The following is a 71,436-nucleotide window of genomic DNA, read 5'->3' on the forward strand; positions in this document are numbered from 1 at the left end:
AAAGAAAAAGACAAAAAACCCATTTAGTAGATTTAAAAGCTCAGCAGCTTCTGGAATAACTCAGCATAATTGTCAAAAATAATCTTAAAAGTGATTATTGGTGACATTAGACAGGATGGCGTTGATGTCTCGTGAAGTTAACGAGTATACATGCACCTCTCTTTCCTCTTCCTCCTCTTCCTCCTTCTTTCCTCATGATATACTAGCGGCTGGATGAAGATGCGGTTTCTACGCTTATGAGCTAAAACCAAAAAAAGGATTTAGGTGATAGGCCCCGAGCCCTAGACAGTCAGGCTCCTCCAGTATCTCCGAGCTAATGAGCAAAGCCCCCCCCCCCCCTTCTTCTTCTTCTTCATCTATTGGATGCCACGGCGGCTAATTGTCAGTCAGCCAGTGTTTCTCTTTTGTTTTATTTGTGTGCTCGCATCAGTCAATGGTGTAAGAAGATGGAAATTGGGATCCTGCATCACGCTTTTTTAAAAGGGGAGGGGGGGTGGGGGGTGGGGTGTGGGGGGTAGCGCAGAAGCAGCCCCAGATAGGGCCCGATCCTAAAAAGAGCTTCTCCTCGGCTAGCCGGTCGCTATAGTAACGATGGACCCTGAATAGAGACCAGAGTGAAGCCTTTGATGAGGGTTTAGGCTTCTGTGTGTGTGTGTGTGTGTGTGTTTGTTTGAATGACTGTGTGTATTACAGTGTGTGTGTGTGTGTGTGTGTTTGTTTGTGTGTATATGAATAACTTTGTGTGTGTGTGTGTGTGAGAGACGTTACTTTTTTTTCTTTATTCTGGGACTGGACGATGAGTTTTATGTATTCTGTGTGTGTGTGTGTGTGTGTGTGTGTGTGTGTGTGTGTGTGTGTGTGTGTGTGTGTGTGTGTGTGTGTGTGTGTGTGTGTGTGTGTGTGTGTGTGTGTGTGTGTGTGTGTGTGTGTGTGTTTTATAACAGAGATAGCATCATCGTTGTCTGCTGCTGGCCACCTGTCCTTATCGGCAGGAAGGAGTCCAGTTTATTCTGTATATTTTCTCTCAGGTTAAAGTCATTGAAATTCAGGTGGTCCTTGACGTTTATCGCCAGTGGTGGGAAGAGGAAGTATGAAATGTGTCAAAAAATTGGTAGTTTTGATATTTGGAAATGTTGATATCTTCATAGCGACTCCAGAAACAAGCGTGTAGTTTTTCCTGGGATGACTTAGCTTGAATTTTCACAGGTTAAACGTTTATTGATGAGTGATAAATAAGGTTTGGCAAGATGAACAATTCAAAAAATATGTTTTAAAATAGTTTAAAAAGCAGCATCAGGTTTGTTAAAATGTATATTTTGTGTTGAAATGACATTTGTACCAATTCTTAACCAAAAGTAAGACTTGAATGCTCCTGAAAATGTCAACTGGTATCTTCATAATGACGAGGACTGGGCGATATGGACAAAATCAAGTATCACGATATTTTTGACCGTTTACCTCGATATCGATATTGCAATAATAACGTAGAGATGATTCTTGATGAGTTCACAGAATATTTACACTATATGAAATGTCTAGTAAGTAATAATTGGTGATGTGGATCTAATGACAAAGTGGGTGAAAGGTAAAATGTAACACAAGCTAGAGCTAGAACAATCAGAAAATGACATCATATTACAGTAATGCAGCCTTTTAAAAGCAGGAAAAGACAAGTCTGATGCCACATCACGATACTACCATATCCAAAATCTAAGATGATATCTAGAGTCATGTCTCATATCACGAAATGGATATAATATCGCTATATTGCCCAGCTCTAATAGTGACTCTAGAAACAAGCGTGTCGTCTTTCTGGGATGACAATGGTGAAAATTTGAGCACTTTGAATTTATATTGGTTCAAGTTTTATGGGTCAGCAGCGATGTGATGCAACCCAGCGTCCAATTGGTGTAATGTTTGTTGGTTTTATGTGATTTGAAATGAGATTTGAACCATTTTTTAACCCAAAAGTAAGACTTGAATGCTCCTGAAAATGTCAACTGGTGTAACCGTGATATCTTCATAGTGACTCTAGAAACAAGCGTGTCGTCTTTCTGGGATGACAATGGTGAAAATTTGAACAGAAACTATACTTTTCATACTTTTGCCACTTTTAATTTATATTAGTTAAAGTTTTATGGGTCAGAGATGTGATGCAACCCAGTGTCCAATTGGTGTAATCAGTTTTTTCCCCCCATAAAAATCTGATTTTATATATACAGGAAAATAAATGTGGAATAAATATAATCCACTTTTAACAAACCTGATGCTGCCTTTTAAATCTATTCTTTAAGACAGACTCTTATTTAACACTGACCCTTACACGTTTAAAGGCAGAGTAGAGATCGATGCTGCCGAAGCTGCTGTTTTGTGTTCTCTGAATCAACATGCAGGCACGTGTGACTCAGCACCATATGGACGAGCTGCAACCTGTTGCCGCCTCCTGTTGCTTGTTATGTTTGTTTAAATTATGCAAGCTCCTTTTTTTGTACTTGTGCTCTCTTTGTTTTCTGCCACTTTTCAGCATAATTAGAACAATAATGTAATATGTGACTAATAATTACATTTAAGCTCCCTCGGTCTTGGAGGCAACATGTGACTAAACACAGCTGACACTGAGATCTCACACTCTCTCCTCCACATGAGATCAATCATCTAGCTGATAGGTAGAAAATCTATTGATTCCTGTGTGTAACTGGTGGATTTTCATTGTAGATGATATGTTTTTTTCCACCAGAATCGATTGAATATTGAAGATTAAGGCCTGACATGCATGTTTTTAATGCACTACATATTTCATTTTCAAAGAGCTTTGACTAAAACCTGCTTTATTTGACCATGTTTAGCAATCTTGCACCACTTTATTCTGCTTTTGCTACCATTTATAATCCATTAAAGCTACTACCACTACTTACTCGCCATGTCTGTGTAATCAACAGGCGTGTGTGATGTCAGCATTATGCATTTTATATAAATAAAATAATAAATTATACAAGAAAAACCAGCAAGAATCTCACAGATGACCGCCTCAGCTCCTCAGATGGAAAAGCACATAAGCACTGGGGAGACTCTCGGGGGGATAAAAGAATATTTTGTCACCAAATGGCAGATGTTACGTCTCTGAGTAGCTGCGTAAACCCCCCCCCCCCCCCCCCCCCTACTTGAAGCTAATTTGGATGACAAGTCGGGCATCTTAAGAGCAATGAAAGCTCTTTGAAAGTGGCCTCGTCAGTGGCTTCTTAGCATTAGCCCCTAACCATCTGTTTCTAGACAGCGAGTGAGCTTTGAACAACCCCAATGCTGCCCCCTCCTCCGCCCTGCTGCCCCCTCCTCCACTACTGCCATCAACAAATACCCCAAAGTTCATTTTGACCCTCCTCCTTCTCTTCCCCCTCCACCCTCCCCCACCCCCCCCCCCCCCCATACACACACACACACACACACACACCCACACCCACACTCACACCCTCCTCACCCCAACAAGCTTCCTGGCAGCGGACAGCACCACCAATCATCACTCGGTTCCTATGGCAACCTCCCCCGGCAACAGCCGTCACTATATCATAGCAGGAGTGGAGGATGTGGGGGGAGGAAGAAAAAAAAGAGGGGGAGTGGATGTAGAGGGGGGGGTGGAGGGGTTGGCCGAGTCGTGGCTCTTGGTGTTAGAGAGGAGAGAGAGAGAAAGAAGAGAGGAGGGGAAAAAAATGGAGAACACACACAGCTGCCCTTCAGCTACGTAGCATCGCACCAGCTGCTCCAGTCACCACTCGTCCACACACACACACACACACACACACACACACACACACACACACACACACACACACACACACACACACACACACACACACACACACACACACACACACACACACACACACACACACACACACACACACACGCGCGCGCGCGCACTCTAAACACAGCGTCAGGCCTCGGAGATTTTGTATTTGCTTCGGCTTTGTCTGCGTAACATTGCTGCCAGGCTCTCCCTTGATTCATTGATACATCTGCGGCCTCCATCTATATGTGTATAAATATATCTATTCTTCATGTTCACGTCGTCCTGGCTCTGCTAACAAGTCTGTGTGTGTGTGTGTGTGTGTGTGTGTGTGTGTGTGTGTGTGTGTGTGCCCGCGCTGAGCGTCTGGCAGCGTGTCCGTCTGTTAGTTTTGGGGGTGCAACAGATTGTTAATGTGCAACTTTTTCTTTTTTTTTTATTGTGTGTAATTGTGAAAGCCTCTTTAGAGAAACACTTGCCATTGATTTCTTTTTTTTCTCCTTTTCTTTTCTCGTGGCTTTAGTTAATTGGAAAAGGTATAAATTACAGTCAACTGTTCTGCGGAGGAAAGATTTACATAAACTGCATGAACAGTACAGAGGGTGACAGTGACAAATAAGGGTTGGCAAAGATGAGCAAGTCAAAAATATGTTAAAAAATTGTTTTAAAAGCAGCATCAAAATAATGATAATGATTCTACAGATGAACATTTAGTATTTTTGTTGGTTTTATATCATTTGAAATGACATTTGCACCATTTTTTAACCCAAAAGTAAGACTGAATACTCCTGAAAATGTCAAATGGTGTAACCACAAAAGAATGATAGTGATATCCACCCTAGAAAGGAAGAAAGACAAAGAAAGAAAGAGAAGGAAGAAGAGAAAGAAAGAACAGGAAGTTGGAAAAGGAGAGAAAGAAAGAAAAAGAGCTGTTTCCTGATCTCCATGATTCTCCAGATGAAATGTAATATTTAGAACAATAGTATTCCATTAGCTTTATTTAATATAAAAGTTATAATGTAAGATCATGCCAAACTAGTTGATATGCTGTTTTATTGACTATTTACTGTTTTTACGGTTACACCACTTAGACATTTTTGCCACAATCCTCCTAATATATTCTCTCAAAATGGATTAAAAGCAGAAATTTGATGCTGGATGCAAGTTATTCATGTTTATTTTCATATTTTAACCCTTTTAAATTTGATTAAACCACAAACATTGACCCAAAGTAACAAAAACCACCCAAATAGATTTACTTTTTCTTTTCTTACAGTAAACCACTTTCAAAAACCTCAATACAAATGCAGCTGGAAGTGCAGATTTACCACAAAAGTCATGTCTGCCAATATCGGGTACAATCTGTTACTACTTTTCCCCAAAATGACACAACTACTCAGCCTAGCCTCGAGCTACAACCTGCAGATGAGATAAAGATCAAACTAAAATCATCCTGTGCTAAAGATGTGCTCAGTATTCATGTTTAAAAAAATAATAAGTGTGTCCAAATTGTGATTAAATATGCATCTTACTCTTCATCCATTGGAATAAAGAGTCTAACATGAGTAATTTGCACATTTTCACCAGCTACTTCCTCACTTAGAAGTTCATTAAATTATTTATTGATATTGTCCCAACTTGGCTCAAAGGTAGGACAACATATGGAGAGCATGCATGACTTTTTATTTAAATAAACTAACCGTGTATGTCAGTTTCAGTTTGTAGTGTATGGGTGTGTGAATGAGTAAAAAAAAAGAGACTATATAACTCAAGATCGAACAAACTCAGAGAGGAGATAGAAACTGCTTAGGCCAGGGGTGTCAAACATGCGGCCTGTGGGCCAGAACCAGCCCGCCAAGGGGTCCAATCCAGCCCACTTTACTTCCTTCCTTCCTTCCTTCTTTCCTTCTTTCCTCCGTCCGTCCTCCCTTCCTTCTTTCCTTTCCCCCTTCCTTCCTTCCTTCCTTCCTTCCTTCCATCTGCCCTTCCTTCCTTTCTTCCTTTCTCCGTTCCTTCCTTCTGTCTGTCCGTCCTTCACTATCTCTCTTTCCTACCTTTCTTCCCTCCTTCCTTTTGCCTGTCTTTCCTTCCTTCCCTTCTTATTTCCTTATTTCCTTCCTTCCTTCCTTCTTTCCTTCCATCTTTTTAATGATCCGGCCCACATGAGATCAAATTGGTCTGTCTGTGGCCCTTGAATGCAAATGAGTTTGACACCTCTGGCTTAGGCATTTATTCATAAAAGGAGCATTCACACTAATTCAAGTGTTGGCCATCTCTCCTAATGAGCCACTTCCCAGATCCCAATATTATATGAATTTAGTTCAATTTCTGTATTATTTAAACAGGTAAGAATAGTTTAAAACAGCCTATTCTTACCTATCTCCTTCTCTCATCGGCCCAGTTTAAATCCACACTGATTTTCACACACGATTTATCTTTTTCGCCCCTTTTTCATTCACGCTAGGAAACCCCTCGTCCCTCGGCTGCAGCATGGGCGGCCTGCAGCCTCACGTCAACCCCGGCGGAGGTCAGATGTACCAGCAGCAGGTCCACCAGGGCATGCAGCAGAGCGTGTCCTCGCACCCGGCCTACCAGGGCCAGCAGCAGTTCTCTGACAACCCGCCGTACACAGACAGCAACGCTAACGCCGGCTCCATGGCCTGCCTCTACCAGAACTACCAGGTGGGATGATGATGAGTCACGTTTTGGGCTTTTTTTTTTTGCATTAAATGTATAAAAAGAAACTCAAATGTGTGACTGTGTTGTGTCTGCAGCAGGGGATGTTGCCACACCACCAGTTCGGAGAGGGGCAGCAGCCCCAAGGCGAGGGGCTAAGAGCAGGTACGCCTGGCTCCGACAGGGGTCCCGGCAGAGGCCCGGAGTCGGTGGACGCCATCTACAGAGCCGTGGTGGACGCCGCCAACAAGGGCATGCACGTTACCATAACAACCACAGTGAGCGGGACCACACAGGCGAGCCCGGTGCCCGCTCTCAGCGCCATGAGTGCCTTCACAGCCTCGATAGGGGAGCCGGTCAACCTCCCCCAAGCGGTCAGCGCCGTCCTGCACGGGCACCCAGAAGTGGAGGTGTTACCGCAGCAACCCAGACCGAGGCAGGCGAGACTGGGACGAGGTCAGAAGAACATGGATCCGGGGAAGAGAACGCCGGACGGCCCCGAGGCCAACGACTACTTCCGTTCACCTGGACGCGGGACTCCCAGGGGGCAGTGGGACGGGGAGACGCAGCACGGCGGAGGCTTCGACGCTCACAGCAACAACAGCGCCTGGGGTGGCGAGGAGTTTCTGGAGTGCTCCACGCAGGTGAGGAGTAGTCCCTGCATGGAGCGGCCCGCCAGCTTAGCCCCCGCCCCTCCCTGCCCCGCCGAGGGCTCCAACGACCACAGCCTGGCTATGGCTCACGGGAAGGCTTTCCTCGATGACGGCTATCGCTTTAACAACTGCAGCCGGACGCCCGCCAACTACAAGGAGCGTCTGGAGCAGACGGTGGAGCGTTGCGCCCACATTAACGGCGCCACGCCGCACTTCACCACCCGGGGTTACGGAGAAGTCCTCGGCCCCCCGCGGCAGGAGCTAACGGGGGACGACCAGTCGCCCAGCTCCTCCACCAGCCTGGAGGGACCTCTGGCCACAGCCAAAGACTACAGCCACTACAACGGCCACTTCAACGGTATGGCCCCCAGCCCCTCGGACACAAAGAGCCTGAGCAGCGAGGAGGACCTGCGGCAGCCCGACTCTCCCTCCTCGGAGCTGCTCCACTACCGGTCCAGGCCCTTGGACAGATGGAACATGGGCGAGCTGGGAGTCTGGGGCCAGCTGAAGGGCTTCCCACCCTGGCCTGCCAAGCTGGCCGGGGACGAACAAGTGCACAGCGCTGCTATGCAGCTGCGGGAGCAGGCCAAGGTGAGCCACCAAACTGTGACCACCTGTCATTGTTTCACCTGCCAACTCGTGTTTTCAGACTAAATAAGAGAGCGGCAGCAGGTTTCAGCGCCTGCTAGACTTAACAAACTCACAGCCAGAAATGTGCCCTATAAAACCAGATTCACAGTTTTGTAGAGCTTTAGATTGCAGATAATTATATTCCAGAGTAAGACAGTCGCTTGCCAGGAAGTTAAGATGATGGAATAAGTTGTATTTAACTTTAACTAAGTTGCTCCCAGATGGAAATTTACTGTAAAACTAAAAAGTCAGATGAGGGGAGAAAAAGCTCCTTTTTGTCCGCCAGCAACCTAATTCAGCATCGTGTTTTTTGGCGATAGCACTCATATGTTTTCTCTTGTGTCCTTCCTTCCTTCCTCCTTCCTCCCACCCTCTTTACTCCTTTCCTCCTTTCCTTCATTCATTCCTTCCTCCTCTCGTTCCTTCCTTCCTTCCTTCCTTCCTCCCTCCCTTCCTTCCTCCCTCCCTCCCTCCCTCCCTCCTTACTCCTTTCCTTCCTTCCTTCCTCCCTCCCTCCTTTCTTACTCCTTTCCTTCCTTCCTTCCTCCTCTCCTTCCTCCCTCCCTCCCTCCTTACTCCTTTCCTTCCTTCCTCCCTCCCTCCCTCCCTTTCTTACTCCTTTCCTTCCTTCCTTCCTTCCTCCCTCCCTCCTTGCTCATTTCTTTCCTTCATTTTTTTTGAAAAACCTACCTCTTAACTTCAGACACAGGTTGAAAAAAGTAGATTTCTCATTTCTAGACTTTAACGACATCTCTTTTTATCAGCTTTCTGGGAGATATTGAGGATAAAACCTAAAGACTTTTTTTTAATGTTTCTTACTGGCTGCTTCTCTTGTGTCCCTCCAGGTCGAACCAGAGAAACTAAAAACACTAACTCATGACTTGGAGGCACTTGACCGAGCCGCCAAAAGAGGCCTGAAGTAAGTAAAGCTGCTTATCGTGTGATTGCAACTCAAACCAGAGTGACGTGTCCGTACTGTGTCTGTGTGACTCATATTGATTTTATTGACCCTCCCTGAGTCACTCTTGCTACACCCGTCTAGCTTTCCAGTTCACAGCGATAACAGCGGTTAGATTTACTCCTCGAAATAGTTGATTTTTTTTATTTTTTTTTTAAAGTACCTCTTAACTTCAGATAGAGATTGAAAAAAGTAGATTTCTCATTTCTAGACTTTCATTTTTCCTTTGTTCTTCCCCTCCTCCCCTCTTTCTTTGCTCCCTTCTCCTTCCATACTTCTTTCCTCACGTCCTTCCTTCCTTCCTTCCTTCCTTCCTTCCTCCTTTCCTTCCTTCCTTCCTCCTTTCTTTCTTTCTTTCTTTCTTTCTTTCTCAATTTCTTTCTTTCTTCCTTCCTTCCTTCTTCCCTCCCTCCCGTCCCTCCTCCTTTCCTTCCTTCCTTCCTCCTTTCCTTCCTTCCTTCCTCCTTTCCTTCCTTCCTTCCTCCTTTCCTTCCTTTCTTTCTTTCTTTCTTTCTTTCTTTCTTCCTTCCTTCCTTCTTCCCTCCCTCCCTCCCTCCCGTCCTTCCTCCTTTCCTTCCTTCCTTCCTCCTTTCCTTCCTCCCTCCATTCCTCCTTTCTTTCTTTCCTTCCTTCCTTCCTTCCTCCCTCCTTTCCTTCCTTCCTCCATTCCTCCTTTCTATCTTTCTTTCTTTCCTTCCTTCCTTCCTTCCTCCCTCCCTCCTTACTCCTTTCCTTCCTTCCTTCCTCCTTTCTTTCTTTCCTTCCTTCCTTCCTCCCTCCCTCTTCTCCTTCCTTCCTTCCTCCCTCCCTCCTTGCTCATTTCTTTCCTTCATTTTTTTGAAAAACTTACCTCTTAACTTCAGACAGAGATTGAAAAAAGTACATTTCTTATTTCAAGACTCAGAGTTGACTTTCATGACAACTCCTTTTTCGGCTCTCTGCAAGATATTTAAGATAAAACAGTTCTTGAATTGGTTAAAACTGACTTTTTCAATGTTTCTAATCAACTGCAGAATCCTCTAACAGGGTTTTTTAAATATGTATTTGTTGGTTATGCCATCTCAGTGCTGTGTCCAAGGGGGAAAAACTGACAATCCTCACCAACTAATGACTCATGTAGATGACATAAGATACGATATTCCTTTTATTAGTCCCACATTGGAGAAATTTACAGTATTGCAGCAACAAAGTGGATTTAAAAAACAATAAATAATAAGTACAAAACTGCTTAGGCCAGGGGTGTCAAACATGCGGCCCGTGGGCCAGAACCGGCCCGCTGAGGGGTCCAACACGGCCCACTTTCCATCCTGTCTTTTTTCCCCTTCCTTCCTTCCATTTGTCCTTCCTCCCTTCATTCCTTCCTTCCTTCCTTCCTTCCATTTATCCTTCCTCCCTTCCTTCCTTCCTTCCTTCCTTCTTTCCATTTGTCCTTCCTCCCTTCCTTCCATCTTTCCTTCCTGTATTCTTTTCCTTCCTTCCACCTTTCCTTCCTCCATTCCTTCCTCCCTGTCATCTTTGCTTCCTGTCTTTTTTTCCTTCCTTGCTCCCTTCCTTCCATCTGTCCTTCCTCCATTCCTTCCATCTTTCCTTCCTGTATTCTTTTCCTTCCTTCCACCTTTCCTTCCTTCATTCCTTCCTCCCTTTCATCTTTCCTTCCTGTCCTTTTTTCCAACCTTTCCATTCTTTTCTTTCTTCCCTCCTCACTTTTATTCTTTCCTTCCTTCCACCTGTCTTTCCTTTCTTCTCCTTCTCTTTCCTTCCCACCTTCCTTCAATTTGTCCTTCCTTCCTCCCTTCCTTCCTTCCTCCCTTCTTCCCTTCCTTCCTTCCTTCCTTCCTTCCTTTCTTCCTTCCTTCCTTCCTTCTTTTTAATGGTCCGGCCCACATGAGATGAAATTGGGCTGTTTGTGGCCCTTGAATGAAAATGAGTTTGACACCCTCTGCTTTAGCTCGTGTATCTTTGGTTTTAGAAAGAGCCCATTGTCGTTGGCGAAACACTCGAATCCCTGCTTTCAAAATGTCAATGAGGTAAAATGTAAATGTTGTGTCTCGACAGACCGGGGAAACTGAATAATCACTTGGAAGCTGCTATCCACGAGGCCATGAGCGAGCTGGATAAAATGTCGGGCACAGTGAGTAATCTACACCTCCTTCTCTAGGGCTGCTCGATTACGGAAAAAAAAAAAATCATAATCACGATTATTTGGGTCGAAACTAAAATCACGATTATTAAAACGATTTTTTTTTTTACCTTTTAGAAACATGCTGCATTTATTGGACATTCAGCTTAATTCATTTTCTCTCCATCAGCAGCTTTTTATCTGCCACTTAACGCAACACACACCAGAACATGTGCAGAGATATTAGAGCTGAGCTGGTTACCATGACGACAGTTCACACACATCACTTCCTGGTTTTTAATAATTAGTCAGTGAACTCAGCACTTTTATTTACAGTTAAAACATTTCACCGTGTGTTTCAGCTTCTGTCAAACTATAACGGAGCTGCAGCAACTTCCTGTCTAAGCTTTTCAAAATAAAATACATTGTCTGATGCAGGCTGGAAACTCTGCACTTTCATTTAGAGTTAAAACATTTCGCCGTGTGTTTCAGCTTCTGTTAAACTAATGGAGCTGCAGCGGCTTCCTGTGGCTTCCTGTCTAAGCTTTTCAAAATAAAACCTTTGTTATTGAGCGCTATCTCATTATTATTATTAAAAATCGTTTCCCCTCGATTTTATTAGTTTTGAGATCATTTGGCCCCTAAATCGATTAATTGAGCAGCCTGACCTCCTTCATAAAGTATTGTTTTAAAGCTTCCTAAAATCACCTTAACATTTCTCTCTTTCTTTCCACCGTCACGTAGAGAGATCGTCAGATGAAGCTCCCCAAGCCTAAGAGGAGGAAGATATCCAGATAACATTGAATGTGTCGGCCCAAGAACGTTTCCTCAAAAGCCTTTTCGGAGACTTCGTTCTGAGCTCTCTAACAGGTGCTACACACATATACGGACTTTAAGTGGTACATCATCGGATTGTTCCATGATATCAACGTTGACTTTAAAAATGACTGACCACCACAGGACGGTGCTGGATAAAAAACAAACATCCAATCACCGATTACAGTTTTAACTGTAGAAGAAGAAGAAGAAGATATAAAAGAGAAAGGAAAAAAAAAACACTAAAAAAAAAAAAAAAAAGAAGAAAAAAAATAGAGGAAAAACATCAATGGTTGCAATTTGTCTACAGTTCACTGAATTAACTATTTTTTTCTAGTATAAGATAGTAAAACCGACAAAAAAAAAAAAAAGCTATGAGCATTACCTTACATATTTAAGAAAAATAGACAGTCCAAATATTTCTGATACATTTTCAATATGTATATAGATAATCCTGAAATTTCATGCTATTAAGAATTGTATGTAAATATTGTACAATGTCATGTACAAGCGTACCTAATGCACATTTTATCTTTTATTGTACAAAAAACAAAGCAGAAAGAAGTGTACCAATGTCTTTTGGTTTCTATTCAGAAAAATGCGGTTGCATACGACCGCATGCATAGGATAAATAAGAAATACAGCCTAAAGCTTTTATATGACGAACTGTAAGACGTGCTGTTTGTTAAAAAAAATTTGTTTTTATTTTTTATTTTGGCGGGGTTTTTTTATTGTTTTATTTTATTTTGGCGGGGGTTTTTTTTTTTAATTTTATTTTGGCGGGGGGTTTTTTTTTTGTAAGGGAACAGCAGTGGAAAACAGGCATGAGTATATATATATATGAGTTCTCCATTTTTATCACTTCACACCAGTTAAGTGTTCATTTATATTTTTGGGAAGAGAGAGAGAGAGAAAGAGAGAGAGCGAGAGAGAGAAAAAGAGATTTAAAAAAAGAGATTTAAAAAAGAAAGAACAACCAGACTGAACTTTACCAGCAGGAAGTGTTCAATTGTTCAATGTGTTTTTCCCCTCGTCTGAGCTTTGTGGCCGAGTTATGACGTTTTTAGAGAGATCCAGATGTGTGTGAATTCATCTGGTTGGCTGGTGAGTTTTTTTTTTTTTTTTTTTTTTTTTTTTTTTTTTTGGAGTTTACCGATTATCGTCAAAAGAAAGTTGGTAACCTGCCGATTTTAAAAGGGGAATAATCCACCTTTAAAACAGCAATGATTTGGGATGTTTCAGCATTCGAGCTCAAAATCATCTTTAAATTAAACATAATTACGAGAATCTACCGTCGCCAGTTTATCAGACAGCAGATTTTAACTGAACTAACGCTGGCTCGTCCTCCCGGGTCAAATTGACCCGTCTGTTTTGACTGTTCCTTCCTTCCTTCCTTCCTTCCTTCCTTCATTCCTTCCTTCCTACCTTCCTTCCTACCTTCCTTCCTTCCTTCACTCCTTCATTCCTTCCTTCCTTCCTTCCTTCCTTCCTTCATTCCTTCCTTCCTACCTTCCTTCCTTCCTTCATTCCTTCCTTCCTTCCTTCCTTCCTTCATTTCTTCATTCCTTCCTTCCTTCCTTCCTTCTGTACTTCACTCTCTCTTTCCTCCCTTCCTCATACCTTCCTTCCTTCTTTCCTTCCTTCCTCTTTTCCTTCCTTCGTTCCTCTTTTCCTTCCTTCTTTCCTCCATCCTTCCTTCTTTCCCTCCCTTCTTCCTTTGCTTCCTTCTTCCTCCCTTCCATCCTTCCTTCTTGCTCCCTTCCTTCCTTCCTCCCTCCCTCCTTTGCTTCCTTCCTTCTTCCCACCCTTAATTCCTTTCTTCCTTCTTTCCTTCCTTCTTTCCTCCCTTCTTCCCTCCCTTAATTCTTTCCTTCCTCCCTTCCTTCCTTCCTCCTCCTTTCCATCCTCCCTTCTTCCTTCCTTCCTTCCTTAAATTGAGGACCACAGGAGGGTTAAAGTCTCCACAACCTGCGACAAACTACTAATCACCAGATTATCAGACAGCAGGAAGCGACTATATTATAATATTTTCCCTCCCACCTTTAAAAGTGTTGACTGTCGGAGCCTCGATCAATAAATTAAGACACAGTTAAAAAGTTAAAACACATACAGTCTGCATTAAAAGACACAGAAACAAGACTCAGAAGTTAAAAATGTGACTAATAAATAATCAAAAACACTATTAAAGTCACTTTAATGTGATTTTTAGCCTTTACACTACAACTTAACTGAAGTCTAAATGCAGGGTTTTTGTGATAGAAGTATAATTTTAGTCAAAACAAATTAAAATTATGCTTCATTAATAATGTTACAAGCATTTAATAATGTAAAGTAAAGTGAGGATGGGTTTTATAGGACATGAATATGCTCTTAAATATTAAGATTTCACACTTTGACCCTTCGTTTTATCTCATAATGATCATAATTTAATGGTTTTTCTCTCATTTTTGCTGCTTTTATTAACATTAAACAGTATTTTGAGGTGTTGACTCCTCTAATAAATTCAATAGAAAGCCTGCAGGTCATTTTTCTGCTAAACATTTGACCAGTTTATCCAAAACCCTAAATTTGCAGTTTTTTAAGGTGGAACTTTTCCCTTTTTTTTTTTTTCCTTTTTTTGGTACAACTACAACTAAGAGTCATATTTGAGGTATCGACCCCTGTAATAAATTCAATATGAAGCTAAATTTAATCTGCAGGTCATTTTAACTGCTAAACATTTGACCAGTTGATCCAAAATATAGAAAAAATACAATTTAAACCCTAAATTTGCTGTTTTTAAGGTGGAATTTTTCCCTTTTTTTTCCTTTTTTTGGTACAACTACAACTAAGAGTCATATTTGAGGTATTTACTCCTCTAATAAATTCAATATAAAGCTTAATTCAATCTCTCTCACAGCCTGCAGGTCATTTATTCTGACCAGTTTATCCAAAACCCTAAAATTTGCTGGGCTTTTTTTTTTTAAGGTGGAATTTTTCCCTTTTTTCACGATAAAACAACCATTGACTGATTTTTGATTGATGTGATTTTTTTTTTTTTTTTTATGTTCTCGTGCTCGTTTTTTGTGTACAGTTATTTTAATGCTTTTATTTTGTTAATCTCCATCATCATGACCGATTAGCTTTAGGTAGAGTAACCAACGTCAGAAGTCAAAGAGTCTAGAAGATCAGAAACGAACACTAAACTAGATTTTAAAGAGCGGTGAAACATTTCTCACATTTTTTTTTTTTTTTTTTTTTTAGGGGCCTTGTTTTATTTTATTCTTTTTTTTTTTTTGCTTATTGATGTAAATTATTTATGTACAGTACTCCATATTTATTTTAAGCTTTACAAATATGCTAGATGGCAATAATACTACCAAGAGTTGAGAACTCAAGCCTTATATGTGTATATGTATGTTTTTCTTTTCTTTCTTTTTTCTTTTTTTTCTTTTTTTTTTTTTTTTTAGATCATGTATTCAAGAGTCCATTACAAAAAAAAAGGTCATGTTCCCTTTTTTTTTTATTTAAGAAGTGAGCATATTTACAGATAACACTTTCTTTCTTTTTTTCCTTTTTATTATTTTATTATTTTCATTTTTACACAGTGAGGCGTTTTTTTTTGTTACTGATTGTGTGTGTGTGTGTGTGTGTGTGTGTGTGTGTGTGTCATTTTCTTTCGTTAAACTATTTATGAATATGCACGTCTTAAAAATAAAGTAAAAATAAGAAAGAAAAGGTTAAAAAAAGGCGTTTATGTTGCTAATAAATGCAGTTTTTTTTGTTGTTTTTTTTTTGTTTTTTTTTAAACACTACTTTAGTTTCGCAGTATTTGGGAAACACACACATTTAACTACACACACACACACTCACACACAGCTGCTCCCTCCTCCCGATCAAAAAACCCCGACCTGAAATCACTACAGAATTAAATTAAATATCGAGTGCAATATACCAAATCGATGGCAAAAAGATCAACAGCTCATTTATTAAAAAAAAAAAAAAAAACTGAATCTCTTTTTTTTTTTTTTTTTTTTTTGGTGCCTGATTTTTTTTCATTTTTTTGACGTGCTTAAAAAAAGAAAATCTTGTCTTTTTTTTCTTTTTCTTCAGATGACCTTTAAAACCTGAGAGCCATGAAGTAGTAATTTATTTGTAGCTTTACACACACACACACACACACACACACACACACACACAGAGAGAGAGAGAGAGAGACGGCTTCAAAATCCATAAATCATTGATTTATATTCACTAAAAATGGAAATTACTTGAAATTTTTCAGTCAACTATTAAAATTTTACCCCTTTTTTTTTACACTCCGACGTGAAAAGTTAGTAAAAGTGAGAAAAAGCTACAAATACACAACTCCAGATATCATTTTACCGTAATGTATGGCATAGATTCACCTTTTTTTTCCCCTTTTTTTTTTCAATATAATAAAAAAAAAGGAGCCTTGAAGTGTTTTATTCATGTACTGTATTTTCCTATATTTCTTTTTTCTTGTCAAAATCAGACTTTTATTTTGTTAAATTTTTTTAAGGTCATCTTTTACAACATTTACGGTAATTATCTCTCCATTCAAAACGTCCTATTCTTTTTCAGTGTGCACATTTTTTTTTTTTTTTTTCATTTTACTGTAATTTGCCGTTATTAAAGAAAACTAATGTGACAAGAACACGTGAGCTCTTTCGGGTAAAGTTCATTCTGCCTTCTTCCTCTTCATCCTCCTCTTCCTCTTCATCCTCCTCTTCCTCTTCCTCCTCCGCTGCCACACGTTTTTTGTGCAATGACATGCAGGAACCCGCCGCTCTCGTGCTGGGAACCCATGTGTTATGGATCTGTTTTATCAGTTTCATGTTATTTGTGGTCAAGAGTTCAAAACATTTTCTAAGTGTGTGTGTGTGTGTGTGTGTGTGTGTGTGTGTTTGAGATGGTTTTTCTTCCTCTCCCCCCCCCCCCCCCCTTCCTTTCCTCCTCCCCGCCTGTGATTGTGTGTTAAGGTGTGAGTGTGATTTTTATTTTTTAAATCTTGATTTTCCGCTCCCTACCTTTTTTTTTTTTTTTTTTTAATTTTATTTGTCAGTATTTTATTTTATCAACTTGTAATTAAGTATATATTTTCTCACTAATATATACTTTACAAAAAATAGACATGCGTGAAGTATGATGTGCACTTGATTGCTCTTTTTTTTTTTTTCTTTTTTTTTTTGCATTAATGTGGGCTAGGGATAGTTTGTCAAGAGTCCATTATTTTGAGATTGTTTGGACTTTCTTTCTTTTTTTTCTTTTTTTTTTAAATGGTTTGATGTAAGCAGCATTTTTTTTGTAAATATTGTGAAACATTACAGGTCATGCAGTGATGTAACATTTTGAACAATGTTGCACAGATGTTTAAGATATTAAAAACCTGGTCACTCTTACTTGAATAACTCCGGCGTGTGACGTGTTTTTATGTTTCCTCCGTTGTGTTTTATAAATCATGAAAAGTTAAATAAGTCGTTTTATTAACCCTCCTGTTGTCCTCGAGTCAAGGAAGGAAGGGAAGGAGGGAAGGGAGGGAGGAAGGAAGGGAAGGGGAAAGGAGGGAGGAAGGAAGGGAAGAAGAAAGAAGGAAAGGAGGGAGGAAGGAAGAGAAGAAGAAAGAAGGAGGGAGGGAGGGAGGGAGAGAGAAAGGATAAGAGGAAAGGAGGAAGGAAGGAAAGAAGGAAGGGAGGAAGGTAGGAATGAAGGAAGGCGGGAGGAAGGGAAGGAAGGAAGAAAGGTAGGAATGAAGGAAGGAAAGAAGGAAGGGAGGAAAGAGAGAAGGAAGGAAATGGAGAAGGAAGGAAGGAAGGGAGGAAAGAGAGAAGGAAGGAAAGAAGGGAGGAAAGAAGGAACAGTCAAAACAGACGGGGTCAGTTTGACCCGGAAGGACGACACGAAGGTTAAGTTATAAATATAAGAAAAGTAATTTAAAGTGTTTTATGTGTTTATAACAGGATTTATTATTGCACACTGCCCCCTAGTGGATTAATGGTGGCATGACGGTGAAACTGCAGGATGAGCATAACTTCAGTAAATAGTAATATAAGATGAAGATAATTGATTAATTGAGTCAATTCACATATATAATAAAGATAGTTAATATATAATAAGTATTTCTACAAGATACATTGATGTAAGTAGTCATGGAAACACAATTTTAATATAAAAATCAACACACTTCTCTTTATATAGTTATACAAGATTGAGATAATTAATGAATCTATGTATGTATATATGTTAAAAATAGTTTATATAATACACACTTCTATAAGATGATGCTCACAAGTTCATACATTGATATATTAAATGTGTGATAAAGATAAGTAGCATATGTATATATGAGTTTATGGAGAATTATTAGGAATTAACTTCATTTAAATAAATATATATATGTGTATAAGAACATAAGTGAAAATATAAGAACACAGTTAATATATATAGAAATATTAATGGATAGTGAAGAAGGGATTAAATATATATATTTATAAAGGATAAATCAAACTATAGTTAATACATTGATGTATTAAATTATATTATATAGAGAAATATTAGGAATTAACCTCATATATAATCCAACTTCCCCTACATTTCATTATGTTACAGCCTTTATCCCAAAATGGATTAAATTCCTTTTTTTTCTCATCTATCTACACACAATACTCCATCATGACGAAACGAAAAGGGATTTTTAGAAATTATTGCAGATTTATTAAAAATAAAAAAACTGAAATATTGCATGGAGATAAATAAGTATTCTCTCCCTTTGAGCTCAGGTGCTTCCTGTTTCTACAACTTGATTGGAGTCCACCTGTAGTAAATTAAATTGTCTATATAACCATCTTTAGACCTCCGAGAAAAGGATTATATATCGAGGCACAGATCTGAGGAAGGAGTACAAAAACATTCCTGCAGCATTGAAAGCCCCATTTTTGGAATAAAGGCTTTAACATAACACAATATGGGGAGAAAGTAAAGGATGCACTGTACGTAAAAACACACTTAATATATAGAGAAATATTAATGGATAGTGGAGAAGGGATTAAATATATATATATATAACTAGTTAATACATTGATATAATATAATATATGTGTGTATAAATGTATATATGAGTCAACAATTATGGAAAAATGGTAATATAGTAGAGAGAAATATGATTAATTAAGAGAGTTTTTACCTCTCAACTCATTTCCAGGCATGCATATTAGAGTTAGTTTATTAAAATAACTGTATTATACTTTCAATTTAATTTTTATTATGTTTTATTATTCTACAGGTGGGAAATAATCAATGCAATCACTTGGGAATTAAAAGATAAGGTGAGATAATGACTCATCTACAATAATACATACATTCAATTGTGTTTATATTGTGTATTAATAGTCTGAATCAGCAAATTAAATAATATAATATAATATAGCCTAATATAATATAATATAATATAATATAATATAATATAATATAGCCTAATATAATATAATATAATATAATATAATATGATATAATAGTAAAAAGTCATATTGGAAATTGCAGGTTTCGAATGTTTGTGTATGTGCGCGCGCGTCCACGTGACGACGATAATGGTGCCGGCGCTGATGCAGGCAACGGAGCGGGCGCGCGCCTTGGCGTTCCAGCAAAAAAAAGGGGAGCGCGCCTTTGTCAGGGGAGGAGGAGGAGGACATTAGGACGATGCGGGCATCTTCTTCAGGCTCCTTCATCATCTCTCTGCAACCAAGGCTGCACCTCCCAAATTTTTACCCCAGCTCTTCTTAATTTTGGGGTATTTTTGGCGGGGTTTTCTTTTAATCATGGCGCAGCCGAGGAAGCCTGGAGATAGTCGGCTTGGATGAGAAAAAAAAGCGAGAGATTCCTCATCTTTACGCCCAAATATGATCCGACTTGTTGGCTAAAATCCTTGAACTCTCTTTAATAACAATTAATAGAGCCTCTCCCCTGCCCTGTTGGAGGTCCCCGAACCTCACTTTGGGCACCACCCTTATTTTAAAAAGCAGAGACTTGGTGTAAATAAACAGCAGCAGCAGTAGCAGCAGTCATGATGGATGCTGCGGAGTGCGGAGTGAGAGTGATGTGCAGATTCAGGCCGCTCAACGAGGCCGAGATCAACAGAGGAGACAAATACATCCCCAAATTTAAAGAGGAGGACACTGTGGTCATTACGGTAAGTCTAAAACATACTCCCTCTTTTCTCTCTTTCTATCTCTCTATCTATCTTTTACCTGAAATGAAAGTCATCTGGAGCTCTGCAGGCAAGCTTGGAGATGCCAAGTGCGCAATAAGCTGAAGCTACAGTAGAGTCTGAGGGTGAATTATATACACCTTAAAGAGATATTTACTATAAATTTGCAGGAATATAAGAAGGAATTTGTAGTTATTCACACTTTAAAGCAGCCTCTATATGTTTTATATGATGTTATAATGAGTTAAAGGCTAATACAGATGATATATTGATGAGAAAATCAACAGAGAATCAATTTAGAGCTGCAGCTAACAAATCTAGGATGGTTAGTATCATCCTAGGTAAAGAAACGGATCATTTTCCTGATTAATTGATGAGAAAATCAACAGAGAATCAATTTAGAGCTGCAGCTAAAATATCTAGGACGGTTAGTGCCATCCTAGGTAAAGAAACGGATCATTTTCCTGATTAATTGATGATAAAATAAGCAATTAAGAAGCTGAAACTTTGGGATTATTTCATATTTATGCTTAAAAAATGATTCAAAGTCACAATAATCAACTAATTGTTGCAGTTTTATGACTATTTAGATGATTATATGGTTGGTTTTAGCAGAATTTGAGCAGGTTTCAGCTTCTTAAATGTGATGATTTCATGATTTTCTTTGTCATACATGATCATAAACTGATCATCTGATATTTATAGATGTCATTTTAGACTCTAGGGGACATTTTTCCTCAACTTTCTGACATTTTAAAGACAAATTAATCGATTAATTTAGAGAATAATTAGCTTTATTTAAAACAAAACATAAAAAAACCTCCTACTTAATATAACTCCCATATATATCTTCTCCACTACTGTAAACTTATAACTTCAAAGAGTTATTAGGCAGCAGAATAATAATATATCTTTAAATTCAAATACTCGTTATATGATTAATAAACAACAGAAATAACAATTGTTTAGTATACTAAATGTTAAATTAATATATATTAATACACGTTTTTGTTTGACCTACAATCCAAAATATAAAGATGATCATGTTTGACAGAGAAAAGCATTAAATTATCACATATTAAAGGTTAAAACCAACATATTATTGGCATTTTTGCTTTTAAAAAATGACTAAAATAAGCATATTATTGTCAAAATAGTTGTTGATTAATTATCTAATGATGGACTAATTGATTAATTGACTAATAATGGCAGTTTAAGTGGATTAATGGACCATAAAAGGTCAAAAAAATGGTAATTTATGTAAAATCTTAATGATTTGGATGAAAAAAAGGTTAATTTTGCACATTTTTATAACAAAATATTATAATTAATCATCTTTAAAAGTTTAATTTAATCACTTATTGATCATATTCTGCTGTATTGATGCTTTTATATGTATTTATATATTTATGGATGTTTAAAATCAATAAGAGGAAAAAAAAAAACCTGCTGATGCATTTTGGCAGACAACCAAAAAGCTTCCTTCTTCCTTTCCTTCTTCCTTTCCTTCCTTCCTTCCTTCCTCCCATCCTTTTCTTCCTTCCTTCCTCCCTCCCTCCTTCTTTCCGTCTGTCCTTCCTCTCTCCTTCTCTCTTTCTTTCTTTCTTTCCTTCCTTCCTCCTTTCCTTCCTTCCTCCCTCCTTTCCTTCCTTCCAACCTGCTGATGCATTTTGGCAGAAAACCAAAAAGCAACTCTCTGCTTTTAAAGCTTTGTGCACAAAAAACAAATCTGCCCTAAAAAGTCTTCAGACTGCAACCAATCAGGATCGTCTTTATCGATCATGTGACACGAGGCTGATTGATTAATTGATTATTGATTATTGATTAGACTGTGAGATTTAATAATAGGCCATGCTGATGTGTTTAAATGGCTCCTTCTGTCTGATTAATAGTCAGTTAACTATTAGAAAAGGTATGAACATCATTCCTTCCTTCCTTCCATCCTTCCTTCCTTCCTTCCTTCCTCCTTTCCTTCTTCCCTCCCTCCTTCCTTCCTTCCTTCCTCCCTCCTTACTCATTTCCTTCCTTCCTTCCTTCCTTACTCCTTTCCTTCCTTCCTTCCTTCCTTCCTTCCTTCCTCCCTCCCTCCTTACTCCTTTCCTTCCTTCCTTCCTCCTTCCCTTCATCCTTTCTTTCTTTCTTTCCTTCCTTCCTCCCACTCTCCTTGCTCATTTCCTTCCTTCCTTCCTCCTTTCCTTCCTTCCTCCCTTCATCCTTTCTTTCTTTCTTTCCTTCCTTCCTTCCTCCTTCCTTCCTTCCTTCCTCCCTCCTTCCCTCCTTACTCCTTTCCTTCCTTCCTTCCTCCTCTCCTTACTTCCTTCCTCCCTCCCTCCTTGCTCATTTCTTTCCTTCCTCCCTTCCTTTCCTCCCTTCCTTCCTTGTCCTTTTTGAGTTTGATTTCGTCTCATTAAAGCTGCATTTTTATTGGATTTTCTCACAAATGTCTGTCAGAAAAACAAAAATGGAGAAAAATCTGAAGGACATCGTCGTTTTTTTAAAGCTGTCAGCAGATGGACAGTGTGTGTGTGTGTGTGTGTGTGTGTGTGTGTGTGTGTGCGGCTCCATCAGCAGACCTGAATTATTCAGGCTGTTGCATTATCGCTCAGTCTGTTCTGTCGAAGCCTCGTCACCATCGATCAAACCTTCAGACACTCGTCACCGTTACTGTTTGTGTCAGTGCTTTCTCTTCCCTTTCTCTTTTTTGGAGAGAGAGAGAGAGAGAGAGAGAGAGAGAGAGAGAGAGAGAGAGAGAGAGAGCTGGACAAGGGCAGCTTCCAAATTTAAACTCTTTATTTTTTTAAAGATCATCCCTTTTTCTTTTTGTTCCTTTTTTTATTTATAGGCAGCAATAGAGAGATGACAGAAAAATGAGGAAGAGGACGAGGAAGAGGAAGAGATGTGGAAATGATAAAGCAGTTTTATTAAAGAAGGAGGAAGAGGAGGAAGAGGATATTGAAATGAAACCTCGTTAGATGGCTCAGAATCTGCATATTTCCAGTTTTTAAAGATGTTTTTTGATATTTTTAAGTTAAGTTTGGGAGTTAAGTCAATGCTACTGCAGCTTTTAGCTTTTAGGAAGGAAGGAAAGGAAAGGAGGAAGGAAGGAAGGAAAGGAGTTAAGAGGGAGGGAGGAAAGGAAGAAGGAAGGAAGGAATGAAGGAAGGAGGGAGGGAAGGAAGGAAGGGAGGGAGGGAGGAAGGAAGGAATGAAGGAAGGAAAGGAGTAAGGAGGGGGAGGAAAGGAGGAAGGAAGGAAGGAAGGAAGGAAGGAAGGAAGGAAGGAAGGAAAGAAGGAAGGGAGGAAGGAAGGAAGGAAGGAAGGAAGGAAGGAAGGAAGGAAAGGAGTAAGGAGGGGGAGGGCAAGGAAGAATGAAGGAAAAAGGAAGTATAGGATGGAGGAAAGGAAAGGAATGAAGGACGGAGGAAAGAAGGAAGGAAGGATGAAGGAAAGGAGGGAGGGAGGAAGGAAGAAGGAAGTATAGGAGGAAGGAAAGGAAGGGATGAAGGACGGAGGAAAGAAGAATGGAAGGGAGGAAGAAGGAAGGAAAGGAGGAAGGAAGGAGGGAGGAAAGGAAGGGATGAAGGACGGAGGAAAGAAGAATGGAAGGGAGGAAGAAGGAAGGAAAGGAGGAAGGAAGGAGGGAGGAAAGGAAGGGATGAAGGACGGAGGAAAGAAGAATGGAAGGGAGGAAGAAGGAAGGAAAGGAGGAAGGAAGGAAGGAGGGAAGGAAGGAAGGAAGGAGGGAGGGAAGGAAGGAGGGATGGATGAAGGATGGACATTTGGTCAAATCTAATCTAATTTTATTGATTCCAGTGCAGCAATATCTCCTTTTCTACTCATATTAATCAGAATACGAGTGTACTTCCTGTTATTTTATCATTATTAATCTCTTCCTGTTCCTGTTGTTGTTTATTTTTAAAAACAGGGGAAGCCGTATGTGTTCGACCGCGTGCTGCCGCCCAACACTTCACAGGAGCTGGTGTACGATCAGTGCGCCAAACAGATCGTCAAAGGTACGAAGATTTGCTCTTATTATATAATCTGTAATCTGTGTAATGTGAAATAATCCAACTCTGCTTCCTCTGCTGTAGGTTGAGGTTATATTTGCTTTGATTTTAGCATTCTGTCCTCCCTCCCTTCCTCTGTCCTTCTTTCCTTCCTCTCTCCCTCTCTCTTTCTTTCCTTCCCTCCTTCCTTCGTCCTTCCTTCCTCCCTACCCTCCTTCCTTCCTCCCTCCCTCCCTCCCTCCCTCCCTCCCTTCTTTCCTCTGTCCTTCTTTCCTTCCTTCTTCCTTCCTCCCTTCCTTCCTTCTTTCCTTCTTTCCTTCCTCCTTTCTTTCCTTCCTTCCTTCCTTCCTTCCTTCTTTCCTTCCTTCTCTCTGACTGTCCTTCCTCTCTCTTTCGTCCCTTCCTTCTTTCATTCCTCCATCGCCCTTCTTCTCTCTTTCCTCCCCACTACCTTCCTCCCTTCCTTCTTTCTTCTGTCCTTCTTTTCCTTTCTCCCTCCCCCCTCCTTCCTTCTTCCTCCCTTCCTTCTTTCCTCTGTCCTTCTTTTCCTTTCTCCCTCCCCCTACTTCCCTCTTCCTCCCTCCTTTCCTCCCTTCCTTCCTTTGTCCTTTCCTTCCTTCCTTCCTTCCTTCCTCCCTCCTTTCCTTTCTTCCTCCCTTCCTTCTATCCTTTTCTTCCTCCCTTCCTTCCTCCTTCCCTTCCTTCTTCCTCCCTCTCTTCCTTCTTCCTCCCTTCCTTCCTCCTTTCCTTCCTTCTTCCTCCCTTCCTTCTTTCATCCTTTCTTTCCTTCCTTCCTTCCTCCTTTCCCTCCTACCTCCCTTCCCTTCCTTCCTCCTTTCCTTCCTTCCTTCCTCCCTCCCTCCCTTCCTTCCTTCCTCCTTTCCTTCTTCCTCCCTTCCTACTTGACTTGAGGACAACAGGAGAGTTACTTTGACTAATTTTCTCTTATTTTACGCCATATTTTCATCCTCTCGTCTCTCCAGATGTGCTCGGCGGTTACAACGGGACGATCTTCGCCTACGGACAAACGTCCTCTGGGAAAACACACACCATGGAGGTAAAGAGATGAGCCTATAATGTTCCTAAAAATGCTGCCATCAGGTTTTTTTAGCTCCTTGAATCAGATCCAAGTGTTAAAACGGAGCAGATTTAGTGCTGTGGTGTAAAGTCTGTTACACAATGCCTCTAATCCTCTTTATCCATCTATAGCTGTCTGTCTGGATAGTAGAGAAAGTTCACAATGAAAGGTCCTTAAAGGCTCGGACTCTTGGAGAGATTAAAAAATCGAATTAACCCTCCTGTTGTCCTCGAGTCAAGGAAGGAAGGGAGGAAAGAAGGAAGGAAGGAAGGAAGGGAGGGAGGGAGGGAGGAAAGGAAGAAGGAGGGAGGAAGGAACGGAGGAAGAAGGAAGGAAAGGAAGGAAGGGAGGGAGAAGGAGGGAGGTAGAAGGAAGGAAAAGAGGGAGAAAGGATGGGAGGAAGAAGGAAGAAAAGGAAGGAAGGAAGGGAGGAAGAAGGAAGGAAAGGAAGGGAGGAAGGAAGGAAGGAAGGGAAGGAAAGAAGGAAGGAAGGAGGGCGAGAGAAAGGAAAAGAGGAAGCGAGGAAGGAAGGAAAGAAGGAAGGTAATGGGGAGGAAAGAAAGACACAAGGAGGGCGGGAGGGAGGAAGAAGGACGGAAAGGAGGGAGAAAGGAAAGAAGGAAAGAAAGGAGGGAGGAAGGAAGGGAGGAAAGGAAAGATGGAAGAGAAAAAAAAGGGGTGAATATGAAGATTTTGAGCTCCAGGAGAATACTGCAGGGGGAAGGAAAGAAGGAGGGAAGGAGGAGGGAAGGAAAGAAAGAGGGAGGAAGGAAGGAAGGAAGGAAGGAAGGAAGGGAGGAAGGAAGGAACAGTCAAAACAGACGGGGTCAATTTGACCCGGGAGGACGACATGAAGGTTAATAATCCAGCAGCTTTAAATTTAAATCCTCTCATCTGAATCTAAGTCTTTACATTAAGTCCCAATTCCATCAGTGAACCCTCCCTCCTTTTTTTAATTCCTCTCTCTCTCTCTCTCTCTCTCTCTCATCGCTCATCTGTCGTGTTTTTTTCAGGGCAAACTCCACGACCCGCAGCTGATGGGAATCATCCCTCGCATCTCCCACGATATCTTCGACCACATCTACTCCATGGACGAGAACCTGGAGTTTCACATCAAGGTACAAAATAAAAGCATGAAAAATAAAAGCACGGAAAATAAAAGCACGGAAAATAAAAGCACGAAAAATAAAAGCATGAAAAATCTGCATCTGTAATTAAGAGATTGATTTATAAAAGCTTGAATCACATTGTTCCTTAAATTGGTGATAAAGTGATAATTCCACCTTAAAAAAATCCACCTTAAAACACAAATTTAGGCTCTTCTGTCAAATTTAAAGGGTTAGAATAAAAATTATAACTTTTTAAATTTAATGTCTATTAATATTTAATCTGGAGAATCATGGAGATCAGGAAACAGCTTTCTTTCTTTCTCCTCTTCCTCCTTTTTTCTTTCTTTCTTTCTTTCTTTCCTCCTACTTCTTGTTCTTTCATTCTTTCTTTCTTTCTTCCTCTGCTTTCTTTCTTTCATTCTTTCTTTCTCTCTTTCTCTTTCTTTCCTCCTACTTTCTTCTTCGTCCTTTATCTTTCTTTCATTCTGTCTTTCTTTCTTTCCTCCAACTTCTTGTTGTTTCTTTCTTTCTTCCTCCGCTTTCTTTCTTTCTTTCTCTCTTTCTTTCCTCCTACTTTCTTCTTCGTCCTTTATCTTTCTTTCATTCTGTTTTTCTTTCTTTCCTCCAACTTCTTGTTGTTTCTTTCTTTCTTCCTCCGCTTTCTTTCTTTCTTTCTCTCTTTCTTTCTTTCTTTCTTTCTTTCCTCCAACTTCTTGGACTTTATTTTTCTTCTTAGTCCTTTATCTTTCTTTCTTTCTCTTCTTCCTCCTCTTTCTCTTTTCTTTCTTTCTTTCATTCTATCTTTCTTTCCTCCTACTTCTTGTAGGGTAAAAACATTTCAAATGATATAAAACCAACAAAAATACTAAATGTACATTTTAACAAACCTGATGCTGCTTTAAAAGCTAGTTTTATCATATTCTTGAATTGTTCATCAAGTTATTCATACGTTTATTTTCACATTTTGAACTAAACCACATGGACAATTATCAATAATCACAAAATAAGAGTTACTGCAGAGATCTGAGACGTTAAAGAAGGAAATACATTTAAAAAGCTTTAAATATTTAATGACTACTTCGTCCTATAAAGTCTAAAGTGATAGTTGAGCCATTAAAGCTTCCAAAACTATAAAAACAGACTTTATTCATTTTATTTTGACATCTGAAGGTGGAAATCAGCTGCACTTTTCTCTTATTCCTCGTGGATTTGAGGATATTTTCGGCTTTTTTTATGTCGTTAAAGTAAAAAACCAAAACAAGTGTGCTATAAATACTTTGCCTGTCAAATGTTCTGCTTTAATGTGTCTGAGATTGATTCTGTGTTGTTACAAAGTCATTTTCTTGTGACATTTCTGTGTTGTTGAAAGTCTAATTATAATAAAGTGTTGCTCTTTTGTCCCATATAATAAAAATAGCAACTTATTTAGCTCATTTTTTCCACTCTTAATATTTTATTCATCCAGTGTCTTAATGTAGAAGTAACAGGAAACTAAAAATATAAGAAAATAAAAGAGGAAAAAATTAAGATTTAAGTTAAAAAAATTAAATTAAACATGAGATATTAGATAAATTCATCCCTAATGTAAAACACATATGAAAAATATGACTATATAATTTAAAAATGCAGTTTAAACATTATAATTTTATTTATTTATTTTTTTTTATTGATGCTTTTTTTCAAATTAAAAGTTCTTCTGTTCAAACTCTGTTTCTCTGTGCAGGTCTCTTATTTTGAAATCTACCTGGACAAGATCAGAGACTTGCTGGATGGTAAGAAACACTTTATAATAATAGTTTATAATATTTAAAGTGAATTATTGGAGAGTTTTATTTCATATTTGTTTTTTTCTGTTTAAAGTGTCAAAGACGAACCTCTCTGTGCACGAGGACAAAAACAGAGTTCCCTACGTCAAGGTCGGTAAAACCTTTCCTTCCTTCCTTCCTTCCTTCCGTTCCTTCCTCCCTTCTTTCTTTCTTTCCTCCCTTACTTCCTCCCTCCTTCCTTCCTTTCTTCTCTCTTTCTTTCCTCCCCCCTACCTTTCTCCGTCCCTCCCTCCTTCCTTCTTTTCTCCCTCCTTCCTTCCTTCTTTCGTCCTTCCATCCTTCTTTCCTGCCTCCCTTCCTTCCTCCCTCCCTTCCTTCCTTCCTTCTTTCCTTCTTCCTTCCTCCCTTCCTTCTTTCCTTTCCTACCTCCCTCCTTTCCTTCTTTCCTCCCTCCTTTCCTTGCTTCCTTCCTTCCTTCCTCCCTCCTTTCCTTCCTACCTCCCTCCCTCCTTTCCTTCCTTCCTTCCCTCCTTTCCTTCCTCCATCTTTTAATAACGGAGGATCTTTCTCTTTTTCTGTCTCAGGGTTGCACCGAGCGTTTTGTCTCCAGTCCAGAGGAAGTGATGGACGTTATCGACGAGGGAAAAGCCAATCGCCACGTCGCTGTGACTAGTACGTAACTTTAAATGTGTATTTTAACATCCAAAACACATCCAGCGACAGGAGGGAGGAAGGAAGGAGGGAGGACGGAAGGAGGGAGGATGGAAGGAAGGGAAGGAAGGAGGGAGGGAGGGAGGGAGGGAGGGAAGGAGGGAGAAAGGAAAAGAGGAAGGAAAGAAGGACAGAGGAAAGGAGAAGGAGGGAGGGAGGGAAGGAGGGAAGGAAAGAAGGAGGGAGGGAGGAAGGAAAGGCGGAAGGTAGGAAAGAAAGAGGAAGAAAAGAAAGAGAGAAGGAGGGAGGAAGGTAGGAAAGAAAGAGGAAGAAAAGGAAGAGAGAAGGAGGGAGAAAGGAAGGACAGAGGGAAGGAAGGAAGGGAGGAAGGAAAGACAGAGGGAAAGAAGGAAGGGGGGAAGGAGGAGGGAGGGAGGGTGGGAAGGAGCGAGAAAGGAAAAGAGGAAGGAAAGAAGGAAGGGAGGAAGGTAGGGCGTGAGGAAAGACAGAGAAGGAGGGAGGAAGAAGGAAGGAAAGGAGGGAGGGAGGAAAAAAAGAAATCACCATTAAAATGAATCCAGGCTCTTATCTCATATTTCTTTCATCTTTCTTCCAGACATGAACGAGCACAGCTCTCGCAGCCACAGCATCTTCTTGATCAACATCAAGCAGGAGAACATGGAGACGGAGAAGAAGCTGTCGGGGAAACTCTACCTGGTCGACTTGGCCGGCAGTGAGAAGGTCGTAAAATAAAAAATAATACGATGTGTAGTTTATAAATGTTGAATGTTTTTTTTACAGTGTTTTTTTTTCTTCAGGTGAGTAAGACGGGAGCAGAAGGAGCAGTGCTGGACGAAGCTAAGAACATTAATAAGTCTCTGTCTGCGCTGGGGAACGTCATCTCCGCTCTGGCCGAAGGAACCGTGAGTTTATTCATCCTCTTATTTAAACACATGTGGCTTCAGTTTAACCCTTATATATCGTTTTTGGGATCAAATTTAACAGCTTGTAAAAACGCCTCAAATGTCTTTTATTTTGAAATTTGATGACTTTTCCGAAAGTGGCTCAAAATGCACAACGATTTTGATCCTTTTGAGGCAGTTTTGGGTCAATTTAACATGTTTTTTTATTTAAATGAATAGTTAATAGTTTTAATAAGATAGTAGTTATGAGGATTTATTTTTATGATGTAGCAGTGAAGACTGATGGCTCTAATGGTTATACAATAAACCCCACAGCTCCATAAAGTTCATTTTCACTTTCAATAAAAAATAACATTTAATTAACTAAAAGAGACATAAATTGATTAAAGAAACCTAATAAATACAACAAAAGACTCATAAAAATTACTAAAAGAGACACAAATTGACTAAAGAAACCTATAAAGAGACATAAAATTACTAAAAGAGACACAAATTGACTAAATAAACTTAAAAAATATAACAAAGACTTTTGACTAATGACTAAAGAAACCTAAAAAATACCAAAAAGAGACATAAAAATTACCAGAAGAGACACACATTGAGTAAATAAACTTAAAAAATATAAAAAAGAGACATAAAATTACTAAAACAGACACAAATTGACTAAATAAACTTAAAAAATATAAAAAGAGACATAAAAATGACTAAAAGAGACACAAATTGACTAAATAAAAACTAAAAAGAGACATAAAAATGACTAAAAGAGACAAAAATTGACAAAATAAAAACTAAAAAGAGACATAAAAATTACTAAAAGACACAAAAATTGACTAAATAAATATAAAAAATACCAAAAAGAGACATAAAAATGACTAAAAGAGACACAAAAATGACTAAATAAATATAAAAAATACCAAATAAGAGACATGAAAATGACTAAGAAACAACCTACAGCTAGCTTGAGTAACAGCTGCCATCTGGTTGCCATAGTAACGATGAGATGGAGTGACTAAAGAGACTCTAAACTACCAAAAAGAGATATTTCAATCATTATTGCCGTGTTATATGATATTGTCTGATAGTAGCTCCAACACTTTATTTTGAAGGGATTATTAAAGGATGTAGAATATAAACAGTATGTAAGGTTAGTGATATATATTTTTTTTCTATTTTTCCAGAAAACTCACGTCCCGTATCGAGACAGCAAGATGACTCGGATCCTGCAGGACTCTCTGGGAGGAAACTGTCGCACCACCATCATCATCTGCTGCTCGCCGTCCGTCTACAACGAGGCCGAGACCAAGTCCACGCTCATGTTCGGACAGAGGTGGGAACACTTTTGTTTTTTTATTCTATTATTTATGTGGTTTAACCTTCCTGTCATTCTCCCGGGTTACATTGACCCCATCTGTTTTGACTCTTCCTTCTTTCCTTTCCTCCCTTCCTTCTTTCCCTCCTCCCTCCCTCCCTCCTTCCTTCCTCCTTCTCTCTTTCTTTCCTCCCCCTACCTTCCTCCCTTCCTTTTTTCCTTCCTTCCTTCCTGTTTTCCTTTCTCTCTCCCTCCTACCTTCCTTTCCTACCTTCCTCCCTTCCTTTTTTCCTTCAATCTTCGAATCAAAGTCTCTGTGAGTAGTGAAAAGGTGTATTGTTTAACATAGTTATAATGTAGGCAGGCTACTGTGCTTTATTTTAGTATTTTAGTATTTAGTATTTAGATATATTGTGTACATATATATCCTCTGGTATGTTGTGTGCCTCCACCTATCATACAAATAATCATGGTGGGCCACTTTTTGGTCCCTGTCCAGCCCTGTTGACACAGAAGCAAAGCAGACATCTGTGTGTGTGTGTGTGTGTGTGTGTGTGTGTGTGTGTGTGTGTGTGTGTGTGTGTGTGTGTGTGTAGAAGGTGATCTGTGATTCATTACGACTCCTTTCTGACGTCAGTGATGTAAATTAACGAGCAGATGGCTCAGAGTTTCCCCCGCTGTGCGTCTGGTTTTATTCCTAATTAAGGATTCCAGTCATGAAATCGTTCACATCTTGTTTTGGTTTGTTCGTTTTTTTAACTGTCGGGTTGTTGTTTTTCTCCCAAAATCTGAGAAAAAAATCCATAAAACTGCATCATTACGAGTCAGTTTGTTTATTTAAACACTATAACACTTGTTTTATTCTTATATATTGTCATTATTTTATTCATTTTATGCATCTTGAGCATGTAATAGGAAAGGAGGAAAGAGGGAAGAAAGAAGGAAGGAAGGAGGGAGGGAAGGGGGGGAGAAGGAAGGAAGGGAGGGAGGAAGGAGGAAGGAAGGAAGGAGGGAAGGAAGAAGGAAGGAAGGGAGGGAGGAAGGAGGAAGGAAGGAAGGAGGGAAGGAAGAAGAAAGGAAAGGAGGGAGGGAGGAAGGGAGGGAGAAAGGAAGGAAGAAGGGAGAAAGGAGGGAAGGAAGGAAGGATGGAAAGGATGGATGAAGGAAGGAAGAAAGGAAAGGAGGGAGGGAGGGAGGAAAGAAGGTAGGAGGGAGGGAGAAAAGAAAAGAGGAAGGAAGGAAAGAAGGACAGGAAAGAAGGAAGGAAGGAGGGAAGGAAACAAGGAGGGCGGAAGGAAGGACAGAAGGAAGGAAGAAAAGAGAGAGAAGGAGGGAGGAAGGAAGGGAGGAAGAGAGGAAGGTAGGGGAGAGGAAATAAAGAGAGAAGGAGGGAGGAAGGAAGGAACAATCAAAACAGATGCCACAAAGGTTAAAAATAAGTCTTAAAAAGTGTTGTCTTGTTTCCTCTTCAGAGCAAAGACCATCAAGAACACCGTGTCTGTGAATCTGGAGCTGACGGCCGAAGAGTGGAAGAAGAAATACGAGAAGGAAAAAGACAAAAACAAGAGTCTGAAAAACATCATCCAGAGACTCGAGGCTGAGCTCAACCGCTGGAGGAACGGTGAGACAAAAAAAACACTGTAATAAATCATAATTATTATAAAAAAAAACTATAAATGATCAATTAGTGGAGTGATAGATGATAATTAACAGCAGATTTGGGGATCAGATAACAGTTAAAGTCATTAATCAAGCGTGTTTCTTTTTTTTTAAATAGATGATTAATACTAAAAAAAAGACCAATAATTTAATGAATAATGAGAATAATCATCAGGTGCAGCCCTAATTTTAGTAAGAAATGACTGAAAACTCAAACAGATGGAGCAAATTAAACCTAATCCTGCAGCTGCATGTCCAAAAATCAACCTGTATGATTTAAAATAAGTGCTTTTTATCATTTTCTATAGCTGATTAATACAAAAAATAATCAATATATATGACTTGATAATGAGAAGATGCCAAAACTCACACAGATACATCCAAAAATACAGCTATGTAGTCAAAAAGTAGTTATTTGTACCTTTAATTTTTAATAAACTTCAATTTAAATATACTTTTTTACCTTTTTTATATCTGATTAACACAAAAAATAACCAATATAATATAATAATTAATAATGAGAAGATACTATATAAAACCTAATCCTGCAGTTACATGTCCAAAAATCAAGATATGTGCTCAAAAATGACTTTATTGTTCCTTTATTTTTCATTTAACTTAAACTTAAATGTACTTTTTTACCTTTTTTATAGCTGATTAATACAAAAAAGTAACCAGTATACATTATATTTATCGATAGTGAGAAGATACCAAAATAAAAGATACCAAAATAAAAGATATATAGTCAAAAAATTAAACTTTATTGTACTTTTAACATCAAATTACAACTGATAAATCATATATTAGTGCTTATATATATATTTATATGTTTATATATGTTTTATATTGTACTCAAACACACATTAATGAATAATACACAACCGGTTTTTAATTTCTATGTGATACTTTCTTCCTCTCCTCTGAGACTGCAGTGTCTCCTTCATCCTCCTCGTCCTTTTTCCATTCCTGTTGCATAGTAACCACTAACCCCCCCTTCTCCCCCTCCTCCCCTCCCTCCCCTCCCTCCCCTCCTCCTCTGTCATCCCTCTGTTTCTGGCTTTTATTAAATGTCTCTTTACCCTCCACTCCTCCTCCTTCTCCTTCTCTCTTTTTCTGGCCTTTGTGTTTTTTATTTTTTTTATTTTATCCCCTTGTGGATGCTGATAACACTCGCTCCTTCCATAGCAACAAATCAGCTGCAGCCTCCCTAAATATATATACACACAGACACACACTCACACACACACACACACACACACACACACACACACACACACACATTATGCTGATGCAGTGTTTTGAGACATGAGTCAGCTTCTGGCTCCGTGCCGATCCATTTACTCCGGGAGAACGAGCGCAGCGTTTCACCTCTTTTCCATTTTCAGCCTCTTCTCCTTCACCTCTCCTCTCCTCCTCTGCCTTTCTTCTCCTCTCCTCCTCTTCTCTCCTCTCCATCTTCTCCTCTCCTCCTCTTCTCCTCTCCTCTCCTCCTCTCCTCTCCTCCTCTCCATCTTCTCCTCTTCACCTCTCATCTTCTCCTCTCCTCCTCTCCATCTTCTCCTCTTCACCTCTCCATCTTCTCCTCACCTCCTCTCCATATTCTCTTCTCCTCCTTCTCCTCCTCTCCTCTCCTCTCCTCCTCTGCTCTCCTCTCCTCCTCGCCTCTCCTCCTTCTCCTCTCCTCTTCCTTCTCTCCTCTCTTCCTCTACCTTTCCTCTCCTCCTCTCCTCCTCCTCCTCTCCATCTTCTCCTCTACTCCTCTCCTCCTTCTCCTCTCCTCTTCCTTCTCTCCTCTCCTCCTCTACCTTTCCTCTCCTTCTCTCCTCCTCCTCCTCTCCATCTTCTCCTCTCCTCCTCTACCTTTCCTCTCCTCCTCCTCTCCTCTCCTCCTCCTCCCTTCTCCTCTCCATCTTCTCCTTTCCTCCTCTCCATCTTCTCCTCTCCTCCTCTCCATCTTCTCCTCTCCTCCTCTACCTTTCCTCTCCTCCTCCTCTACACTCTTCTCCTCCTCCTCTCCACTCTTCTCCTCTCCTCCTCTCCTCCTCTCCATCTTCTCCTCTCCTCCTCTACCTTTCCTCTCCTCCTCCTCTCCACTCTTCTCCTCTCCTCCTCTCCATCTTCTCCTCTCCTCCTCTACCTTTCCTCTCCTCCTCCTCTCCTCTCCTCTCCTCCTCTCCTCCCCTCTCCTCCTCTCCTATCCTCTCCTCTCCTCCATCCATTCCTTTATCATGTTTCTTTCTCCATTTTCCATCCAAAGAATCTGATTTTTAAATGTTCTACATATTAGAAACTGCATGAGTTTCCCATAAAAGCTAATTTATATGATATGAAACTGTGTAATAGTGCATAAAATGATTCATCTCAACACATTATGACAAATACAAGACAATAATTAAACATTAAAGCATGTTCTCAGTCAGTTACGTATGATCGTATATTACAGGTGAGAACGTTCCAGAGGAGGAACAGCAGAATTCGAAGGATCAGAAGAACGTCGAGGCCAACGACAACACTCCCATCATCGATAACCTGCTGCCGGCCGGAGGAGGAGGAGGAGGAGGAGGAGGAGGAGGAGGAAGAGGAATAGGCTCGGTGTCTGGGGAGGAGAAGAGCAAGTACGAGGAGGACATCACTAACCTTTACAAACAGCTGGATGATAAGGTGACTGGTTTTAGACATTTCGAGCTTTATGCATGAATTATTTTACATTTTATCTTAGAAAATTGAAAAATAGAACTAAAAAAACCTCCTGATGATTATATTTTTGGTATTTTTTGCCAAGTAAAGACCCTAAAAAGTTATATTTTAAGCATTTTTATATAGTTTTTATCCTATTTTTTAGCTACTTTTACTCTGTACTATTTTTATTTTTATTCTTATATTACATTAATGTTTTTATTTTTTTTTATATTGCTCTCTGTTCCTTTTATCTGTAATTAATTTTTATTCTAAAGCACTTTGAGCTGCATTTATTCCATGAAAGGTGCTATACAAATAATATTAGTATTATTATTATGAAAAGTAGTTCATATATAATTTAAGGATATATAATACTCAATGCATTCATGTTATTTCTCTAAAAAGAAATAATACGCTTAAAAAAAGATGGATGCATGTTAATAATCAATAACTTGATAGTTGATAACTTAATTGATAATGTGAATAATGATCAGTTGCAGTCTTACTTTTAATAAGCTCTGTTTTTAATGTTTTATAAGATACATAAAAGTCACACAGATTAAACAAATGAAACCTAATCCTGCAGCTGCATGTCCAAAAATCCACATATATGCTCAAAAATGACATAATTGTAGCTTTACTTTTAATTTAATTGTACTTTTTTGGACCTAATTCTGCAGCTGCATGTCCAAAAATGATACGATAAGAATGAAAAGATATGTGCTAAAAAATGATACTTTATAGCTTTATATCTGCTTAAAGGCCTTTAAAAATGATGCAGAAATGTGGATAAAAGCTGTGCAAACTAATTAATATAAATGCCTGCAGGACGATGAGATCAACCAACACAGTCAGCTTGCAGAGAAACTCAAGGAGCAGATGTTGGACCAGGAGGAGGTTTGTCTCCCAGAGCACGAAAAATCAACTTTATGTTTAAATAAATATCCTTCTTTGTCTATATTTGATTTCCTTCTGGGTCTTTTTCTTTTTTTAGCTGCTGGCTTCGACGCGGCGCGACCACGAGAAGATCCAGGAGGAGCTGTGCCGGCTGCAGACGGAGAACGAGCTGGCCAAGGAGGAGGTGAAGGAGGTGCTGCAGGCTCTGGAGGAGCTGGCCGTCAACTACGACCAGAAGAGCCAGGAAGTGGAGGAGCGAGACCAGGCCAACCTGCAGCTGACCGAGGAACTGCAGCACAAGACGGTGAGAGAAGGAGCGCAGAGTTTATCTGAAGGTGTTTTTAGTTAGAGTTTAGTAAAACTGATTAATGCCATGAGGACTACATTACCCATCATGCAACTGGAAGCTGACAGCTGCCATCAATAGAAACTCTAAAAGCTTGAGCACTGACTTTATTAGAAGAATTTACTACTACTACTATTAACTCTAATACTACTACTAGTACTACTACTAATTCTACTACTACTACTACTACTACTACTACTACCTCTACTACTAATACTATTACTACTACTACTACTACTACTACCTCTACTACTAATTCTACTACTACTACTACTACTACTACTAGTACTACTACTATTAACTCTTCTACTACTACTACTGATTATACTACTAATTCTACTATTACTACTACAAATACTATTAATTCTACTACTACAAATACTACGACGACTATTAATTCTACTACTACTACTACAAATACTACTACTACTACTACAAATACTACTATTACTACTACAAATACTACTATTACTACTACTACTACTACAAATACTACTATTACTACTACAAATACTACTATTACTACTAATTCTACTACTACAAATACTACTATTACTACTACAAATACTACTATTACTACTACTACTACTGTTAATTCTACTACTAATTCTACAAATACTATTAATTCTACTATTACTACAAATACTACTACTATTAATTCTACTACTACAAATACTACTACTAGTACCTCTATTAATTCTACTAATACTATTAATTCTACTACTAATAATGACATGTATGTATTTTCATATATAATAGACAGTATGATAATAATCATATTTCTAACCATAAGTGAGTAGCATTATGCTCATATGGCAAATATGGGGGAGACGCTGCAGAGCAACAGAGACGCATTGACGTTCTTTTTGGGTGTGTGTGTGTGTGTGTGTGTATGTGTGTGTGTGCATGTGTGTGTGTGTATGTGTGTATCATGCAGGTCTTGCTGTCGGCGGTGCAGAGGGAGCTGAGTCAGCTGCAGGAGCTGAACGGCCTGCAGAGGAAGAGAGCCTCCGAAGTCCTCAATCTGCTGCTGCGTGACCTCAGCGAGATCGGCGCCCTCATCGGGACCAGCGATGTCAAGGCGAGCACACACACACACACACACACACACACACACACACACTATTACACTCCTCTCCCATCTCTCACACTCACCCTAACCCCCCCCCCCCCTTGTCTCTACAGTCCTCGGAGACGAAGGGGAACGGCTCGGCGGTGGAGGAGGAGTTTACCGTCGCCCGTCTCTACATCAGCAAGATGAAGTCGGAGGTCAAGTCTCTGGTCAACCGCAGCAAGCAGCTGGAGAGTGCCCAGGCCGACGCCCACCGCAAGATCCAGGCCAACGAGAAGGAGCTGGCGTCCTGTCAGCTGCTCATCTCCCAGGTAATGGTCGCCTAGGTAACGGCGTCACCTTGGTTATAGACTGGAGCTATAGTCTCTAATCCGGAGTTCAGGGTAGAGTTTTTAGCTCGATGACAACGAGAAGGAGCTGGCGTCCTGTCAGCTGCTCATCTCCCAGGTAACAGTCACCTAGGTAACGGTTGCCTAGGTCACTTTGGTTATACATCCTGCACTGGAGCTGTAGTCACTAATCTGCAGTTCAGGGTAAAGTTTTAGCTTGATAACAACGAGAAGGAGCTGGCATTCTGTCAGCTGCTCATCTCCCAGGTAACGGTCGCCTCGGTAACAGTGTCACCTTGGTCATCCATCCTGCACTGGAGCTGTAGTCTCTAATCCGGAGTTCAGGGTAGAGTTGACATGATTTAAGCCCCAATAATTCTGAGCTTTTCTTCTTCTTTTCGTTTTTTTTTTCCAGCACCAGGCCAAGATCAAGTCTCTGACCGACTACATGCAGAACATGGAGCAGAAGAAGAGGCAGCTGGAGGAGAGTCAGGACGCTCTGACCGAGGAGCTCGCCAAACTCCACGCTCAAGGTCCGCACCTTAAACATAAACAAGTCTCTTTAAAAAAAAAATAATAATAATCATGCAAATGAAACAGATTAAATACTACAGTGAGGGATTCTCAAAAGAGGAGGAAGTTGTCATCCAGGCCTTTATTTATAAAGTGGGAGGAACAGTGGGAGGTGCATATATAAAGGAGTTTCTAACACCCACAGTATAGAAAATTAGAAATAAAATGCATACTTTTTATATATTTTTGTGCAGCTGATACACATTTTAATACATGCAAAGTACAAATTTGACCCATTTGCACATTTAAGAGCTGTAAGAACACCATAAAACCTTTATTTTAGCTGGACTTTTCTCTAAAATCGACCCTCAGTTTAAAAATGTAATTATTGTGCAGCTGATACACATTTTTATAGATGCAAAAGTAAAGAAAAATGCCTTCTGTAACAGCTTATCGATCATCTCATATCAGGACAAACATGATAATTGAGATAACAGAAGCTACTTTTCCTTCTTCGTTGCTTCTCAGAGAAAAGGCATGAGGTGTCAGGAGAGGAGAAGGAGAAGGAGGACATCAGCAGACTGGACGGAGACGACGACATCAAGGTGACCTGAGTATCTGAGCAGCTGATTTTTTGATATTCAGGCGATCATGTGCGTAAATATCTAATATTTGTCTCTGTTGTTCTGCAGAGGTCGCTGGAGGAGCAGCTGGAGAGCCACAGGGAGGCTCATCAGAAGCAGCTCAGCCGCCTCCGAGACGAGATCGAAGACAAGCAGAGGATGCTGGACGAGCTCACCGAGTGAGGAAATGCACACACACACACACACACACACACACACACAAACCCCTGTAGTGTAGTGTAGTCTATATTTAGCTGTTTTAAAAGTAGTTTTCTTTCATGTCAAGGTGCTTTCATGCAGCTTTTTATAGTACACTCTGCATTTTTTTGTGCTAAAAGTTGCTTAAACATTACAATAAAAACAGGAATCATTCTTCAGTTTCCGGGAGCAGATATTTCTTTAGGAAAATGTCATTATTTTGCAGATTTCTGTTGTGCATATTTTCAATTTTTACAACAATAGACACATGTGCATGATCTTAAACCCAACTACTGTACGCGATAACCTTATAAAACATATTACTAGCTCTTGCAAATTAGTTGTATTTGAATATTATTTGCAGAGGAACCTCATATGTCCTACCTATGTTCTGATTTGTGCAAGATTTTGATCCATCTTGCATGAAATCTGTTCTCAAAAAGCTCTTTAAAACCTGAACTCATCCTGTGAAAGTCGGGCAGATAACATCCAATGTCGTCCATCGGCTCTATCTCAGGGTTTCACAAGGGCTCCGTTGAGGTTTCGGAGGATTTCTTACACTCCATTCAGGATCCGGCTTGAGAAAAATGTTCAAAGGCACAGCTGAAGAGAAGAAGAAGAAGAAGGAGTAGAGTAACTCAGCAGCTCAGTGAATAAAGCTTTTAACATGGAGGTTCAAAGTCAGCTTCTCACTCGTGGGTGTTCAAAGCCGAAATATTCCACACAGACTCTCTTTCTTTCCCTCTCCTTCTCTGAGAGTCATCTCAGTAGGTCAAGAGGCTCAATCTAAATGCAGAACTTTTAGATTAAAGGCTTCCTATCCAGAGAACAAGCTCAAAAACTATGTCTGTTTGTAGCTCAGATGATAAAACGATGATTTGAGAGTTTAAGGATGTTGCTCGTCTCATTTTTCCTACTTTGAGATCAAAGCCGAGACTGAAAAAATGCTAAAATTAGGAATAAAAAGGAGAAAAAGTGGAAAGAAATCAGTTTGATGAATGTATGAGTGATTTTTAAACTGACCTTAAAGCCGTAAAGTTTCTACAAAATCTCAAAAATGAAAAAAGAAATAAGTGAAGCAATGATATTTTTGGGTTAAAGTCATAATTCGGTGCTTATTTCTCTCTTTCTGTCTCTTATAGTCTAAATCAGGGTCTGTTGCTGGAGCAGGAGAGACTCATGTCAGACTACGACAAAGTGAAGGCTGAGGAACAGGAGAAAGATGCCAAACTTCAAAAACTCATGTAAGTACTGTAGCAGCGATCTCAGGCTGATCATTTCATCCTTTTAACAACTCGAGAAGCTAAATGTCTGTTTTTTATTTACCGACCAGGCTGCTGAACGAACAGAGCGAGCAGGCCAGAGAAGACTTGAAGGGTCTGGAGGAGACTGTGGTGAGTCAGATCTGGTATTATATTTTGTTGGTGAAAGTGTTTGACCCCTTGTTGAACTTCTGATTGTTGGTTTAAATCCCCGCTGTGGGCTGCTGATGCTCTTGGATACTCCTCAGTCTTTAATGTTGGTTTTGACAATCTGCTGTAATCAAGCACAGTGGATTTTGTGGTTGAGTTGGACTTCTGTCTGAGGCTGAGTTTTGTTGTTGTTGGTGTTGTGAACCAATAGTGTTGAGGTTAAATGAGATGACTGAAAGCTAGAAGGTTGATGGTTTAATCCCAGATTCAGAGGGTTGAAATGAAAGATGCATCATCATTAAACAGTTTGCACGTATACATATCTTTATCAAATACTAAAGAGTGACTAAATCCGCTTAATATGATATATTAAAGGTAGAGAGCATGGCTACACAGATATGGCTATAACATCAAAGAAAGACAAAGAGAAAAGTTTAAACATTAGCAGCTGGATTGTGTCTCTTCTCTTTCACTCCAATTCTCAAACTCAGCTTCTCAATGGAAGTTAAACTTTTATTTTCATTAGTTAAGTGTCACTTAAAGCCTGTCAAATGTATTCATCAAACCAATCACAGTTTAGCTCTGCAGAGATAGCTCAGCAGGATGAGTGACAGATCTTTGTCTTTGTGTATTGGTGGAGTTGTTGGTTCAATCCCTGCAGCAGGATAGAAATATTCTTGTTAACTCAGGTTTACACACCAGTCATACTGCCCCCTATAGGCTGCTTCACTAACTACACACACTCTGGTGAAAGTGCCACAGGAAATGAACCACATCCACACTTTCATTTGGGGATTTGGAATTTTAGGCCGATGGCAAGGCGGTGGGCTTATGGCTATTGGGTATTGGTAAAGGTGACTTTGTGTAATAAGCAACAAACATGTTATGGCAAGACACTTCCAACTGTTTTAAAAACTCATTCACACTTTCCACTAAAACGTCACCCAGACAGGATTTTTTCCCTCATAACCCCCTGCGGGCAGACCTCCGAAACATCGGGGGAGGACAAGGCCCTCCCCCTCACCCACTCCGCGTGAGACACATTTTTAGTATGATCCGGTTACTGATGCAGGAGAGGGATCGAACCAGCGACCTCACGTCCACAGACGTATTTGAGATCTGTCTCCGTCACTACACCAGGTCCCCTTCACACTCACACCTCTTCTCTCAACGCTTTTCAACCTCTCCTCTCTGTGATGTCACTGAAAAGTCACATGCTCGCCCGGACTCGAACCCACCACCCTTAAAATCTAAACCGGCTGTCTAACACACTCAACCACAGCCTCACACTAACTCCACAAGTCTTCATCAGCTTTTCAGTCTCCAGCAGTTTGTCTAATTTACAAAACTGCACCAGCACACTCGGGATGGAACCCACAACCTCAAAACTTCCTCTCAGCCGCACATCACAGCGAGCTACACTTTCACTCTCAACGCAAGCTATTCTCGTCTTTTCAACATTCAGTCATGTGACTCCATTTCCTCTCATCAATTTCCTCTTATGTATTTTAAAATATATTAGCTTGTTGTTAGAGTCACTTCAGAGTTTAAGGTTTACATCCACACTTTGACTCATTGTTTTACTGGACTTTTTTACTCCTAAATCCGCTCTTAAGTCCCTTTTTACATACAACTTCATAGTGAAGTGCTTCAGACAGGCCCAGCTGGATCTAACAGGTGTGTTAACGAGACCAATCAAACACAACATGGACGTGTCTTTGTCTCGTCTCCACACCCAGATTCAGGGTAAGAAATGTTTCAAACTTTTAAATCAAGACAAATCTTTGTGTTTCTTCTCAGAAAGTTGCTTTCATAAGTTCCCCACATACACACTTTATAGTCATTCAAAGTACAAAGAGTTCAGTCATTGTTTTATCAAACTTAATGTCTCAATATGTAGACATGTCAACACCAGAGAGCATCTAAAACTTCATATTAAATCTAAACATCACATTTTTCTTATTTACAGTCAACTTCTGATTATTAGAAACTACTTTTTGTTTCTTCATCTCACTTTAAATCACCATAACTACATCTGGGAACTGTGTTAAACCATCTTTCCTGGAACAAATACAAACATTCAGCTTCACTCTCACACAACAGGAGCAGCACCAGCTCTGCTGCACCTCCCTTTATTAATTAAGCACCTCCCACCAACACACCTGCTCCTCCAGCTCATCTCCTGGATCCCACACACTGCATTAAAACCACACTTTAACAGCATTACTAAAGATATTGATTGTAGAGAGCATGGCTAGACACATAAATAGAGAACATCTGCATATCCAAAGAAAGACAAAGACAAACATTAGCAGCTGGATTGTGTCTTTTCTCTTTCACTCCAATTCTCAAACTCATCTTCTCAATTGAGGAGTCAACTAAATGTTAAACTTTTATTTTCCTTAGTTAAGTGTCACTTAAAGCCTGTCAAATGTATTCATCAAACCAATCACAGTTTAGGTCTGCAGAGATAGCTCAGCAGGATGAGTGACAGATCTTTGTCTTTGTGTATTGGTGGAGTTGTTGGTTCAATCCCTGCAGCAGGATAGAAATATTCTTGTTAACTCAGGTTTACACACCAGTCATACTGCCCCCTATAGGCTGCTTCACTAACTACACACACTCTGGTGAAAGTGCCACAGGAAATGAACCACATCCACACTTTCATTTGGGGATTTGGAATTTTAGGCCGATGGCAAGGCGGTGGGCTTATGGCTATTGGGTATTGGTAAAGGTGACTTTGTGTAATAAGCAACAAACATGCGATGGCAAGACACTTCCAACTGTTTTAAAAACTCGTTCACACTTTCCACTAAAACGTCACCCGGACGGGATTTTTTCCCTCATAACCCCCTGCGGGCAGACCTCCGAAACATCGGGGGAGGACAAGGCCCTCCCCCTCACCCACTCCGCGTGAGACACATTTTTAGTATGATCCGGTTACTGATGCAGGAAAGGGATCGAACCAGCGACCTCACGTCCACAGACGTATTTGAGATCTGTGTTAACAGCTCCGTCACTACACCAGGTCCCCTTCACACTCACACCTCTTCTCTCAACGCTTTTCAACCGCTCCTCTCTGTGATGTCACTGAAAAGTCACACGCGGGCCCGGGATCGAACCCACCACCCTTAAAATCTAAACCGGCTGTCTAACACACTCAACCACAGCCTCACACTAACTCCACAAGTCTTCATCAGCTTTTCAGTCTCCAGCAGTTTGTCTGACTCACAAAACTTCACCAGCACAGTCGGGATCGAACCCACCACTCTTAAATTGTAAACCTGTTGTCTAACAGACTCAGCCACAGCCTCACACTAACTCCACACGTCTTCATCAGCTTTTCAGTCTCCCTAACCCTAACCTGGCTCGACTCATTTAATCAGCTGAACTCACTCTTCAGTCAGCTGATTGGTGTGCATGTGTGCTCCTGCTTGGTTGGAATGAAAACCTGCAACCACATGGCCCTTTGTGGAATGAGTTTGAGATGCCTGGTCCAGACTTACAGAATAGGAGTATATCTGGACTGTCATGTTAGCATCCTTTCTTTCTATAGAGTCTCCTCCAACACATTGATCCAATTTTCCACCAAATTCCACAAAGGAGGTCCAAACCAATAATGAATTAATGCATTTGTATGTAGCCTGCCATATAGCCACTGTTGGTCAAACACTGAATGCTCCCTCAGCTCAGTAGGTCTTGAATGCAACCCCAGGCTTGGCCCCGCCTCTAATCAAGGTAAGGTTATTTAAGACACCTGTGTACATTTGTTCTTCCTTTTCTGCTGCCGTGTGGTCTGGACGGAGGTCGGTATGCTGAGATGTAACTGCCAGAAGTTCTTGTTTCTGAGAGCTAACTTTGGTTTTCTATGCTTAGTTTCTCTGTTGGTGTCTCCAGCTCGTAGACCCTTTTCCCTACTATGGTGGAAAGTGGTGCCTGGACAGTTTGATTCTATTGTGTATGCAGGTGGCTAACTAACTCTGTCTCTTTTTGTAGGATACCATCTGCTGCTGCTTTTTGCCTGCCCTCTTTAGTACAGCCTTATAAATATTGGAGATTAGGACCATCTATTTTTGTTTAACCTTTGTAGTTTGTAGTTTTATTAGATTTAGTGGAGTTGTGGGCCAGTCTGCTGGGACAGGTTTGTCCCTCTGGTTGAGATCTCTTCACAAGTGAGTATATGTTGGCACACCTAGAGATCTGCTAGCCCTAGTCCACTTGTGTTTTGTTTTTAACTATTGGTAGTATATTCAGATTGTAGTTTTTAAACTGAATTTGTAATAAAATGCTTTTACATTACAACTCAATATTGTCTTTAATTTACTTTTGTCAGCTTATTCTTGAAAAATGTATCTGAACCAGTCTATGATCTGAACTCTATTTTGGAGTCACTGACTTTTCATGTACCATAATTTCCAAGTGGTGGATCACATCTAGTCCCTTTCCAACCATTAGCACTGCTGTGTACAATGTACAGCAGTTCATTTTGTATAGTCCTGCTGGAAATGGTCCATTTCCTTATTAGAAGTAACAAATGGTGTTTACCACCTCATTTAGTTACATCTTCAGTGTACTTAGTGCAACTTGCTTTGGTTCTGATATGCCTCAGACTGTGCTAATTGTCTTACACCTGCCATGTAGTTGTGAGATATTGCACTATCTGTTGAATACTCTGATAATGTGGCCAAATCTGGGGGAAAAAAGCCTAATAAACCATGAAACAGTTGCTGCAGATTGTTCAATTTTTATTCAACCATCAGATTTTACATTTCCAGTAAAGTTCATGTAATCAATGTTTGACAGTTTAAATTTCATCCTCAAACTCAGGCTGAGCAGAAGTGCCTGGTCACATCCCAGCAGGTGGACTCCAGTTCTCCACACCAGTCAAGCAACACTAAAAAAAAAAAGAGAACACATTACTAGAGAGCACTTGAGTTTTGAAAAGAAATTGCAATTCACATGTTAGCTTAATAGAATCTGTGCCAAAGTCCTGACATTTCTCTCCCAATACTAAGAGTCCACTGCAGATAGAGAAGTCTGCCATGGCAGTACAGGATTGGGGATACATACCTGACATCAGTCTTGGTTCCTGCTGTAGAGAAAATAGTTAAAGCAGGAACAATACTGGTCACTGCTCAGGGTTTGATTATCACCACATTAATATAAATTTTACTGGTTTTGCATCACTCACCTTCATCTCCACACTGAGCAGCTCATCAGTAGCTCTGCCTGCAACAGTCAAGGAAAATTTACTTCACATCATAAGTCATATGGCTACTTTGATTGAAAACTGTTATTTTCTACCACCTATGAAAGTTCAACTTCAAAGCTTCCTTATAGGAGTGAGTCTGAAGTGTGCAGCCTTGTACTCATTGGGCCAAGCTCTGCAGCAGCTCAGCGACAGACTCTAAAACAGAACCTGCAGCCAAAGCCAGAGATACTCTACCAGCACTGTAACACTGAGCCAGACACACTACCTGGACAGCTGACTGAGCACTGGAGTGAAACAAACAGCCACCATGATGTGGTATCTACTGCAATTTAAACATTTTTGCTGTCTTTTAAAAATCACTACAAAATAATTTGATGTGAAAAATAAAGAAATGTAAAGTTCTGGGACATGACTTGAATGCAATGTGAATCTTAAAGTGAACCATCACAACTCTGTTAACCTTTACTCCAAAGAGAAAGGCTGGGGTTGGTAGTTTCATCCCATGGCAGCGGCTCTGTCATGGGGGACCCAGCATCTCTGAAACAAAACATAAAGGTCATAACGTGCTGCAATGGAGCCACCAAGTGTCACAGAAATTGGAGGGCAGGCAATGAACAAAAAGTTGACTTAATTACTGGTTTATATATCTAAAGTCAGGTCATCCTTGTGACCTAATATGTGCACATAAGTGCTCAAGTTCAGCTGCGTGGTTGAACACGTTCAGTAACGTTAGCCAGCAGCACAGTAAAGTGAACAGGTCACGCAAAAACCGCCAAAAAACGACTCATAAGCGCCATTTTATAAAAGTACTTGAACTTTCTCACGAATTTAGTACAATAATACATTTCTTTAAAAAAGCTGAAATTCTTACCACGTTTAAACAGACGTCAGAGTCACGTCTCCCACACGTTTTTTTTCTAGACTGAGCTCCAGAGCGAAAGGCACGCTCATATTTATAACCTACGGCTGTCGCAGTGCATTATGGGAAGAGACGCCCTTCCAAAGATCGTCTCTTAAACAGAACGACCACTAGTTTATTTCCCCCTGGATCTTCATTCATTTTATATATAAGTATAAAAGGTGAAACAACAACATTTGTACAACATGAAATTTTGGAAAACCAGTCTTTAGGATAGCTCAGTGAGATAAGTGTTGGGCATTAGGTAATTGAAATTAAGGTTGTTGGTTCAATCCCCGTTTAGGGTCATTGATCTTTAATGTTACTTTACAGCATTGGTGGTAACTCTAATTAGAATACTGCCCCCTGTAGGCAACCAGTAGAAACACATCCACAATCCTCTTTGGAGGATTTGGGATTTTAGGCCGATAGGACGCAGACAGATATGTGAGCAGGCCGGGGGTCGAACCCACCACCCCCAAAACTCAAACCGGCTGTCTAAATCACTGAACCACAGGCTCACATTGGCTCCACAAGTTTTCATCAGTATTTGACTCTCCAGCAGTTTGTCTGACTTTCAAAAAACTGTGCAACAATTGAACCAACAACCTGATAGCTTCCCAAGTAGTCATCTAAGGCATTAGATGTGTCTGACTTGGAAAAACAATTGGACATAGTGAGAATTGAACCCACGACCACTAAGATTCAAAGCAAACAGCTAACAAACTGAGCTATTCCCCTTGGGATTCAATCAGCAAAATCACAAGTTCAAGAAGGTTTCCCAACAAGCTGAGCTGTTTGAGTTGAGATGCCGAGGTTTGGTTTCCTGCACCTGAGGCTCCAACTTGTCAACCTAATTAATCTGTAATTGGAGCAATGATTATGAATGATTAACATTATTAATTTATTAATAACTCATTATTAATAATCATTAGATTAACATTAATTGACGCAAGTAATGTTCATCTATTAATGATTAATATTAATAATTAATTAATTAATATTAATAATTAAATAATATTAATAATTAATCATTACTAATGTTAATTGAATCAAGTAATGTTACTCTATTAGTTATTAATTATTAATATTAATAATTAATTAATTGTTAATGAACAATTAATGAAGCCGCACCTTGATGAGATCAATGAGTGGATGACTCATAAAATCACAACAAATGATTAGTCTACATATAAGTAAGACTATAGTCTTATATGTAGGGGCTGTAGTAAGACTATAGTCTTATATGTAGGGGCTGTAGTAAGACTATAGTTTTGTAAGTCAGACAAACTGCTGGAGACTGAAAAGCTGATGAATACTGGTCTACAGCAGTGGTCTCCAACCCTGCTCCTGTAGAGCTACTGCCCTGCATGTTTTATACACACCTGATTCTAATTATTAGCATGTTATCAAACCTTTTAACGAGCTTCAGCTAATTATTAGAATCAGGTGTGTATAAAACATGCAGGGCAGTAGCTCTCCAGACTATAGTCTTACTTATATGTAGACTAATCATTTGTTGTGATTTTATGAGTCATCCACTCATTGATCTCATCAAGGTGCGGCTTCATTAATTGTTCATTAACAATTAATTAATTATTAATATTAATAATTAATAACTAATAGAGTAACATTACTTGATTCAATTAACATTAGTAATGATTAATTATTAATATTATTTAATTATTAATATTAATTAATTAATTATTAATATTAATCATTAATAGATGAACATTACTTGCTTCAATTAATGTTAATCTAATGATTATTAATAATGAGTTATTAATAAATTAATAATGTTAATCATTCATAATCATTGCTCCAATTACAGATTAATTAGGTTGACAAGTTGGAGCCTCAGGTGCAAGAAACCAAACCTCGGCATCTCAACTCAAACAGCTCAGCTTGTTGGGAAACCTTCTTGAACTTGTGATTTTGCTGATTGGATCCCAAGGGGAATAGCTCAGTTTGTTAGCTGTTTGCTTTGAATCTTAGTGGTCGTGGGTTCAATTCTCACTATGTCCAATTGTTTTTCCAAGTCAGACACATCTAATGCCTTAGATGACTACTTGGGAAGCTATCAGGTTGTTGGTTCAATTGTTACACAGCTTTTTGAAAGTCAGACAAACTGCTGGAGAGTCAAATCCTGATGAAAACTTGTGGAGCCAATGTGAGCCTGTGGTTCAGTGATTTAGACAGCCGGTTTGAGTTTTGGGGGTGGTGGGTTCGATCCCCGGCCTGCTCACATATCTGTCTGCGTCCTATCGGCCTAAAATCCCAAATCCTCCAAAGAGGATTGTGGATGTGTTTCTACTGGTTGCCTACAGGGGGCAGTATTCTAATTAGAGTTACCACCAATGCTGTAAAGTAACATTAAAGATCAATGACCCTAAACGGGGATTGAACCAACAACCTTAATTTCAATTACCTAATGCCCAACACTTATCTCACTGAGCTATCCTAAAGACTGGTTTTCCAAAATTTCATGTTGTACAAATGTTGTTGTTTCACCTTTTATACTTATATATAAAATGAATGAAGATCCAGGGGGAAATAAACTAGTGGTCGTTCTGTTTAAGAGACGATCTTTGGAAGGGCGTCTCTTCCCATAATGCACTGCGACAGCCGTAGGTTATAAATATGAGCGTGCCTTTCGCTCTGGATCTCAGTCTAGAAAAAAAACGTGTGGGAGACGTGACTCTGACGTCTGTTTAAACGCGGTAAGAATTTCAGCTTTTTTAAAGAAATGTATTATTGTACTAAATTCGTGAGAAAGTTCAAGTACTTTTATAAAATGGCGCTTATGAGTCGTTTTTTGGCGGTTTTTGCGTGACCTGTTCACTTTACTGTGCTGCTGGCTAACGTTACTGAACGTGTTCAACCACGCAGCTGAACTTGAGCACTTATGTGCACATATTAGGTCACAAGGATTACCTGACTTTAGATACATAAACCAGTCATTAAGTCAACTTTTTGTTCATTGCCTGCCCTCCAATTTCTGTGACACTTGGTGGCTCCATTGCAGCACGTTATGACCTTTATGTTTTGTTTCAGAGATGCTGGGTCCCCCATGACAGAGCCGCTGCCATGGGATGAAACTACCAACCCCCAGCCTTTTTCTTTGGAGTAAAGGTTAACAGAGTTGTGATGGTTCACTTTAAGATTCACATTGCATTCAAGTCATGTCCCAGAACTTTACATTTCTTTATTTTTCACATCAAATTATTTTGTAGTGATTTTTAAAAGACAGCAAAATGTTTAAATTGCAGTAGATACCACATCATGGTGGCTGTTTGTTTCACTCCAGTGCTCAGTAGCTGTCCAGGTAGTGTGTGTCTGGCTCAGTGTTACAGTGCTGGTAGAGTATCTCTGTATTTGGCTTTGGCTGCAGGTTCTGTTTTAGAGTCTGTCGCTGAGCTGCTGCAGAGCTTGGCCCAATGAGTACAAGGCTGCACACTTCAGACTCACTCCTATAAGGAAGCTTTGAAGTTGAACTTTCATAGGTGGTAGAAAATAACAGTTTTCAATCAAAGTAGCCATATGACTTATGATGTGAAGTAACTTTTCCTTGACTGTTGCAGGCAGAGCTACTGATGAGCTGCTCAGTGTGGAGATGAAGGTGAGTGATGCAAAACCAGTAAAATTTATATTAATGTGGTGATAATCAAACCCTGAGCAGTGACAGTATTGTTCCTGCTTTAACTATTTTCTCTACAGCAGGAACCAAGACTGATGTCAGGTATGTATCCCCAATCCTGTACTGCCATGGCAGACTTCTCTATCTGCAGTGGACTCTTAGTATTGGAGAGAAATGTCAGGACTTTGGCACAGATTCTATTAAGCTAACATGTGAATTGCAATTTCTTTTCAAAACTCAAGTGCTCTCTAGTAATGTGTTCTCTTTTTTTTTTAGTGTTGCTTGACTGGTGTGGAGAACTGGAGTCCACCTGCTGGGATGTGACCAGGCACTTCTGCTCAGCCTGAGTTTGAGGATGAAATTTAAACTGTCAAACATTGATTACATGAACTTTACTGGAATGTAATATCTGTGATGGTTGAATAAAAATTGAACAATCTGCAGCAACTGTTTCATGGTTTATTAGGCTTTTTTCCCCAGATTTGGCCACATTATCAGAGTATTCAACAGATAGTGCAATATCTCACAACTACATGGCAATACATTGTAGGTATAAGACAATTAGCACAGTCTGAGGCATCAGAACCAAAGCAAGTTTTACTAAGTACACTGAAGTAAACACCATTTGTTACTTCTAATAAGGAAATGGTGCATTTGGACCATTTCCAGCAGGACTATACAAAATGAACTGCTGTACATTGTACACAGCAGTGCTAATGGTTGGAAAGGGACTAGATGTGATACACAACTTGGAAATTATGGTACATGAAAAGTCAGTGACTCCAAAATAGAGTTCAGATCATAGACTGGTTCTGATACATTTTTCAAGAATAAGCTGACAAAAGTAAATTAAAGACAATGAGTTTAAATGTAAAAGCATTTTATTACAAATTCAGTTTAAAAATCACAATCTGAATATACTACCAATAGTTAAAAACAAAACACAAGTGGACTAGGGCTAGCAGATCTCTAGGTGTGCCAACATATACTCACTTGTGAAGAGACCTCAACCAGAGGGACAAACCTGGCCCACAACTCCACTAAATCTAATAAAACTACAAACTACAAACTACAAAGGTTAAACAAAAATAGATGGTCCTAATCTCCAATATTTATAAGGCTGTACTAAAGAGGGCAGGCAAAAAGCAGCAGCAGATGGTATCCTACAAAAAGAGACAGAGTTAGTTAGCCACCTGCATACACAATAGAATCAAACTGTCCAGGCACCACTTTCCACCATAGTAGGGAAAAGGGTCTACGAGCTGGAGACACCAACAGAGAAACTAAGCATAGAAAACCAAAGTTAGCTCTCAGAAACAAGAACTTCTGGCAGTTACATCTCAGCATACCGACCTCCGTCCAGACCACATGGCAGCAGAAAAGGAAGAACAAATGTACACAGGTGTCTTAAATAACCTTACCTTGATTAGAGGCGGGGCCAAGCCTGGGGTTGCATTCAAGACCTACTGAGCTGAGGGAGCATTCAGTGTTTGACCAACAGTGGCTATATGGCAGGCTACATACAAATGCATTAATTCATTATTGGTTTGGACCTCCTTTGTGGAATTTGGTGGAAAATTGGATCAATGTGTTGGAGGAGACTCTATAGAAAGAAAGGATGCTAACATGACAGTCCAGATATACTCCTATTCTGTTAGTCTGGATAGAACAGTCAGAGGAAGTTGCTGCAGTTCCACCATTAGTCCACTAGATGGCGACTTATGGGTTTATGGACCTTGAGACTGAAAAGTTGCAGGAGTGAAGGTTGCATTTACAACATATGAGGTGTGTGCTTGATGAAGCAGCAGGAGGAAATATTTGCAGGGTGTAGTAAGTTATGTTGTTTAACTACCAGCAAGTTACAGCAAATTGTAGTTGAGCTATGTCGTTCAACTACATGTAGTTTTAGGGTTAGGGTCGGCGGGTGTGCAGTAACTCTAACTTGATAGATAATGTAATAGAAGAGAGTCAGAGAAAGTTGCTGCAGTTCCACCATTAGTCCGCTAGATGGCGACATGGTTTTTGGACTTGAGACTGATTTGAAAAGTTGCAGGAGTGATGTTTTTAAGCTTGCATTTTCTTTTTGTGTTTCATATTTTTTATTGATGTGTACATGAAAAATAACAAAGGCACTCACACATATCAGGACACATAGGTGTCAGCATTGGACGTGCTCGTATACACCAATGGATTTAGATATACATATTTTAAGAAACAAACAACGATTACAAAAATAGGTACAGATACCTAAACAATAATAATAAAAAAAAAGAAAAGAAAAGTATTTAGACATAGTCCGTTTAAAAAAAATGTTCTTGATCGCACAAACATAAGAATAAAAAAACAAAAACAAATAAAGAAACAATAGTAAACTAAAGAAAAAAGGGAGGAGAGAGAAAGAGGGGGGGGGGTGGAGTGTGGGGGGTTACATTGTCTCAAAAAAATCCATCAACGGTTGCCATTTATTGTAGAATTTGTTTAAGTTTCCCCTTCTTGAATATCTAATTTTCTCTACTTTCAAAAAGGACATAACCTCCTTAATCCACTGCGTGCTGGAAGGAGCTGTTGTGGATTTCCAGTTAAGAAGGAGGTGACGTTTAGCAATCATGGAGGTAAAAGCTATCACTTCCAGTTCTTTATTAGAGTATTGGGTATGCTCTTCTGGAAGACCAAAAATGCAAATATGTGGTGAAGTGTCAATAGTCTTTGAGAATACCTTCAACATGGTGTTGAAATACATTTGCCAGAAATTTTTCAGGGCTGGGCAGGAGAAAAGCATGTGCGTAAGGTTGCAGGGTGAGCCTCCACATCTGTCACAGACATCTACCGTATTTGGAAAAATCCGTGCCAACCTTGTCTTAGAATAATGACATCTAAATACAACTTTAAACTGTATCAGGGTCAAACGGGCACAAATAGATGTTTTGTGAATGACCTTCAGAGCAGATTCCCACCAATACTCATCAAAAACCAATCCTAGTTCACGCTCCCAAGCCTCTCTTGTGTTGGTGGTCAGATGGCCATCATATGACTGAATAGAAGTATACATTTTTGAGATTAAAGACCTTTGTAGAGGATTGAATTGTAAAAGTTCACCCCATGGTTGCTTAGGTGGGAGGTGAGGGAAATTGGAGAATAAAGATTTTGCGCAATTCCTCACCTGGAAATATCTAAAAAGGTGGGAGGGTGGGAGACTGAATTTATTCACCAGGTCTGTGAAAGAGCAAAAGACCTCTTCCTTATAGAAATCCCCAAAATATTTCAGTCCCTTATCCTGCCATAAGGAGAAAGTGGGATCGGTAAATGTGGGTTTGAACACAGGATTTTTTAACAGTGGGGTTAGAACTGTAGGCGCCATAAATTTAAAGTGTTTCCTAAATTGAAATCATATTTTAAGCGTAGCAGTAACCACAGGGTTGCAGGTAAGGCCAGAGAGGTTTGCAGTAACTGGACCGGTCAGTAAAGCAGAAAGAGAGGCTGGGTAGCACGACTCTGCTTCCAGTTGACACCAAGGTATGCTAGTTGGCATGGACCAGAATGTAATTTTAGTGATGTTCGCCGCCCAGTAGTAAAATTGAAAATTTGGCAGAGAGAGGCCGCCATAGAACTTACAATTCTGGAGTACTTTTTGTCTGACTCTGGGTGTTTTGCCATTCCACAGAAAATAACAGATAATCGAGTCTACTGTTTTAAAAAAAACTTTTTGGTAAAAATAAAGGCAGACATTGAAACAGAAATAGAAACTTTGGCAGAACATTCATCTTGATTGTATTTATTCTCCCAATCAAAGAGAGAGGGAGGGAACTCCACTTTTGAAAATCTGCCTTAACTGCAGCTGAGAGGGGAAAGAAATTTTCAGAATAAAGGTATTTAAAAGACCTGGCTATGTTAACCCCAAGATATCTAAATCCTGAAGGGCTCAATTTGAAAGGAATATCAGACAGGGAGAGTTGCATTGCTAGTTTATTGACAGGAAAACATTCACTCTTGGCAACGTTAACTTTATACCCTGAGAACCGGCCGAATCTATGAAAGAGTGAAATAATGGTGGGGCAGGCACTTTCTGGATTTGCGACATAGAGCAATAAGTCATCGGCATATAACGAAAGTTTGAATTCTGTATGAATCCTAGTGATGCCATTGAAAGTGGGAGAAGTCCTCAAATAAATAGACAGGGGCTCTATTGCAAGTGCAAACAATAGGGGAGATAGGGGGCAGCCCTGTCTACAACCTTTATTTAAAGAAAAATAGCCGGATTGAGTGTTATTAGTGGTGATACTGGCACAAGGGAGTGTGTAAAGAAGGCGTATCCACGATATAAAACTTTCACCAAATCCAAATTTAGCTAAGACTGCAAATAGATAGTGCCATTCAACTCGATCGAACGCCTTTTCGGCATCAATCGATATCACCACCTCAGGTGTAAGTTGTTTCTTTCGAGTAGATTACATTTAACAAAGTATGAACATTATAATAGAGCTGACGCCCCTTTATAAAGCCAGTCTGCTCCTTAGAAATTATAGTTGGAAGGACCCTTTCAAGTCGGCAAGCCAAGGCCTTTGCCAGAATCTTTGTATCTACATTCATTAAAGAGATTGGCCTATAGGAGGTACAAAGATCCGGATCTTTGTCCTTCTTTAAGAGAACACTAATAGAGGCTTGTCTCAATGTAGGGGGGAGAGAGCCAAGTGATAGAGATTCTACATAAACAGAGTGAAGTAATGGAATAAGTTTGGCCTGAAAGGCTTTAAAAAATTCCACTGGAAACCCATCGGGTCCCGGGGCTTTATTATTTTGCATGCTTTGTGAAGCCAAATTTAGTTCTTGAATGGTCAGAGCTGAATCTAATTGAGTGACCAACGCGTGAGCTCAGACGCGTACAGGGATTCATAAAAAGATGAAAAGACAGAATTAATAACATCCAGGTCCTCCTGCAGCGCTCCCGATTCATCCTTAACGTGTGGTATTAAACGTGAGGCTGCTTGACGACGTAATTGGTGAGCTAACAACCTACCAGACTTGTCGCCATGTTAGTAATATCTAGAACGGGAGTGAAGCAACATGCGCTCCGCCTCATTAGTTGTGATAAGATCCAGTTCAGTTTGTAAGGCCACGCAACGTCTCAAGAGATCGTCAGATGGGGCGGTCGCAAGCTGTTGATCCACTGATTCTAAATCAGATAATAGCTTTTGAGTAGTTGACATCCTTAATTTTCTTATATGCGCAGAGTACGAAATTATCTGACCTCGCAAATATGCTTTTAAGGACTCCCACAACAGCGCCTTAGAGATAGGTTCTGAATCAGAGTGGTTAAGAGCAATAAAATCCTCTATTGCATTTGTAATAAATTTATGAAATTTGTCATCCGATAAAAGAGACGTATTGAATCGCCAGTGGGTGGAATAGCGAGGTCCAGGGGAAATCTGAACATCTATGGACACAGGCGAATGATCTGAGATAACGATTGGATGATACGAGACATTTGTCACTTTTGGCATAAGTTTAGCATCTACAAAGAAATAATCTATACGAGAAAAGGTCTGGTGCACGTGTGAATAAAAAGAATATTGCCTACTGCTCGGATTGCGAAATCTCCAGGGGTCAACATAGCCATTGCTAGACATAAAGTTGCAAAGGGCCTTAGCCATTACCGATCGGGTTGAGCCAGGTTTAGAGCGGTCTAATTGAGGATCAATAACACAGTTCATGTCCCCTCCAAAAATCAGAAAACAGTCACTCAGAGAGGGCAGATTTTCAAATAACTCATTCATAAAACTAGGAAAGCTTGCATTTTCAACATATGAGGTGCTTCGTGAAGCAACAAAAGTAAATACAAGTGCAGTTTAAGGATTTCTCTCTACTTTTAGACACTGTTAAATGCTTTATGCTTTTACTCTTCACTCAGTAAATGAGTGACTCGGCATTGACTGACTGTCCCTCCACATCAGTGAATACAACACATTTAATAGTCAGACATATTCATTTCTCAGAGCTGCAGAAAAAGAAAGGAGATATTGATCAGCTGTTGGTTTGATTCTGGCAGCTTGATCAATAATTAACATGTAGATATTTAGATTTATCTTCCAACATGTTCTACAAAGTTTGTGATGAAGCACAAACATAAAAGAGCAAGAAACACAGTGGAAAGTTACTGTAGATAAATAAGTTAAAATGAGTATGACAGAAAGCAAACTTACAGTGAAGAGTCCAAACTGCTGCTTTACTCAATGATGACAGTCATGTGACTACATGGCAGTCATGTGACCTGCATCAGGTGACTGAATGGATCCCAACAGGTGACACCCCACACACTGCCATCTGCTGGTCATTTATGAACATTACCGGTGCACCTGTGTGTGCTCCTTAAAATCATTCATTGTCAGGCATCTATCAAAGTCTCCTCTAAGATATTTTAGTTGATAACCCTAACCCTTACTTCAGAACTATCCTAGGATCAAAGCCACAACCTTAGAACATCCAACCTCATCCATGCCTCGTCAAGTTACTGATTCCATTGAGGACATTTAATTAATTGTTAATGAACAATTAATGAAGCCGGACATTGATGAGATCAATGAGTGGATGACTCATAAAATCACATCAACTGATTAGTCTACATATAAGTAAGACTATAGTCTTACTACAGAAGGATCCATTAATTGTTCAATAACAATTAATTAATTATTAATATTAATTAATAGTTATTATTTATAATATATTTCATTAAACTTTATTATTTAATTGATATTAATAATTAATGAATTCTTAATGTTAATTGAATAAATTAACATTCATCTAGTTAGTTATTAACAATTATTAATGGCCTGAAGCTTAAAAGGGGACTCATGATCTGAATATTCTGTCTCAGTCTCTCCTAAATGTGGCTGAGGGAACTGGGATTGAACCCACAACCTTAAAAGTGAAAGACATTGGTCCACGCGGTGAGCTACAGAGTCTCACAGCTCATAAAAGAGGCTTGTTAATATTTACTCTGCATAACAACTTTGAAGATTTACTGAAATGAGTCCACAACCTTAAAACAGCTGCTGAACACAGTGAGCTACAGGATCAGCACTTTTCATTGGATGTTTTTAATCATTCGTGGTGTGACTTGACCTGGTATCGAACCCATGACTGTAAAAACTGGAGTAAACTGCCATCACACTGAACCATCGGGCCGTCCTCCTCACAAAGCTTTCAAGTCTTCAGTGGTGTGACTGACTTTTTAAATCTCACTGAGCGACCCGTGATTGAACCCACAAGCTTAAAATTTAAGTGTCGCTGTCACACAGGCTGAGTCACAGTTTTGAGTTCGAGTGGAAAATCTTTTCTTTTTTTGTCATTTCATTCTTTATATAAACTTTATTTAACAGCTGACTTTTAAAATGTGCCTCAGAATTAAGATTGAACCAATAAACCAATGAATGTCCTTAAACCTTCAGACTGTCTTTGTAGCCATTCAACAGTACTCTCCTCTTCTTCTCCCCTCCTCTCCCTCTTCTCCTCTTCCTTTCCTCTCATCTCCCCTCCTCTCTCTCTCCTCTCCCTCTCGTCCTCCTCCTCCTCTCCTCTCCTCTCGCCGTCCTCCTCTCCTCTTCCTTTCCTCTCATCTCCCCTCCTCTCCCTCTCCTCTTCCTCCTTTCCTCTCCCTCTCCTCTCGTCCTCCTCTCCTCTCTCCTCCTCTCCCCCTCCTCTCCCTCTCGTCCTCCTCCTCTCTCCTCTCCTCTCCCCTCCTCCTCCTCTCCCCTTCTCCTCTTCCTCTCGTCCTCCTCTCCTCTCCTCCTCTTCGTCTCGTTACCCTCTCCTCCGCCCTCATCCTCCTCTCCTCCTCTCTCCCCCTCCTCTCCCCTCGTCCTCCTCTCCTCTCCTCTTATCTCCCCTCCTCTTCCTCTCCTCTTGTCTCCCCTCCTCTCCATCTCCCTCTCCTCTCCTCCTCTCTCCTCCTCCTCCTCTCCTCTCCTCTCCCCTCCTCTTCCTTTCCCCTCGTCCTCCTCTCCTCTCCTCTCATTAAATTAAACTACAGATCATCAGTGTGTGTAAATGTGTCTCATTTCTTGTCCTTTCAGGCCAAAGAGCTGCAGACTCTACACAACCTTCGCAAGCTCTTCGTTCAGGATCTCAACACGCGGGTGAAGAAGGTACGACGTCAGTGGAGGAACAACTTACCTTTAATTGTGCACACTTTAGTTTCATCTTTAATGTTTCATTTTTTAAATTTTTTTTTTCAGAGTGCAGAGCTCGACTGTGAGGAAGGACTTGGCAACGTTGCCCAGAAACAGAAGATTTCCTTCCTGGAGAATAATTTGGAACAGCTCACCAAGGTCCACAAGCAGGTAAATATAACACTTTATTATGTTATAAGTCAGAAAGGTATGCTTAACTTTAACCCTCCTGTTGCCCCCAAGTCAAGGAAGGAAGGCAGGAAGAAGGAAGGGAGGGAGGGAGGGAGGAAGGGAGCAAGGGAGGGAGGAAGGAGGGAAGGAAAGAAGGAAGGATGGAAGTAAAGGAGGAAGGAAGGAGGGAATGAAAGAAGGAAAGGAGGAAGGGAAGAGGGAAGGAAAAAAGGAAGGGAGGAAGGAAAGAGAGAAGGAGGGAGGAAGGACAGACTAAAGAGGATGGAAGGAAGGAAAGAGAGAAGGGAGGAAGGAAGGAAGTAAGTAAAGGAGGAAGGAAGGAGGGAAGGAAAGAAGCAAGGGAGGAGGGAAGGAAAAAAGGAAGGGAGGAAGGAAGGAAGGACGGAGGAAAGAAGGAAGGAGGGAGGGAGAAGGAAGTAGGGAAGGAGAAAGGAAAAGAGGAAGGAAGGAAGGAAAGAGAGAAGGAAGAAAGGGAGGAACCGTTAAAACGGACGGGGTCAATTTGACCCGGGAGGACAACACGAAGGTTAAATACTAACACTATACACTCATGTACTTTTCTCTGTCCTTTCTGTTCAGCTGGTCCGAGACAACGCAGACCTTCGCTGCGAGCTGCCCAAGCTGGAGAAGCGTCTCCGTGCCACCGCAGAGCGAGTCAAAGCTCTGGAGAACGCTCTGAAGGACGCCAAGGAGTCCTCCATGAAGGACCGCAAGCGCTACCAGCAGGAAGTGGACCGAATCAAAGAGGCGGTGCGGGCCAAGAGCATGGCCAGGAGAGGATACTCTGCACAGATCGGTGAGAGGACGTTCACACACAGAGGACTCATGGAGACGGATGATAAAACTGATGCTTTATTAAATAACTGCTTGTTTGTTTGTTTGTGTCGCAGCTAAACCCATCCGGCCGGGACATCATCCACTGTCGTCCCCCATCAGCACCTCCATCAGAGCCGGAGGCGTCTACACCCATAACTGAAACCACAACAGCAAATTAACCCTGTGAGTAAAATCAAGCTTTGAGTTATTACCTTGTAGAAAGTCACAAAGGGTGACAGCATGCTAGATTTGCATAAAGTTATAGCATTTAAATTTGTGTACTTGTGTTCTTTTATTAAATGTAATGCTCATTTTAAAGTTGAAATGTTAGTACAGCACTTTGAAGGTTATAAAATACATAAAGATTTAAATTAAATACATTTATTTTGGCCAATTCTGCATGAATTTTTAAACTTTTCTGCTATAATATTACATACATTTGTTGATCATTTAACCCTCCTGTTGTCCTCGAGTCAAGGAAGGAAGGGAGGAAGAAGGAAGGAAAGAAGGATAGAGGAAAGAAGGAAGGGAGGAAGGTACGGGGAAGGTACGGGGAAGGAAAGAAAGAGAGAAGGAAGGGGGTAAGGAAAGGAGGGAGGCGGGAAAGGAGGGAGGAAGGAAGGGAGGAAGAATGGAGGAAGGAAGGAAGGGAGGGAGGGAGGGAGGGAGGGAGGGAGGAAAGAAAGAAAGAAGGAAGGAAGGATAGAAGGACAGGAAAGGAGGAAGGGAGGAAGGGAAGGAAAGGAGGGAGGAAGGAAGGGAGGAAGAATGGAGGAAAGAAGGGAAGAAGGGAGGAAGGGAAGGAAGAAGGAAGGAAGGAAAGGAAGAAGGAAAGAAAGAAGGAGGGAGGAAGGGGGGAAGGAAGGAAGGAAGGACAGATGGATGGAAGGAAGGGAGGAAAGAAGGAACAGTCAAAAGAGACGGGGCCAATTTGACCCGGGAGGACGACACGAGGGTTAACTGAACTTTCTTTCTTTCTTTCTTCCTGCAGACAGACCACGAGCAACTCAACGCATGCCCATCACTCCACCTGGAACCACAAGTCCCGCCCCTCCTGTTGGAGCACCAATCGGAGGCCATCACAGACAGACTGTCATCGCTCTGAGAAGCAACATCCAGCCATACCTGTACATATTGATATGAGATGTGAACATATTTAATTTGCTGAATGTAGATAATCAGAGGTCTCATTTATAACATGTACGGCTTTACATTCAAACAGTAAATTGTGCTTTTAAGGAGAGAGGGAAAAAAATCAATTAATCAGATCCAATTTTCTGATTTGTAGTTATAATTATGCAACAGAATAAAGTGTAACATTTATAAATGAGGCCCTGAGTTTAAGACATAATTAAGAGGTGGTGAGAATTAGAAGATCAGTTATTTTATGGATGATTTACGATTGCGACTGTTTGTACCGCTTGAAGTTTGATGCTTGAAGAGCCCAGTTAGAGCAACGCAGACTTATATAGATTTATAATTTAATCTTTAAACCAGCATTTATTCATAATAAGACTTTCACTTTTTTTGTGGTGGGTGGGTGGGAAGGGTTGACGACCAATGCCTTTTTGCAGCCGACGCAGGGCCTCAGCTCGTGTTATGAATCATTGTAAAGATGAAATGCAGTCGACTCCTACAGACAAAAAGTCACGCTAGCAGCAAAAAAAAAAACAAAAAAACAAAACATGCAGTCACATGACTTGTAAATTCTCAGTGTGATTGGTCATGAATGCCCCGGTTGCAACATCTTTTTGTCACTTATTTTCCCATCACCTACCTGTTTCTTAGACAATCTTTAAAAAAACAAAAACAAACACCAGAAAAGCTTGAAAAACTTTAATCCCCTGCTGCAATATTCTCTACCAGATTGCACCCCAAAAAACTCTATTATTTAACTTCCTGCTGTCGTCCTCGAGTCAAGGAAGGAAGTTAGGAAGAAGAAGGAAGGAAGGAAAGGAGGGAGGGAAGAAGGAGGGAAGGAAAGGAGGGAGGAGGAAAGAAGGGAGAAAGAAGGAAGCAAAGGAGGAAGGAAAGAAAGAAGGGAGGGAGGAAGGAGAGAAGGAAGGAAGGTAGGTGGGAGGAAAGAAGGAAGGAGGGAGGGTGGGAAGGAAAGAGAAGGAAGGAGGGAGGAAAGAAGGACAGAAGAAAGGAAGGAGGGAAGGAAAGAAGGACAGAAGAAAGGAAGGAAAGAAGGACAGAAGGAAGGGAGGAAGGAAAAAAGAAGGAACAGTCAAAACAGATGGGTCCATTTGACCCAGGAGGACGACACGAGGGTTAACTTCCTGCAGGGTCTAAATTTGAGGTTTTGTGACTCTTAACGCTTGCAGGGACACTGACCAGCCAATCAGATGCTCCCTGAGCTAAAAGAGCTGCACTACACTCTAGTTTGGTTTAGTAAGTTATGATTAAAAAACTGCAGCAGGGTCAAATTAAATGTGAGTTTAATTTATTATCCAACAGGAACTTGAGTCAAGGAAGGAAGGAAAGATGGAAGGGAGGAAGAAAGGAAGGTAAAAGGAAAGGACAGGGAAGGAAGGAAGGGAATGAAGGAGGGAAGAAAATGAGGAAGGAAGGGAGGAAGGGGAAGAAGGAAGGAAGAAAGGAAGGAAGAAAGGAAAGAAGGAACGAGGAAGGGAGGAAGAAAGGACAGAGGAAAGAAGGAAGGAGGGAAGGAAGAAAAGGAGGGAGGAAAGGAAAGAAGGAACAAGGAAGGGAGGAAGGACAGAGGAAAGGAGGGAGGGAGGATGGAAGGTAGGAGGGAAGGGAGGAAAGGAAGGAAGGAAGGCTCCTGAGAGTCTTGCAATGTTCTGCAGCGACTTCTGTTTTAAAACTCTCGATCAGCCAATCAGAGCTTTTAACCAAACGGAGACGCAGACAGAACAATAAGAAGCTCTGTGATTGGTTTAAAAACTCTGCCACTCCTTGTGCCTTTAGAAACACCTCCAACATCTGAATCATGATAATAATTATAATACATATGGGTTTTTTTGCAGAGTAACTTTCCTAATTTAAGGCAAAAGATTGTAATTAATGAGCCCTCCCTCTCCCCCCCACCCTTTTATCTACTAATTGAAGATATAACCTGTTAAATGTCTGTACTGCTTTTCCTTTGAGCATGTTTCTGAATGTTATCTCCTTTTATTTGTTGCAATATGAATTTTTTTTCTTTTCAAAATTGCAGCAATTACCCCCCAAAAATTCTGCTTCCTTTCTTTGAAATTTATTTTGAAAATCGTGGCAGGAAGTGACGCAGACTTGAATGTAACTGCATGGACTAGAGCTTGTGTTTAAAGGCATGCTCAGGGAGGAAAAACCGAGGTGATTTGTACACAAGGTGCGCATTTACCTCATTGTCATGTTTCTTTTTTTGTTGTTTTTATTTCTTGGTCCTTTTTGTTTTTCTTTTGGCTGTGGCATCATATCTCTAAATATACCTACAACTGATGCAATTAAAAGCTAATAAAGATATATATCTATTTAACTTTATTTTTCGTTTTTTGTGTGTGTGAAAACCATAGACTGTAAAAAGAATGGACGTAGCACCCGTGACGTCACCCATTGGTTTGGGGGAGTGTGTTTTGTGCCTCTACTATGGGCATTAGGACTGCGCCATCTTGGATTTTAGTGGGTGTGTATTTTCCATATTTGGAGGAGAGGCGACAGCGATAACTCTACGGGTCAGCCGGGGTCAGCCGGCCGAGATCCCGCCCACTGAACGCGAATTAACCGCACCGAACGGAGCTAGCCTGAGGCTAATCAGCTAGGCTAGGCTAACAAGCAGCTACTGGCAGCAGCTACACGGCAGTCCAGCCTCCAGACAGCGACTCGACCGCAGGTAACGTTAAGTTCCTTATAAAACAAATATAACACTGCAGCACTTGAAATAATGTTTTATTGAGATTATACTACATAAGAGATAAAGTTAAATAAGTCCGCTGGGGACCAAAACTCATCTTAACCCTCAGATCCTGTTAGAAATGACTAACGTCCTCCTGTTGTTTGCAAACACACACCATGATAAAGTTAAAATAGGTATTACATTTTTTTTTGTTGGGGCTGGAGCTTCTGGGACTGGTTCTCGTTTTACAGTTTTTTTTTACGGCAAATTTTGATAACATTTTAAATCTGGTGAAAATCAGAGACAAAATCACTTCCAGTATCATCAGCCCGATGAAATCCCTCAGCTCAATCCCCCCCAGCGCGCCTCAGTTGCGGCTGCGGGGGCGTTGAGGCCCCTGGGGGCAGCGCGAGTAGCTTTAGCTACCCCGGTCCCCGGGAGCCCCGATGAACAGAGAATTATAAGGTGCAGACCATGTAGCAGACAGGAGATCTTTTAGGAGGCATGATGTACCTTGCTAAAGCCACCTCTCTGCAACCTATGAACATTATAGCATGATCACAGCCAAATGAAAAATCTGATTGTCCATAAAATGTGGCAACAGGATCTGAGGGTTAAACGTTACTACTCTGAAATTACTATGTAGAATAATGTAAAGAAAGTTTAAGCATTTTATATACTTAAATATTTTTTTAAAAGAAGTGAGATACAGGGTTCTCACATGACAGGGATAGATAGGATCGATAAATCGACTCAATAGTATATTTAATTGTTAAATTGTGATCAACTTAAACAGCCTCAGCAATAAAATGCATCACATGCATTGATTCATCAATGATATCAATCCACAAACATTCTGTAACAGTAAAACAGAGAGGGACTGTTTTTACTTTTATACTTAATTGCATTTTGCAGATAAAACTTAATGTTAACACTTTCACAAAAATGAGGTTTTGAATGCAGGTCTTTGTAGTGTATAGTAGTAGTGTAGTGTCTTTGTAGTGGAGTATTTTCAGTGTGGTATTAGTAGGCTACTTTTACTGAAGTAAGGCATTTCAATACTTTGTACACCACTGGTTACAAGATGTTTGTCTTTCTTTATATTTAGAAAATAGAAAAGAAAGCTGCCCAGGCACCAGACCAGGCCCCGGCCAGGCACCCAGGCCCCGTCCAGCCTCTGCCGGTTGCCCAGACCAGGCCCCGGCCAGCTTCCACGCCCGGACCGCCCGCAGCAAGGACTACAGCCTCACATAGGGCGCTCCACCAACTGAGCCAAACACTGACAACTGACCCTATTTTTTATTTTATTTTAAAAGCTTATTATTATTTATTATATATACTGATTGTTTTGTTTGTTCATTTAAAGAGTACCTCATGTTCAAATAAATTATTTTCATAATTGCACTCCTTTTGTCTTCTACACTTATTGAAAATGTTAAAAATGTCGTAGTCAGTTAAAAGTAATATCAACTTAAACACAAATATTAAGCATTAAAACTCAAGTTTTTAGTCAAGTTTTACTAAAAAATGTAAAAATTCTCACGACAGTGTTTCTATTTTCTGACCTTTCCAGGGTGCCCATGGAACCTTAGGAGGTCTTTTTTTTATTTTTTCAAATGTGCTAAATCATATGTCTGTCTTACCTTTACTAACAGTAGAACTCTATTATGTAGATAATTATCTACTTGCATGAGAAATCTCTCCACATGATTAACTGATTTTAATAAGGTTTAAGATGCATGTAATACATCTAGTTTTAAGAAAGTCAGAAATAAATTTTCTGAGTATCTGTGACAACAGGTGGCAGGCAGACGCTGAGTTCACGCACAATACAGATTTTACTGAAAGCACAGGGGAGGATTGGGGCTGGAGAGCAGGGTCCAGTTCTGTCTCCTCATGCTGACGACTCACTTGTCCAGCCTGTCCGGATCACCTAGAGGGAAACTTTAAAATGACACATATAGATGCTCAGCAACTTATAGATCAGAGGTCACAAACCTTTATGATACTAAGAGCTATTTGAGGATATGGAGTAATTTGCTTAATAAAAAGTTCCTAAATAACAAAGTTACACAGTTCACCTTTAATAATAATACCAACAATGAATATAATAAGAAATATGTTGTATTTATTTATGGGTGGCCTGATCTTGATTTTGAACATGATTAACGATTTCTGAAATCAGTATCACCAATACAACACAGATCACACATTCTCAAGCTTGCTTTTTGCAGTGTGGCATTAATTAGGCTATTAATTTATTCATTTAAGTTACTCTTGACACTCTATATAAGTATTATTAAATGAAAGATAATAATAATATTAAATGAAAGATAATACAGAACATTATATTCTATATTATATCCCGCATTAAACGGACTGAGAGCACAAAACACACCACAACAGCAGCTAACATTAGCTGCTCTGGTCATCTGTCTGTATCAGCAGAGACCATGAGTCGGTAATAAAGTCATTATCCAGTGCAAAAAATCCAGGTAACATATATTTATCTATGGGTAAAATAGTACTACGGTTTACTCACCGAAAAAACTGCAACACAGAATCCTTTGTCGGTCGGTTAGTACAATCAACAGCACAACCCGCCATATTGCCAGCTAAAAACTACCCGAAAATAGGCAAACACGGACACCGCAGCGCCTGTCTGCTGGATGTAGCCGCGGACCTCTGGGTGTAGTGTAGCCTAGCCTAGCCTAGCCTAGCCTAGCCGATGCTTTAGCATAGAGCTAACTGCTGGCAACTGTCTGTGAACCTGTGACTCAGCGTAACCACGCCCTAATTTATGCCAGAATTTTAAGCCTAAATGACACTTAAACGGTTGTGATACAACCAAATTCACCCCCCCTCCCCCCCAGAGTGTTCACTGAGGTGGAAACTATCGGTAAAGACCAAAAAAGTCAAAGGGTCCAGGCTTTAAATATGTTTTTTTAAGCTGTAAAGTCGGCTATTTTAACATGGGGCTCAATGGGAAATTGCTCACTTCTGGGACCAGCCCCCAGAGGCCGCGGGGGGAACTGCAGCTTTTTGAACGCAGAAGTGGTCCTCACTCGGAGAACCCAAAACTCCCCCCTTGGTGAAAACCACAGACGGTATTTTTTTTTTTTTCCCATTTCACTTTTTTTTATTTATCAAAAGACAGTAATCTAAAAAAAAAAAAGGCACCACTGTAGGTGATGAATTGGAGTGAATCCTTTAACAAAACATTTGAGACCAAAAGTGACATTTTAACACCGTGAAAACTGCTGGTCAGTAAATTGTGCACCCTTTTTGAGAAACCATGTCTAATCCTCCTCAGAGAAACATGTAACAATAATGAGCTGTTTGTTAACCCACAGTGGGGAACAGATTTTCAAGCAGCAAATGGTATTGTGGTGAGACTTGGTGGGAGGCGGAGCAAGGACTCCTTAATTACTGATCTCATACAGGTGTGGCAGGGAGGGGACAGAGAGAGGAGCAGTGAAGAGACTCACAGATGCGGCAGGTGGGGGTTGGAGCAACAGTCACGGCAGCACGGCACTCTGTCAGGAGGGTCTGGGCCGGGAGGGTGTCGTTCGCAGTGATTTAGAGCTGCCGGCGATGAAGACAGGTAGCCAGGGGAGTTAACCCTATAGACTAGGAGGGGAGGCTGAGTGCCTCCTGTAGCCAGACTTAGGGTCCACATTAGAGAGTGCTGGGCTGCCACAGCTCCTTGTGTAACACTGATTCTGCTGCTTACTGCTGCTTGCTGCTTCTGCTGTAACACTGACTCGGCTACCTGCTGTGCTTGCTGCTGCTGGCTGCTTCTGCTGCAGCACTGACTCTGCTGCTTGCTGCTGCTTCTGCTGCAGCATTGACTCTGCTGCTCGCTGTGCTTGCTGCAACACTGCATCCAGTGCCTGCCTTCGCCGTCCAGCGAAGCCGTTGCCCTGGGGAGTTGGACGGCGACATAAACTCAGACCCCGGGGGAGGGTCTCGCCTAGAGGGCGAGTTAAGTGACATCACACTTACACCACACATGTTCATTTTATATTGTGTAATGTGTTGTCTTATCATTGTATGATTTTAATAGTGTGAGGGAGAAGTTCTTGGGGGGTAGTGGCAAGCTGTGGGCGGGACATTTTATGGTTCTCCTTGGTGTGTGTTTGCAGTGCCTTAAGAGGGTGTAGCATGCCTTTTGCCTTATGCTAAAAGTTTAGCCGTGTGTAGTGATTCTTCAACTTAGCGTGCCGTGTTCTCCGGTGTGCCTTAAAGTAGTGACTAGCCTTGTGTGTAGTGGTTCTTCAATTGTGTGCTGAGATCCAACTTAAAGGGAGCCTATGTGTTTCCCCTTGACTGTCATCCTGACCTTGCCGTAACTCTCCACTCCTTTTTTATGAATTATTCTTGCTGTTAATAAAGATTGTCCTTTTTGTACGCCACTCTCTCCACGGTGTGTTTGTTCAAGGTTCTGACATTCCTGGCATTTGTTGCCAAAGGTAACACCCATTTATATCATAGCCGTGGTGCCTAAGGCCTTACAAAGAGACAAAGAGTGGTTCTCCTAGACAACAGGTGGCACTTTGAGTGAAGGTGGAAAGCAGCAGGGGTATAAAAACTTCTGTGTTTCAGGCCAAAAGGAGGCAGGCTGCAGCAGGAGAGTCTACATCGATTCACCGAGGGAATCGTCATCATCCATAGATAAGGGCAGGTAGAGGTCCTTCTGCTCATTGTTGAGGCCTGGAGTGGTAGGGGTGGAGGTAGGGGTAGGGGTAGGGGTGGAGGAATAATCGGAAATCGGGGTGGAGAGCTGGCTGCTGGAGCCCGTCCCGTTGGTCGATTCAGCAGGAGAGTTGCAGCGCCAGATTGGACCAGGACTCTTTCCAGAACCACGCTGAGGTGTGGGTCCCTTGATCACCCTGCATTCATACTCATCCAGAGAGAAGTCGTCCTGGGCGTAGCGGAATTTCTCTGGTCCACATGCAATGAAGACATCGTCTTCACCAAAGAAATCTTGAAGGCAGGTAACCTGCTTGCCATCAAGCGTGTAGATCCTTTTGACCATGCCACTTTCAAGTTTGATGGCCTCAGTGATGTCAGTGAGCACCTGCTCGAAGGAGTGTGCCGTTTTCTTATTGAGCAGAACACGCACAGCCTTGCGTGGTTTCACACCGCTGCGCATCACCGTCACTAGCTTGGGTCGAATAAAGTCCTTGGTCTCTATGGACTCACCGGCGGCCATGGCAGCAAAGGACTGCATGTTCTGCTGGCTGGCTGAGGCCTTTACATTCACAGACCAGTTGGGGTTGACGTTCTCTGTGTAGTCAACCTTCTTGTAGAAGTTCTCCGATGCACAAACATAGCTTTCCCCTTCCTCTAGCTCCTCCAAGGTTGAGATCTTGCGTAAACCATCAACAGTGAAGATGAAGCGGACACCCAGCGGCAAGTTAATGTGATCTGAGAGCAAACGTGTGAGGTCAGCCAGGGGGGCGTCGAAGGTGAGAAGTCGATCATTGGCCACAGCGTACACGATGCCCTTGAAGTAGCGGTCTCCATTGCTGTAGAAGCGCACCTTTTTGGCTTTCTTCTCATTGGTGAGGGCCTGCAGAGTGCGCGTGCGGTAGAAACTGCTATGGGCACTGTGGGTAGGGCTAGGAGGTCCATTCAGGCGCCATTCAGGCGCGAGGACTTGTCTCGTTCGTCAAAATGTCCAAAGTCAAGCTTCATGATGACTGCAAGTTGTGGTGGTGACCAGCTCCAGAGAGTCTGCGTCGCTGCTTGCGGAGTGAAGGGAGTCTGTGTGGGGGAGTGTGTCGATGCTGCAGGATAGCGACACGCCGTCTTTCCCCTCGCCTTTGTCTGCTTCAGTCTGCGAGCCGAGCCGCTGCCTCACCACAGACGGTATATAAGAAATGGACGCAACATCCGTGACGTCACCCATTGGTTTGTGGACTCCTGCTCGGAAGCCAATAGTATCGAATCTAGGCAGCGCCATCTTGAAAATTTCAGGTGCATGCCGGGGAAAAAAAACACGGATTCTACTTATATGGGTATAAGGCGGAGTCATGGACAGACGTATGGGCGGGACCAACGGTGGAGCGGGGAGGCTGCGATTGGTTGCGAGAGCTGGATCTCAAGGACATTGGTCAATCAACCTGTCAATCACAACGTAGTCACGTAGCCTGCTTTATCGTCAAATATAGAATCAGGGAGGCCAAAATTTCATAAATGAACACCAGACTGCATTTAAGAAGGCTTTAAACTAGCGATTGAGACCATAAACACATTTTGAAAACGTTTACTGAGGTTAGAAATCAAGTGAGAAGTTGGTGAATTCTCCATTGACTTGTATAGAGACGATCGCCCCCTGGTGGCCTTTTGATAAAATGCAGCTCTAAGTTACTTCCGCATTGGCTTCTTTTCAGAGGTCAGGAACTCCCCGCTTGGTGAAAACAAACTTCTACATCATCTTATTCATGATATAATCTTTTTAATCCCTATACATATACAGTATTTCCCTCTGTAACATTGCACATCATCATCATCATCATCATCATCAGTTTTTGGACAGAACAGACAAGATGGGGGTCATATTTTGGTCAGGTCACGAGTAAAATTAATAAAAATAATCAATAAATAATAGAAAAATCTTCTTCACACAATCACATATATAAAGTTCTACATATTGAATACAACAATGTAACAGGACGGTTAAACCATTGTATCTGTACAAATAGATTTTTCACGTGTTTTTTTCTCACATATTTCACATACTTTATGATATACTGCACTTTTTGGCCAACATTACAGAAAAACGGAGCAGCTACAAGAAGTAACTTCCGCTTCTCTGAAAGGTTCTTAAAGGTTCCCGAGAGTGACGATGTTCATGAGTAACGCTTCTCGTCTCCTAACCTCCTAACCTGGGCCAAATAATATTTAAAAAATATAATTTAGAGGTGATTTTTAGGAGCAGCGTAGTGGTTTTATGTTGGTGCTGCTTCATGTGATTAATCTAATAATGGCGCTTTTCCATTAACAGTTCCAGCACGGATCGACTCGGGGGCTTTTCGCGTTTCCATGGTGATAGTACCTGCTCTGCTTTGGCTGAGGTTCCAAGCGAGCCGAGCCGTTACTAAATGTGACGTTACCAGACTGCCGGCCAACGGTCATGAGCAGTCCCACACAAGAATAAAACCCGCCATTTTTAAATACCGGCAACAGCATAACAGCCATACGGCTCAATTTTGTTGCTTTGTGTGTGACAGAAAGCCAGAAAGTACACCATCGCCTCCATGTCCTCCATTGTTTATGGGTTTGGGTCGCGTATAAAACGAAGTCACGGCAGTTTCGCTGAGCCGTTGCTATGACGACCCCGCCCAACGTTGAGTAGGTACCTTTTTATAACGGCCGTTACAGGAACCAAGGCGAGTCGAGTCGTGCTGGAACTGTGTAGTGGAAAAGCGCCATAAGACTTACTGGTAAATATGATTTGTCCCAGGTGTCGTCTTTTTTTTTTTTTTTTTTAATACACAATACTCAGATTCAGCTTCAGTAAGTAGTATCTCTCTTTCTCTCTCGCGTTCAAAGATGATGCTGGCCGGCGGAAGATATTTATTTTATAAAGCCAACACACTGCACACTTTTACTGCAGAGAAGAAGAAAAAAAAAGAATGAAATCAGGTGACGTTAACAAACACTCTGGTAAACAACAAAGTCAGGGCTAGGTTTTTTCAAAAAGCACCTTTTGACTAGGCCCATATCTTTGTGCTATGTTCACTGACAATGGAGCAGATGCTACTGTTCGGCCGAGTCTGTAATAATGCAGATAAAGTTGAAAATGTTTGATTAATGCAATTTTTATGTTCCTAAACTTTTGCTATATTATTAAAATCTTGATTTTAACATTCACAGGACGATTTTTACAGGTAGGGAAAAATAAAATATCTCAACTCTTGGTTGCAACTTTAACTCTCAAACTCTTCCAAGTAAAAAAATCTAAAGCATATATAAATAAATAAAAAATATCACATAAGGAAATTAATATAGTGATTATTTAAATTCCCATGTGGTTTGTCGTGTCTTACGATTAAGTGCGTTTCTATGATTTGTTCCACGTCTGATATGAAACTACAGTTTTCTAAACACATTAGCCATAAAACTTATATTACTCTATTTATGTATATACAGTCATGTCCTTCTATATATACATATATATGTGTATAAATATGTCATGTATAGTCCCTAAGAGAAGCCACGGACTCTCAATTTAATCATTTGTGTGCACAGATTACTTAATTCGCA

At 40.6% G+C, this 71,436-nt stretch overlaps 2 protein-coding genes, 2 long non-coding RNA genes and 1 pseudogene across 4 annotated transcripts in view; 3 read left to right on the top strand and 2 right to left on the bottom strand.

Moving 5' to 3' along the window:
- LOC128354426 (methyl-CpG-binding domain protein 5-like) overlaps window positions 1-11,868 on the top strand; it is a 26,091-nt gene extending 14,223 nt beyond the window's left edge. The window contains exons 5-9 of the mRNA XM_053314667.1: window positions 6,246-6,463; window positions 6,556-7,701; window positions 8,586-8,659; window positions 10,754-10,829; window positions 11,562-11,868. Of these exons, the coding sequence (XP_053170642.1) occupies window positions 6,246-6,463; window positions 6,556-7,701; window positions 8,586-8,659; window positions 10,754-10,829; window positions 11,562-11,615 (1,568 nt within the window). The 3' untranslated portion in view covers window positions 11,616-11,868. The remainder of the gene's footprint in view (window positions 1-6,245; window positions 6,464-6,555; window positions 7,702-8,585; window positions 8,660-10,753; window positions 10,830-11,561) is intronic.
- Window positions 11,869-19,692: 7,824 nt separating this feature from the next.
- On the top strand, window positions 19,693-59,484 carry LOC128354433 (kinesin heavy chain-like). Its single transcript, XM_053314674.1, has 25 exons — window positions 19,693-19,818; window positions 23,762-23,849; window positions 24,827-24,900; window positions 25,935-26,039; window positions 27,754-27,802; window positions 27,891-27,946; window positions 28,381-28,468; window positions 29,064-29,188; window positions 29,266-29,370; window positions 30,549-30,697; window positions 32,152-32,300; window positions 34,782-34,999; window positions 35,846-35,914; window positions 36,012-36,218; window positions 37,198-37,341; window positions 37,455-37,643; window positions 38,077-38,194; window positions 38,703-38,779; window positions 38,867-38,976; window positions 40,138-40,239; window positions 40,329-40,389; window positions 58,221-58,292; window positions 58,383-58,487; window positions 59,088-59,304; window positions 59,399-59,484. Exons 1-25 carry the CDS (start codon window positions 19,693-19,695, stop codon window positions 59,482-59,484), a joined length of 2,889 nt encoding a protein of 962 aa, XP_053170649.1.
- Window positions 45,190-45,638, bottom strand: LOC128354458 (uncharacterized). The gene is made up of 3 exons (XR_008321043.1): window positions 45,599-45,638; window positions 45,478-45,499; window positions 45,190-45,301 (listed from the first exon to the last, which is right to left on the bottom strand). It is a non-coding gene; the product is annotated as an uncharacterized LOC128354458 (long non-coding RNA).
- LOC128354457 (uncharacterized) lies at window positions 50,097-50,591 on the top strand. The gene is made up of 3 exons (XR_008321042.1): window positions 50,097-50,136; window positions 50,235-50,256; window positions 50,431-50,591. It is a non-coding gene; the product is annotated as an uncharacterized LOC128354457 (long non-coding RNA).
- Window positions 59,485-67,798: 8,314 nt separating the features above from the next.
- LOC128354445 (neuronal migration protein doublecortin-like) lies at window positions 67,799-68,862 on the bottom strand (annotated as a pseudogene).
- Window positions 68,863-71,436: the final 2,574 nt, after the last annotated feature.

The sequence above is a fragment of the Scomber japonicus genome, chromosome 24 (genome assembly GCF_027409825.1).
Source record: "Scomber japonicus isolate fScoJap1 chromosome 24, fScoJap1.pri, whole genome shotgun sequence".
NCBI classification, from domain to species: domain Eukaryota; kingdom Metazoa; phylum Chordata; class Actinopteri; order Scombriformes; family Scombridae; genus Scomber; species Scomber japonicus.

Excerpts from the sequence above, each read along its gene's own strand:
- LOC128354433 (XM_053314674.1), top strand. The coding sequence starts at position 19,693 with ATGATGGATGCTGCGGAGTGCGGAGTGAGAGTGATGTGCAGATTCAGG. Across the intron at positions 27,803-27,890 it reads GATCAGAGACTTGCTGGATG|TGTCAAAGACGAACCTCTCT; the intron begins GTAAGAAACACT and ends TTCTGTTTAAAG. Across the intron at positions 29,371-30,548 it reads CCGCTCTGGCCGAAGGAACC|AAAACTCACGTCCCGTATCG; the intron begins GTGAGTTTATTC and ends CTATTTTTCCAG.